This window comes from Falco cherrug, chromosome 9 (assembly GCF_023634085.1).
Source record: "Falco cherrug isolate bFalChe1 chromosome 9, bFalChe1.pri, whole genome shotgun sequence".
Lineage (NCBI taxonomy): Eukaryota > Metazoa > Chordata > Aves > Falconiformes > Falconidae > Falco > Falco cherrug.
This window is the reverse complement of record NC_073705.1, coordinates 19,844,786-19,916,874: the sequence shown is the minus strand read 5'-3', so window position 1 is coordinate 19,916,874 and position 72,089 is coordinate 19,844,786. Positions and strand designations below refer to the sequence as shown.

At 40.4% G+C, this 72,089-nt stretch overlaps 1 protein-coding gene across 4 annotated transcripts; it reads right to left on the bottom strand.

The window, feature by feature from the left end:
- Nucleotides 1-12,797: 12,797 nt before the first annotated feature.
- CACUL1 (CDK2 associated cullin domain 1) lies at nucleotides 12,798-68,686 on the bottom strand. 4 transcript variants are annotated; one of them, XM_055720265.1, is made up of 10 exons: nucleotides 68,219-68,686; nucleotides 61,578-61,704; nucleotides 56,888-56,990; nucleotides 46,506-46,601; nucleotides 40,464-40,566; nucleotides 37,945-38,025; nucleotides 27,155-27,244; nucleotides 22,722-22,860; nucleotides 17,411-17,454; nucleotides 12,798-16,260 (listed from the first exon to the last, which is right to left on the bottom strand). In XM_055720265.1, exons 1-10 carry the CDS (start codon nucleotides 68,517-68,519, stop codon nucleotides 16,220-16,222), a joined length of 1,125 nt encoding a protein of 374 aa, XP_055576240.1. In that variant the 5' UTR covers nucleotides 68,520-68,686; the 3' UTR covers nucleotides 12,798-16,219. The 4 variants fall into 4 exon arrangements, with proteins under 4 accessions (XP_055576240.1, XP_014139286.3, XP_055576241.1 ...); XM_014283811.3 differs by lacking the exon at nucleotides 37,945-38,025; XM_055720266.1 differs by lacking the exon at nucleotides 46,506-46,601.
- Between the last annotated feature and the right edge of the window lie 3,403 nt (nucleotides 68,687-72,089).

Below are 72,089 nucleotides of genomic sequence, written 5' to 3'. Positions count from 1 at the left end.
TTAGAGATAAAGCCAGATCATACCATGAATAAAATGGGAGTATAGATGCTATTGTATGATGAGCAATCCCCTAGGTGCAAATTAATGAAGTATTTCTGAATGTAAATCAAGAAGGCAAGACCTCTAGGCTCTATTGCTCACCTTCTTCTTTCAACCAAGAACATTAAGTTTATTGAGGATAGGCTTTTGCTGCAAGTTACTTTACATCATATTTTCACCACAGGGAAGCAATGCAAGCAGGGAGCTGATAAAATGCATACAAAAGAATCGACTCATTAAAACTAAGTACTGAAATGGCTTCAGCAAAACCAAAACACTACCAAAAAGGACACTTCTGGGCTTGATTTCTGGGTATCCAACTGGACAGTTTTAAAGCTCCTGTGAGCAGTCACTAGGGCAAAGACACACGTGAAAAGTCTTGTACAGCAGGGAATTGAAAAATCTTCAAGTTGATAGTGTTCTAATAATGAATTAGCCTTTTTTTTTTTTTTTTTTTTTGTGGTGAAAAGATGCCTGCAAAACAGATCTTTATATAGACTGCCTTTCAGTCAAAAAAACCGCAGTGACCTACCACAGAGAGCAAACTGTGCTGTTACCTTCATGAATCATTTTAGGCTGGCACAGGATGTATTTGCACCGAGGCCTTGGAGCAGCAGTTACCAATTACAAACCACATGGATCATCACCGATATCACTTGGCAGCCGTTATGTGACTGTTAAGAAAAGTAGCAATGTTCATGGCCACCAAAATGGAGAAATCCCTCAGGAGCCTGAAAATGTGATTTTTCAGGAGTTAAGGGAGTCTTATTTACGAAGCTGACTTTAGCACTGGTGCTCCCAAGAGCCATTCTACCACACAGGTGCTGGTATCTGTCCGATTGTGCAGGCAGCTGGTTCAGGGAGGGCAGGCAGCAGACAACCAGTCACTTGCCTGGTTTTGCTGAGCTGTTTCTTTGTTTGTTTAGTTCCCTGAACCACCTCACCTTGGGATTAAAAATAGAAAAAAAATAAAAGCAGCACCAATATCATCACTTTGAACATTAATCATGTGCTTACAGAGTTGACAGTCAATAAAAAGCGCCACTTAAAAGATGCTAATACACACAGAGCGGCCCTTAAAGATGGCCAGAGACTAGTTCAAGAGAGTAAACTGGAGTTTCACGCAGCGAGAGGAACAAAGAGCTGTGATGTGAGGAAGCTTTGCTGCCTGCTATTGCTTTTATACTGTAGGCAATGAGAAATCAGCAATCAGAGGGTTCAGTGAGGAAGTCTTTGTGAAAGGCTTGGTTGGCCTTCAGAGAGCTTGTTTCATCTGAAGGTGCTGCAGCAAGCCCGTGACTCAGGTGTGATGAAGGGATCCCTACCGAAGCCCCCCGCGGTGAGCTGCCCCATGCCTGTGCTGCCAGCCCGGTGACAAGTGCAGCCCCCATGGGAGCGAGAGCCCCAGCGATGGCAGGCAGGGCACTGGGGCACCTGGGCACGTTCGGGGCTTGGTCTGCTTACACTTTGTCTTGGGAAACCACTCGTTGTCTGGGATAATCTCAAGAAAACACTCATTGCCTGGGATAACTGTGCTGGTTCAGGCTTTGGTGATTGCCTTCTGTCGGTGTCCACACCTCAGAAGATGAACGTCTTTCTCCCTCAGGCAGCTTCAGCAGAAAAGAAGTAATGGGGGCGCATAGGGTGCATCGGCGGCGCTGCTTCTGCCACAGTGCACCCCCAGGCCACACTTGACAGCAGAGACCCCACACCCAGCTCATCAGGGCAGAGAACTGAAAAGGTTAGCCCACCTTTTTGTTTGTTCCAGTGCCACAACAGCTAGGCACAAAGCTGTAGCTTTGTATCCTTCAGCTTCTCCCCCAAACCCAGAGCTATGGAGACTGCCACCTACTCACACTGCCCCCCATGCTCCAAGAGTGCCCAGAGGAGGCGGCACAGGGACCTGGAAGGCTGCCAAGCCACCACATTTTGAACACCAAGTGATGCAATACCTCTAACATAAAACATTTTACTGGGTGTAGGGGGTCACCACAAGGACCCACCACGTTCCTCATGCTAGGTGGGAAAGGAGGAGCTTGGTATACCATGCCTTCCTCCAGCTACAGAGCAAGAGGCTGCACTGGTCTAGCCCACGAACTGCACAGGAGTGGGCAATGTGCCCATCAGCCTCCCTGGTACCCCTGTCCACATGCTACTTTTGTGGACTTTAACTAGTGGAAATTACACCCAATCCTCTTAATCTCTTGCATTGCACAGAGCAAGGAAGGAGCTGCTTGTATGGCTTAACACTTCCTCCTGCTATCAGGTGACTGGGTTTTATTTTATTGATATGAAATCTCCAGGCAGCAGCCGAATCAACTGGGCAGCACAGGAGCGGCAAGAGGAACATCAGAGTCAGGACAGGATCTGTTCATCCGGCAGCAGTTACCACTTCCACATCCCTCTGCGAGGCAGAAATGCAGAGGAAACATGATCTGAGAAAGGCAATTCCAGCAAATGAACACGCTGCATCGAACCTGGCCAGCTGCGCTAGGCAACTACTCTTTTGAATGAAATAGATACCTTGTTACCAAAACCACCATTTCTAGAGACTGAGCAGCAGCAGCCACAGCTGTACCTGCTGCAGTATTTAGGTGCAATCTCCATCAAAACCCCGCTGTGCGTCAGGGAACAGCCTGAGCCAGACAGTGGAATGTAAGAGCAAGGCAGAGGGGATGTCAAAATCCAACAAAAACTACCTCAAGCTTGTAAATTATTTAATGAAGCAAGAAGAGCCTGCATTTGTACTCTGTGCAGCAGCATCTACAGGGAAACAGAACCGGTGGTGCTGGTAAGCAGACAGACAGGTACCCTGCTCTGAAATATCCAAAACTGAGATGAGGAAAAGCAATTATGTCCTCTTCATGGGTGAGGAATGAAGGCTTACCATGACTAAAAGTCACGTTTTAAAGGTTAAGTACCTCAATGTGTGGAAAAGCATCTAGGATATGACAGAAGAAGGCTATAAAGTACCTGACACTGAGCTCCACTGATTTCAGTAGCATTTCCATACCCAGAGGCTTTTTTTAGAAGTTGAAGTAGATACCGAAGCAAATGGCTATGGCTGAGGTGAGCGAGAAGTGAAATATAAGTTTCCAAAATCACTGTCATTCTTCCTCTCACCCACACCTTTACCATAGTGCAATTTCTCTCCAAAAATTATATTCCAGTCTCCATAGTCTGTGCAATTCCTCAGTTTGGGGCATGGGGAGCTTTCACATCCCCAGGCTCCCTCAATGGCCAAAGAGATGGAGAAGCAACAGCAGAGAAAGAGCAAGTAGAGAGATTGCAAAGCATAAATTGGTATCACTTCAACAAGGATGACCCAAAAAAGCCAACCAGCAAATAAACCAGTGGGCAGCAAAGAGCAGCACTAGGATTTACAGCCTTTGTGGGTTCAGGTCTCAGAAATATTCCAGACATTCACCCAGGAAACACGGTACCTGCAAATGTCGGTGCACAGAGCTGGGCAGCGGCAGCACCCGAGCCCACAAGACCTGATCCGCGTGCTCCTCCTACGCTTTGAGCTCTCCTGTTGGCTTCCCAGTGGGTAAGTAATCATGGGAAAACCAGGGTGTTCCTACTTGCCTTATTCCAGAAGGATTTGTGGAATCCTTGTCCAAGGGACTGCCAGACCAGTAATCTGTGTGAGGAAAAGCAGATGGTTGCTTTTTAAAAAAACCTTGTAATTCTGTCCTAAATGTAACGACAAATGCTTTTTAAAATTGTCCATAAATTGCTTTACTCTAACATTAGCATTAATTTTGATGTTAGTCAATAATTGTACTTTGTGGCGTTCAATGAATTACACCACACCAAGCAAAATCTGATTTTGAGCAAAGGAAAAGATCTTGCAACTGGAACAAAAAGTTTCTTTATGCTGAAGCCATACAGTTATTTATCAAAAGCCATTTTGGGGGTTTTCCCACAGAGGTATACAACTCCTGACATAGAAAGTAACAACCTGCTTTTGATCTTGATGCAGTCACTGGGACTACAAGCAACTTCTGTCAGGTTGTTGCCCCTCGAACTCCCGCTGAGGACAGCCAGCCCCCCCAGCTGGAGCACAGCCCAAAGACACGGGCAGAGATCAGAGGATCCTTTCCCGCTGAGCCAAAGCTGCGATTTGCAGATGGAGTTCAACATCCTTTGGAGGGCCAGGGTGTTATGGCAATTTAATTTATAACTGTATCCGTTCTAGGTATCTGTCGCTGTACTCGAAGACATGGGGGCAGGGAAGGGACCGATGATGATGGTGTTCAAGAACATAATCTGGAAACCCCAGCCAGAGCACTTCAGTGGTAGGAGGGAGAGCCTGAGAGCATGCAGGAGGTGAAGCCTACAGAGAAGAAGGGTGCCTTAAAGCACAGACTTTACACTCTGGAGATACAGGTTCAGACCCCCACTCCCCAGCAGAAGTCCTTCATGAACCCACACAGTCAAGATTGCCTGTTTCTCCCCAGGAGATGTTATCATCTCCCAGGTTCAGGGACACGCTATGAAGAAAATCACCTGAAATGCTGAGAACTACAGATAAAAACTTAATAACAAGACCCCATGCAGTCCTCCCAAAGCTACCCTGGGATCCCAGCATGCAGGCAGCCACCACATGCGGAGGCTTGTGAGGAGCTGCTGGATTCCTGAGGTGGTTCAGACAAGCAGAGCCAGAGATACCAAACCTGCGGCTTCCCACACACAAAGCTCCCTCCAGCCATCCCGGCTCACTAACCCCATTCCTGCACGCAGCACGCTGCCGCTGTGGGACTGATGTGCCCACATGAAGTGCAATAGTAAGTTTAAACCTCACAAAGTTGCCGTTAAGCTCACACTATAAAGCTCTTCCAGATAGCGTCGGTCTCTTCCTCCAGGGTCTATAAGCACATATTCATGTGGAATAGAAACTTGACAGGAGGAAAGACAAGCAGGTCAGGGTAGATGACCACAGCCTGCTGTACGAACGTGATCAGAAGCGCTATGGATGCTTCCTGCATTCCTCCATCCAGCAGAATGACACTCAGCATGCAGAGGGCTGTACGTTGCTTCTGCTTGCTAGAAAAAGAGTGGCGGAGCTTCCCACGTGGCATACCGTTGGGATTTTTGTTTAAGGCTCGACAACAGCTCAGGTAGGTTATAGAAGGCATCACTCTTTCACCGTTAATGAGCTCGCCAGGAGGCTCTGCTCTCCCCAGCAATCACCGCAGGAGTTCGGGTCGGACAGCAAACGCCTATGTTAGATCAGATCACTTTTAATGACATTTTGTGTAATATTGCGTTGTTACTCAAACCCACAGGCTTCTGTATATTCACCCAGAGGCCAGACGGCTCTGTTACCTGATGGAGAAATCAGTCTATCCCATGAACTTAGAGGCCTGACAAGATATGATAAAGTTTGCCTCTTCTGCCCAAAGCAACTGGGCACTTACCCCATTTGCTCCTCAGCAACACTATATTTGCTGCCAGAGGGAGAGGGAACAGCCCAAAGACCACCTTGCAATCAAACGCAGAGTGTTTGGCAGGCATTGCAGACTAACCTCTTGTATTGCCACGTGATACATTTTCTTCAGGCTTTTCAGTACTGCCATCCCTCAGAAGCTGTGAGCACAGCCATTTGTTTTGGGCAAGCCTTTCCACCCCTCCATCACCAATGCTCAGAAAACACTGCAAGCAAACTCAGCCCACATCATCTCCTTTACCATTTCTTGGTAAAGGAAATGATCTGTCATGAACTCTCCAAGACCCCAGTAGACTCTAATATCTTGCCTAATTTATTGTCTAACCAGTTTCTGTACGTCTGGATCCTTCACTTATGCCACTGTTCCACACAACATCCCTGTTCGGTTTGTGCATAATTTAAGGAACAGCCAAATGCCGTTTCCTTCCTTGCATAAGAGTGGATGCAGCCGCATGTCTGAGCACTTTGCTGCACAAACACCTCGGGTCAAAACCGCAGCGTTTGGTATTTTGCAGGGAAACCTCTGCCGAGTTCAGCAGGTGCAGAACCTCAACCTGTCTTTGTAACATCGGCATCCTTCACCGCTCTTTTTGTGCATCACCTTGTTTCACTGTTTTCCTTACAACTGCCACTTCATTTTGTGGTGCAAGCTTTGTTTGCAGCTTTATGGTTTAAAGAAAGCCGAAGCATATTTTCTTATTAAATACAGACAAGAAAAAACGTTACTCTGTGGTGAAACAAACCTCTGACATACTGAAGTAACAGCCAGCACTGCCTGACGGCTAGACAGGTTCAACCCATCTTCAAGCATACAGATGTTCCAAAGCAATCTCTCTTAGTATCTTTCAGGAATCAGACAGATTACTGAAAGTTGGGTGTTTTTCTCCAACTTCCAGGAATTTTCCACCAAGTAGGAATAAGCCTTTCTGACCGCTCTGACTCAGAGTGAAAGGCAGAAGAAGTGACAGGTTTGGACAGCTTGAGAATAAAACCAGAGAGAGTACACCTGCAAACGGCATCAACTTCATACATATTGAAGCAGACTACAAAAATGCGGCAGAAGAAGAAAATCATGCATTGTAGGAACCCACAAATCAGGAGAACCTGATTGACAGCAGAGCAACAACTACAGAATAACAGACTAGAACGGCTGGTAGAAAACTTAAATATATATAAATGAATTCCCCCATTCCCGAGAAAGACTATGTTACACTGGAAGTACCTAAGATTTCAATTTGTTTTGAAACATCAAGCTGCTGATATTTCCATCTCTTCTGCAATACGACTATTAAAGAAAATTAAAATGCATCATTGCTAAATGATTGCCAGTACATCATCCATGCAGGAGAGAGAGAGATTAAAGCTGCTTTGACAACTGCAGCCTCACCCAAGCCACAGAACTTTGCTTATGATAAACAGCCTACTCCTGAGCAGCGCTCAAGGCCAGCAGCCCAGAGGGAAAAGGGTACAGAGAACTTCAACACAGTGTAAAGGCTCTTCACAGCGTATCTGGACAGCCAGCAGCAGAGATTGCCAAGCGGTTAAAACTGGCAAAATTACTAGACCCAGGGATATTCAGGTCACGTTATTCTCCTTAGAAAGGGACAAAGAGACCACCTACCTTCACTGTTGTTCCTCTTTAACCAAGTAGTCTTGTCCTGTCCCATCCCTTGTCCTCACAGCATCTGCTTTTAGAGATGCAGAGGGTATCCCAACGACCATGCCCTAGGGCTAGGAAGGGAAGATGGGGATTTGAACGTGCTCAGCATCTCCAGGTCAGAAGACACCAGAGAGCCAAAATAGAGACAATATTTGACAACCACATGGAAAATTACAAATTTCAGAGGCAAGTCAGACAATACACTGGAGAAGCTGAAAACAGCTGAAATTGTGTCTATAGACACACACAAGTTTTGCATAATCTTAGTATGTGATCAAAGCAAGCACTTCCAAGTGCTGAAGTGCTCCTTCCTTCCTGTTCAGGAGCTGTCATGTTCAACACGACCTGGAAGTTTTATTATTAGCTCTTCACAACTCTGAAAATTCTCAGAGATTAGTATCTAGGGCTGAGGCAGTTATCTTCTGAAATTTATCCAGCCAAGAGAAGAATTATTTCTTCTGTATGAATATCACTATTTTGCTTTAAATTCAGTTTAGTTTTAATTTGACTGATATAAAAGTAAGCTAAACTACAATGTCTCCATTAAAAGCAGCCACATATGTTGGGGTTTTTTCTGTGCACATGTAGCCTACAGAAGAAATAAAGAGAATAATGTGATAATAGCCAAAACTTTTGTATTCCACACAAGTGGAATTCATCAGACTAAAGCAAGCTTGAACTAAGTCACTGACGATGCAGACCAACAGAAAGTTAAATTATCTCCACTGGGAACAAACTTCACATGCATGATTTCTCAGGATGCCTTTAAAAATCAATACAGCTCTTGAAATACTTCAAATACAATCAAACATTGGCTGCAAAGTGGCTAAATCAATTTAAGAGTGGAAATTTGTTCTGCCCTGGGAATTGCTAAACAGAAACACAAGCACCATTTGGTGGTACAAGTAATAGCCATCCCGCCCAGCATAACACACACCTCCAGCCGGGCACAGCAGCGAGCAGCTCTTCCACCACCAGCACCTACACGCACGCTGGGGAATCCTGCTCTCCTCAGCATCCTTTTGTCAGCACGCAGCTCCACACATCGGAGCATGTGGAAAAGTGCTCTCTCAGTCAAAAGCACAGCCACTGCTGCTCTGGCAGGGCACTAGTGCTGTGGTTTCACGATTCAGCTTTCTACCCCGTTCTTCCCCAAAGCCCAAGGGAGCTGTCCTTCCTACTCACTTATGTAAATACTAAGGACAACCTTTTGTTCCCCTGTTTATTAGGCAAACCGCCTACCAAGCCCAAAGGTTAGCTGTGGGCCATACACACAGTCATTAAATCTTTAATTAAAAACTTTACTGCAAGGCACAGAGCACACGGGCGAGGGCCTCAGGTAGTGCTGCGCACCCAGCCCACGCGCACTGGGCAAGGACCCTCGGAGCAGCCTTGTCGATCCCGCGCAGGTTTCAGAAGCAGAAAGGCACAGCTTTTCCTAGGAAAGAGCCCAGAGATGACCTGCTTCAGGGAGGGCACAGTGGCTTTGGTAAATATGCCTCAGAGGTGACTCCTGAAACCTGCTGATCACTGACTGTGGCTTGTTTTAACTAACAATCAAAGCCAAGCGCCATGACAGGCAATTCCAGTAACAAGGCACTAAAGCGCCCTGTAGGTGAAAGAGACCATTCTGCAGCAACAACTGCAGATGTCAAACCTCAGCCGGAGCAGCGGAATGGCGGCCAGCCTGCTCTGCTCGGTCTCCTTTGCTCGGTTTGGATCTTCAGATGCAAGTAGATTCTCCGAAGATGAGCAGTTGTGCTGGCAGGCAAAGGCACTCAGCCGGCTCGCTCTCCTCTCCTGCAGCAGCGAGTCATGAAGTGGCTCACAACCGGTTAGTCCGAGTTCTGAGAATCTGCAGCAGAGAAAGAGCAGCAGAAACTCTGCTAAATAAAAGAAACCAAATATTATCATGCTAAAAGTCTGCCTTGTTCCCTTTTACCCAAGGAAATAATCCTGATAATTCCCAATTCTTCAGCAGGATCAGAGTGTGACATCACAAATTCCCATTTGAACTCTCGTCACCTGCGATGTCAGAGTTTGGACAGTTGAGCCTGTGCAGTGACACCACCATGCTAAAACAGAGAGCTATAAAATATGAGTGATGAGGGCTTGCTTCAGTAGTTTGTAGCACGGATACATGGCTTTCTATGACGACAGACGTAGCTGAATTACATTCAACAAGCACGTGGCAACTGAGATCCTTTATATACACAGATTTCCACAGGGTGTTTGGTGAGCTCTCTCATCAAAAGCTCTTTACGAAAGCTACCACGAGATAATGGGGCAGCTTTTCCACATGAATAAATTGCCACTGGAAAGCTTCAGAGCAGGAACTGACAGTGCTCACAACACAGAGAGGGCACCAGCAGAATTCCACAGCGCTGGGGTCATTCTAATTGCTGCGCTCATAAAAAGCTGAAAAAAAAGCACTGAGGTGAACAATGAAACGCAAAGTTCACGTGCCATCATCCAGGGAAGAAGAGGATTGACTACAAAGAGCTACAGGGCTTCATTTCACTATGCAATGGGGTGAGAGATACAGACTGCATAGGTTTATATTGACTGACAAAATGATGCATTGGGAAAACATGGTCCTCATTTTACTTCCACAAGGAGGAACTACTATTACCCACAAACTACATCTGGGGATTACAACAGATAGCTTGAATAAGTGTTAGCTTGATACACAGCTTAAGAAAAGGCAAAGTCAATGCTGGGAATTATTAGAAAAGAAAGAATAAAATGTTATTATGCCAAATTATGAAAGAGGTGAAGGATCGTGTGTGTACTTTTTCAATTAACCACACATTCCTGGAAGGAAACATGAAGCTGAAATAAGCATGAAGAATTTAATTTTACTCGACAGGCCTCTCTCTCCTGCATATCTGTACCCAGTAACTACAACATTCTCTGAGGTAGAAGTTTGAAGCCATAACTGGAAAGCACATCATCACTTGAACACACATTCAGAAGCTGTAACTAAGGGAAGAAATAGGATCATGAGATCGCTTAGATTACAAATAGATAATCACCAGGTATGATGCATCTCTGTATTTTAAGGGAAATGGTTCTATACCTCCGGTGACATTCTGCCAAAGATTCATTCCAACAGAGAAAACCATCAAAACTACATACCTGGAACAACTTGGGTTATCCAAGCAGCTGGGAACAGCAGGTGCCTGCTCCGTAAAGGCTTAGTACAAAAGTCATTAGTAAAAAGAACTAAACAGGCCTGTTTTCCTTCTGCTCTTGCATAGGTAGGCCAGGTCCTGTCTGGCAAGATCTGCTTCCTTCTCCTTTGATGAGACCGGTTCAACTACCAGCAAGCCACGGCTAGTAACAGAGACCCAAAAATGGAAATCATAAAGTATATCCATTTAGTGCTGTGCGGTACCTGTGGGAAAAATCTTTGGCTTCACATTGACCATACAGGGAATTTACGTTAGGCACCTTACAAATAGGTTACTTTTAAGATTTCATGCCTTGACCGATTTCAAATGTGAGTCGTATGTCACTGCACAGCCATTCCTGCTACAGGAACAGGTTATTATGAATATAAAATGTGAATTTGCAGAGCATCGGCTATCCCATGGTAACTGACTGTAGAGTCTTTGGGCGTGTGCTCAAAGCACAATTCACTTCACAGTTGCTATATGCTTCTATAGGACAGTCACAGCATGAACCTAAGCGGATGGACCACCTCAGCTCTTCAGCAGTACACTCAGACTTGTCCTGACAATGTCTCTCATCCACAGGGTAACAGGTACCAACCATCCCAAGATGCTCATTTCTGAGCTGTTCTCTACACAAAATCATTCCATTTGCTGGTAGACGGCAAATGGTGCTAATAAACAAGTTACCTGCTGCCCTCTAATACTAAACCAGGATTGGCTGAAAAACAATACTAAAAAGGCAGCAAGTGCTATTACCTAAATCCATTCTGTTGTCATCGTTAGGGGAGTCAACTTTCCTGTCCTGTGCTAATTAGATCAGTTAGCAGCAGCACAGAAAGAGCAATAATAACCAACTGTATCTGGAGCATCCCAGGGACAGCCGGAAGGAATTTCCAAGTACTCCTTGCCTATGAAATTTTGGAATTCCCTTAAACCAGTCATTCAAGTTAGGTCAAGATACATGGGTTTAATCTTTCTACTCCCTCTAGCCAAGTACAAAGCACTTTGTCAAGGAGCTTTCAACTGAGGCCAAATCAGCTGTTTGTCTTGTTTCAGTAACGTAGGAACACTGATCTTCTGCACCTCCTGACGGAAGGCAAGGCTTCCCCTTGCACGGGATGCTGCTCCCCATTCAAAGCCAGTGTATTTCAGGGCTGATAAAGACAAAATTCAGATTCTCTGACCTTCTGTTAACAGGCGCTATGGGTATAAAAATACCTTGTTGGGGCAGTATCACACCAATTTACACTATAATAAGTAATGTCCCCTGGGAAAAAATAAACTTCCTCTGACCTGTAATTACCAGAATGACACCTGCTAGAGTAAGCCCATCCCTGGTTCACACCTTCCACGATTACCAATACCTGAGGTTTGTGAGCCTACCAAAAAGACCATTGTTTATCCCAGATTAAATCCATAATTAAAGTCTTGCTGTGCTGTAAGCATAGTGTACTCAATACGATTGACTGTCTTGCACCACGTTGCCTTGGAGACCAGTAGACAAAAATCAGAGACAGATGACCCATAGTCCTTTTCCTTGGAGGAGAGATTCCCTCTCCTCTACCAGCCAAAGAATATTTTGCAAGAAAGCTCTAGAAGGAAAGACCAGATTCTACCTGCAAATTGTCCTCTGTCTTGCCTAGAAATAAAAGACTGGATGGGACCGAGACCTCCGTTTCTTTTCACAAAAGTCTTAATAGTCATGGATGAAGATCAGACTCTGTGCTGAGCACGTGCATGGTGGGACACGAGTACATGCTATAGCACTGACGTGACTCACATGCATCAGCCTAGCAAAGCAACTGCACTGCAGGGCTCCCCCCTCCCCTGCTTACGCTCAGCCAAAGAACAGCACAGAGAAGGCTGCACCTCCTACTAGCAAAGCATGTGTGTCTGTTCCTGCAGACCCTCAGGTCTGAGTAAGCAGGGGACACAAAGCCTGACCATCTACATTTTTCCTGCCCAATGTTGGGAGCACAGTTTGCAGCTCGGTATTACACTATGCAAACGTCTCCACAGAGATGCAGCGATCTTTAACGTACATTTAAAGGCTTCTAGTAGAGGTGCTCCAAGAGCAGTGAAGGAACTCTTCAGAGTAGCAAAGCAGACACCACTGATGGAAGCAAATACTACCATTAAGAAACTAATTTACAGTATTCAGCTCTGAATTTAAGTTTAAATGAGTCGTCAACATAAGACAACCCTCAAAAAAGGAATTTTCAACTCAACTGGCATCAGCACAGTGACTTATCCCCACGTTATCACATTGTCCCAGCAGAGCAGAAAGGCAAGTACACTAACCCAAGCAGTAACAATTTCTCCCTAGCAGTACCTTTTGGTTGTGGTCAATTGATCCTAAAAGTCCCCACTACGTGCTGCACTAAGTGCCCTCTGGGTATCTGGTGCAGGTCAAGGCATCAAAAATCTTTGTTTTCTCTCTGCTGGAGCTGGGTTGAAGACAGGAGTCAAATTCAAGCAGTTGGTTTTTATTCCGTAGTTCTACAGAATAGTCCTTTCACTAGGGTTGGCACAGTGTACATGAAACACGTTTTTCAGTCGCTCAAAACATGGTCTTTGTAGTTTGGTTTTTTTTAACATGTAGAAAGTAAACAATCACATCAGGGAAAAATTAAAAGCAATGAATCTGGCTGGTCATATTTCTATCAAATGACAAGAGTCAAAACCTTTTGCTTCAAAAGATTCATCCACAAACACTTCCTCAACAACTGCAGAAAGTCATCAAGGAGATCCAACTGCAGAAGAGTTGAGTATTTATCTAGTTAGACCCCCACACACCTTCATTGTTTGTATCAAAGACCACCTTGACCATATATTGACAATGGCCTACCATTACAGTGGTCAGCAGGACTAATGTAAATATTCATCTTCCCAAATCAAGAAGTGAAATTAACCTAAAAATATTTTAATGTAGCAAGTTCGGCTATAGAACCAGTGCAACATAAAGAGGACACCCATTGTATAACCAACTTTACTGCTTAATCTTAACAGAGTAAGCTACAGGTGCAACGGATTTACCACAAGTTATTTGGTTAAATTAAATACTGCAGTTAGGATCATGCTGTTGGTGACTGTGGCTTTGCAGTACCAATGCTCAAGTTGGCTGAGTTAGTTTTACTGTAAGTAAAATGCAAGTTTACAGAGGAACAAAATAATTTAGTATAGTATGCTGTATTCTGTTTCATGCTCAGTCACAATGGTAACGTCTTTAACAGATAAACAATATTTCAGCATTGTGTTAATAATGCCAAAACACACAGGAATTTTAATGCCAAATTTACAACATAATACAGTGCTTAACAAACAGATTTCTCAAGTATGGTGGCCAAGTGAGAATGCTACACAGGACTGAGAAGCATCCAAGCGCTACTCAGTGAGTATGAAGCGAACCACGCTGACAGGAATGTTTTACCTTTTGATGGAATGACTGGTTTAGAAGTCTGTGTCCCAAACTTAACACAATGTAAAATGAATGTTGAACCCTTGCCTCAAATATGAAGCAAAAGCACTACATGTTATTTACAAACGTGAACCAGTAAAACCACTTTAGGAACAGAAAAGAATTATGATCACTTGACAAAGATGACAGAGCTTGATTACTGTATTATGTGAACTAGAACGCTAATGAAGTTGTAAACAAACCAACCAAATTAGGTTAACGTATCTATTCTTAACTCAAGAATATTGTCATTTCAGCAGTGTTTTTTAAAGCTAAGGACACTATCAGAGACTTAAATTTTGTTTAAAACCAAAACTGATAAAAACCTGGAAGCTGGTAAATCATTTTTTGTTCCCTATTAGCCTTCATTAACTTCTCTACTGCATACTTCGGCCAAATTTTCAAACCCCCTGTTTTTATCTCATTCTGCTTCAACTTAAGTAGCTGATAGCAACGTTGAAGCAAACACTACCAACACCTACTACCAACAAAAATCTGTGCTCAGAGTGGTTTGGGTTTCCACTATTGGGGACGAGTTCACACTGCTGGCAATGCTCTAAACAGAAAACAAAACAAAAGCATTCATTTTTAATTTTAAAAGAAAACCTTCCTCCAAATTAAATAGGCTTTGCAAATATGCAAAGGAATATATAGGTAAATCAGACTTGGTCAATCACAGCAGCGTCGTCCTCGTTCTTCCTCCCCACCACCCTCCGAACTAATGGCATTGCCAAAGTGGCTGACGTGAAACTGACAGAATTAAATTCATTTACATGAAGCCTGCATACAGAACAAAAAGAAAAAAAATCTTTGTCCCTGCCGCATCTATTTTTTTCTTTTTTCCTGCATTTTGTAATGAACCCATACAAGCATAAAGGGGGTTGTGTTGGTTTTTTGTGTTGTTTTTTGTGTTGTTTTTTTAAACGGGCATAAGAGTTGTGCAAGACAAACCTGAACAAACTTTTGTTTCACTTCAGAAATATTTTTATATTACCAACTCATTTCTCTTCGTAACTAAAGGTGATAAAAAATAAATCCATAGTAATAACAAAAAACAACCTGTATTCAAACTGCTTTTTCAAGTATGTTTCTCCCCTCATGAAAGAATCACATTGCTCATACTATTGATTAAAAACCATGTCACAATCACTAGGATTTAGACCATAGGTCCAGATCTCCTGGAACTGGGCTCAGCTGGATCTCCAGCTGAGTTTACACAAGACTGGAAGCAGGAGGGTGACGAGTACACATGCGTGTATTAGATCACTCCTCAACTCCCTGATTCCGACTACATCCACTAGCATACCCCCATCACATCCCTGAAACAGGAGAAATGGTACAGGAACCACAAAGTGATCATGGACAGGTACCATTGTTCGCCGATCAACCAGGTGCAAATCTGGTTTGTGCTGACAGAGATGCACTTTGCAGACCTACTTGACTGGAGAATTTTGCCCACAATGTTTCTACATAGCACAGCATAAAACACATCTTAGTATTTCATTCAGTCTGGAATTCACATCTCAATCTATTGCAATTATGGAAGCCAATAAAAAGTCAATGAGAGAGTTCTACAAGAGTTGGTCCCAGCATTAAACACTAATACATATGAAACATAAAAGGGGACAAACTTCCAAGTCATTATTAGTGATGGTGATATAGGTTCAACTTTTCTTCCTTCCTCCTTAAATTCACCTCCCATTAATGCAAGAGAAAAGTGCAGCTTTGCAGCATGTTTGTTCGCATCAAGTTTTTCCTCAAGAACACATTTTGCAGTAACAAAATATGGTCTATAAAGTTGCAAAGTGCACAAGCTGAAGGCACAGAGTACAAACACATAGGAAAACAGATTTCAAAATACCAATTAAAAAAAAAAAGATAAAAGAAAAATCTGGAATTTTAAACTCCCTGACAGAAGATACATTTATATGGGACCAACTCTTAAAAGCTGACAATTTTTAAACTAACGAACAAATACTGCAAAATAACTTTATTCTTATTAAGTAAAAGCTCCAGAAAATACCTTGAAGTTTAAAAACTAATACACTGACGTGTTAACTAGTTTTAAGAATGTCCTTAATATTAAGAAAAGAGTGCAAAAAAGATTCTTCCATTCTAACACTTTTGGAAGCTGCTGATTTCGGCTGCCCATTTCCACTTTGAAAGGATTGTTTTTCAAGGTGCATTCCTCACAAAAATCGCAGAACACGAACTTGTTGATAGGCTAGACCAAGGGATCATGTCTTTCAAAGGTATCCCAATTGTAGCAGCAACTGACGTTTTATTATATAAAGAAGAAAGTCCAAAACTCTTCTTTGAGGCATAGTTCATGTCAGAGCTCAAGTATCAGCAGTCGCCAAAGGAGGCTCCAGATACCACCTGTGCTCCTCCAGTGTCTGTTCTGGCTAGAAATAGAAGCTGATCCAGTATATTCACTATCTGTACCCCCTGGAGCTTGCACAAGCTGACGAGCCATCTGAAATTATATAAAAAGTTCAAGAAATTCTCATATTAAACTTAGGGTTTTGCCTCCCTTCCCCCAGCAGCCCCAAAACCCAGCATTGCCTGCAAAATGTTAACAGTGCAAACAGAAGCTGATCTACCACATAAAACACCCATTCGTTCACTTTAGGTTGTAATAAGAATTCATCATAAAACTGGATGACATTTTATGGTAGGTAATAAAGCAAACATACTCAGCTGAAAGCACAGGAAGGAACTTGGTGGAAAGTATGTGGTAAAATGAACTGAAGTACACAGTGCCAGGTATTCCCCAGTCCCCAAAGCCCTTTAATGACAAACAGAACTTTGTACTTCAGTCCTAGCCTACAATGTATGGGACTAGAGTCTCTCCTGGCCAAATATTTAGTCAGCACAGAAGACAGGACCTTTGGCTGACTGCACCCAAATTAGGGCTGTCTGGAGTAGAGCAACCAACTGAGTATGGAAACATCATTCATTTCTCCCTGCGTCTCATCCCCCAGTTCCCTAATCTATACTGGGGGAGATTAACGGAGTAACAAAGTGAAGAACCTCACAGTTAAACATGCAGCAAGAAACTTCCATCTAAAAATGGAAGAGAACTTCCCTGCTCATGACTCAAACATTTATAGCCAAATACTGCCTATAGTATCTCAATGCAGCTGGATCCCAGGTTGTATCAGACATGTAATTTAGGGTTCCAAGTTGAAAAGCACAAGCCCTCCAAACTCCCACAGAAACACACATCACTAGTGGGTGATTTATATCCAAGCTGGACTGGCTCATCATTTCATTGCCTGTTATGTGTATCCTGACCAGACAGAGTTGGGACAACTAAGTTGTCAAAACCTCAGCTTCCACTTAAATGAAGTGGAAGTACCTTGGCCTCGGTAGCTGCTGGGGTATGTTACTACCTTACAGGTGGCTGTGGGACTCCAGCACAGTCAGCCAGGCTCTAAATCCAATAATTTTGAATTTTAATTAGAATGGTAAAGTTTACATTGGCAGACAAGCTAGCTACATGTGGACATGCAGCCTCTGACACTCCACCACCCCCCGAGAACCCAAAGTCCACCACTACTTGTCTGTGCCCAAGCCATCAGGGACTGCAGCACACTGGAGGGCAGGGTTAGATGCATACTTACTGTAAGTTAACTCTTCTCCAGCTCTCTTGCGTGACTGGTCACCTCTAGGAAAGAAGGGGAAGAAAGGTATTTTCATGATAACCTGAACTAGCTGAAGATGTCTCTGCTCATTGCAGGCTAGATGACCTTTAAAGGTCCCTTCCAACCCAAATCATTCTGTGATTTTAAAAAAGGGGAAAAAATAGTGAAATACCTCAGCACAATCATTGACTTTTATGGACTTTAGAAACAAAATGCAACCATAGTAGCAATAACGTGACTGCGGAATCATCAATTTACTGAAACAGAAGTATAAGCTATTTTTTTACAGATTCAATTAGCTCACGCTTTTGTTAAAATTAGTAGGTTTGATTTTATACGATAGACTTCTACAAAATGAAGATGAGGAAAATTGCTCATATGCAGTGTAATCTCAAATTACGCATAAAATTGTCTTCAATGCAAACTCCTCAACCAAACCTTATAGAACTATGAAAAACTCTGCGTCTATCGGTCTAAAGAGGTAAGATGCTCCTGAAAAATCCAACAATCAGACTCTACACAAGTCTGAGCTGACAGCCAGCATTCCCTCTTCAAGTAGAAGATTTAAGTAGCTAAAGTTGTATAAACGCTGGTTAACATCATTGCTCCTAAAAACCCAAATGTCAAATTCCCATCTATTTATAAAAATATTTTTCTTTTATCCTTGTACACACAAACTCTTAAAGCTGGAAAATCTTAGTGCTTCTCAAGTTTCTTGTGATGACAGATATGCTACTGATACTGTTATATAAGAAAGAGATTCCAATGTATTTTCATCACAGTGGTTATAATTTCACAGTTATCTGCTGGTAATTGGCAGAAATTGGGAGGTTTTTCTAATAATACAAAGTGTTCTTCCCTGAAACCACTCTCAAAGTGGTGCACTCACTGTATATGCCTTAATTAAGGTCTTTCACAAGAGAAATACCACCAAGGAACTAGCTTGTCTTTCCACCTTCTGCAACGACAGTATTTAATAGCATTAATAAGCTGTTTCGGCTAGAACCCGACATGCCATTAATGCTGCTGAAGATGCTTCGCTGTGCCATGTTCCTCATGCTCATTGTTGTAGGAAATGCAACAGCAAAGACATCATCATTTTTTAACTCAATTAGAGGAGAACAGATGACATTTCATACTAAGCCAGTAGAGAACAGACTGGGCACAGTACTTAGCAAAAGAGAAAAAAACCTTTTATACATCGTCCTGGCTTCAGCTGGGATAGAGTTAATTTTCTTCTCAGTAGCTGGTACAGTGCCCTGCTTTGTATTTGGTGTGAGAACAATGTTGATAACACACTAATGTTTTTAGTCGCTGCTGGGTAATGTTCATACTAAGTCAAGGATTTTTCAGCTTTTCAGGCCCTGCCAGAAACCTAGAGGGGCACAGGAAAATGGGAGGAGACAGAGCCATGACAGCTGACCCAAACTAGCCAAAGGGATATTCCATACCATGGGACATCACGCTGAGTATATAAACTGGGGGGAACTGGCTGGGGCTGGTGGATTGCTGCTGGGGAACTGCCTAGGCACTTGTCAGCAGGTGGTGAGCAACTGTACTGTGCATCACTTGGGGTTTTTTTCTCCCTTCCCTTCTCCCTCCTTTTCATTACAATTATTATTATTGGTTTGTTTTTTTCCCCTCTTATTTTAATTATTAAGTTGTTCTTATCTCAACCCTTGAGTGCTACATTCTTTTCCGATTTTCCTCCCCATCCTTCTGGGGGTAGGGGGGAGTCTGGCTGGTGTCAAAACATGACAGTTCTTTTTGGCACCCAACATGGGGCACAAAGGGTTAAGATAACAACGGATCTGACTAGAGTGTGTTAAAATAAAATTATTATAAGTATTCTTTGTATTGGTTAAATACTCACTGGCCTCATTATTTTCTTTTTTCTCTCAGCTGCTGCTCATGATCTCAGGGTTGCATTATGTACCTTACTTGCAGTATGTGTTCCTTGTAGTGCTCTTGATGGCCCATGGGGTCTGGGTTAAAGCTATCATTGCACTGTCCTTCACAGTACTGGTTTATGATATGATAATATTTACTGGCTGTGAAACTAATCTAGTTTGCATACTCAGTATTGCTGTCACCCCTGTTATTCAGGTGTTCTCTGGCAGAGATTATTGATAAACCGCACCTTTAGCTTTTCCTTTTTGGAGAGCCAATCATGGAATCTACTTATATCTTCTCTCCCCACCATGTGCCCTCTGTGGTCCCACAGGTAAAACCACAGGGTACCCCATGGTGCGTACCTCCTAGATCCTCCCTCTCAGGCTGAAGGGAGCTTGCTCCTAATAGCTGAGACGTGCTAACAATGGTGGAAGCAACCACTAGATGGCTGGAAACACAGCCTGTGCCACTGCCTGGAACACTATCCCAGATCTTGAGAAATCAGTCTTACGGTGACACAGCACCCCAGAAAGAAATGAGTCAGACAAGGGAACTCATTTCTGAAGCAACCTCATAGACACTTGGGCCAAAGTGCATGGCACTGAGTGGGTATATCACATCCCCTACCACACACCAGCCTCTGGGAAAATCAAACCATGTTAAAAACTGTTAAAAAGACTGTTAAAAACTACATTGAAAGCAGCGGGTGGTGGGACCATCAAGCCTTGGGATACACATTTAGCAAAAGCCGCCTGGTTAGTCAATGCCAGAGGAACTGCCAAGTGAGCTGGTCCTGCCCAATCAAAGCTTTTACCTACTGTAGAAGGGGATAAAGTTCCTGTAGTGTGCCTTAGAAAGATGTTTGGGAAAACAGTTTGGGGCAGTGCCCCGGGCAAGGGTAAACTGATCCATGGGACTGGTGCACTTGGTGAGTAATGTGGGAGGATGGGGAAAGTTTGATGTGTGCCTCAAGGGGATTTCGTTTTGGGTGAAAACAGCCAATTAATCAAATTGTGTCATGTGAATGGTTGGGCATCAGCAGGTGATGAGCAATTGCATTGTGCATCACTTGGGGTTTTTTTCTCCCTTCCCTTTGGATTTTATTCCTCTCCCCTGCTCTCTCCTTTTCGTTATAGTTATTGTTATTGGTTTAATTCCCCTCCTACTTTAATTATTAAACTGTTCTTATCACAACCTTTGAGTTTTACATTCTTTTCCAATTCTACCCCTCATCCCTCTGGGGGTGGGAGAGAGTGAGCAGCTGTGTGGTACTTAGTTTCTAGCTGGGGTTAAACCATGACATATATATATATAAATATATATATATATAAAATTTATATGTGTGTGTGTAGGAATATAAACTCAGAAACATTCTGTAAAGTTATAAATAAATATTATCTATGTTCATAACACAGGAAGAACCTTATTACATCGTGAGACACATTACAAGGCAAAATGCATTTCAAATACCACTGCAAAATGTCATGTTGCAAACACATTACCTGTACTTCAGTCTTCTTTTACCTATGTCATTTTAATGATGACAGACTCCAACACTTTATATAGCCTCCATGTTTACCAGACTACAGTGACTCCCTGGTAGTACAACCATATAAAATATACTGTGCAAAACCTATTCAGAGACTAAAAGCATTCTACACAGCTTGCTTTCAGCTGATTATTGAAACAGCAGTTGCACAATAGTGGGCCAGTTCTAAGCCTACAAGGCACATCAAAACTCTTCACACGTCTAATATCCAGAGGATCCCATACTGCAGAAAGCCAAAAGGAAAAGGAACTCTTAGATTCTGCAAAGAGTATGCAACACAGAAACCTTGACTTAGTTCTTTCTTTTATGACTATCCTCAAGCCCTAATTTCTTCTTTGTCCCCATCTACAATACAGGACACAAATAGTTTCCTATGGATTTGCATTAGTTCCAGTGGTAGAGAATTACTTTTCTGGATGAAACAGGAGTTGCTAAAATATATTCTGAGGATCCCACCAAGTCTCTAACAACTAACAGCACCACAGAAGCATCTAGCCTTTGCAATGGTCAGTATCCTTCCTACTACTCTTTAGCCTTTTATACAGTATCCTCCTCACAGTACCAGCCAAAGAACTTCACAGCCAAGCTGACAAGCCTGTCTTATTCTCAGGTACTTCGTGGAAAAATGTTTTTGAAACATTGTTTTTGTGGATATGGACTGTTACTACTCGAAACTTCATTTTAATTCTCCATGGACTGTTGAAATGCAGTTGTAAGCAGAACTACTGTAAGTCACCTACAAAACTAGTAAGACTGAAAGTTAAGACTAAACTAGAAGTTCCTTTTTTTGTTTTGTTCTGTGCATTACGTTCTTTTGTCAGCATTATATGCCTACTCATTTTCAAAGTCTCAAACTTTTATTTCTTGGGCCAAAAGCACTGCTTTTCTCAGCCAAAGTGCTTATGGCTTTGTTCTTAGTGTCTTAACTCACACATATCTATCAAAAAATTATTTTCCTCATTGGAAAGCTTTACAAGGAGAGAGTTACAAAACCATTTCCATCAGTAGTAGAGTTTTGAAGCTCAATAATTGACCAAGCTCTGAAGAGAGAGATTACTTTCAAAGAAAATACAGGATTATATCTAATAGTAAACATACCCCCATCTAGTAGGTGTTCAAACTACAGGACCAGGTTCTCAGTGTTGCACAAGTAACAGGAAAGATTATGCTCTCTCTTCATGCAGAAGCTTGGGAACAGAGCGCAACAGCCTCCCCAGTCTGATCTTAGATTGTCAAACTACTGCAAAAGTGATAGACTACTGTGGTGAAAGCACTGTGTTTCTGTCTGGTGATTAAATAGCAGAGCACAGAGCAACAGCCACTGCCCAGGGTGAACAATACAGGATATGAACATTTTCCACTGTCTCTTTTACTGTTTGTTCTTCCCCACCCCCCTTCATTACTTGGATGATAAATACCTATTTAAAATAAACACTCGTCTGTATAAATAGCTCTGAAAGTGGAGTAAGAAGTCATCAACTGACATTTTCAGAGGCATCATGAGAAAAAAGTGAGCTTACAGAAAATAAACGGCCAAAGTAAAGGCTGAACAAAAGCACGATCATGCATTAGAAGACAATCAAAACACAGCGATGCATGAACTGAAAGTAATCTGTTTCATGAAAATATGTCAAGACTTCAAATAGTTTACTTTTTGGTACCATCTGCAGGGTTGGTAGTGCTCAAAACATCTGGAATGTTTGCCATACTTCAGATATGTGATGATACTCCAGATGGGAAGGTTATTTATTAATTCTTAAATTATTTCTTCAGGATTTTTAGGTGTATCCGGTTTTACCATTTCAGCACTGTCCAGCTGAATTACTACTTCAGACTAATAATTATTACCTAGTAAATCCATTCTGCATAAGCTCTCTTTGAAGTTTCTGGTCTTGAGCAGCATACTCCTGAAGCTCAGATTCCACAGCAGGGGGTAGGATATTTGGGATGAATTTAGAAAATAAAGCTGGTGCCATCTGTACCCATTCTGTAGAAAAAGGAAAAGCAACAAAACAGGTGGAAGGGATTTTATGAAAATTTTACTCTTTGACAAATGTAACTTTACTCTTAAATACATTTTAGGATCCTGAATTAAAAAAAAAAAAAAACAATCAACAACAAACAAAAAAATCCCAAAACCATCCCCAAAAGCCACAGAAACCAAGCTTTAAAGCAGAACAAATAATCGGCCTGCTAAAATCAGATGTTTACATGTAGATAAAGTAATTACTTTTTGTCATCAACCTCATCACCAAACTGAAATTCAGTTCTTGCTGCATCTCACAGGGCCTGCTGAGTCTCTGGGCACTCTCAAGGACAGGCACTGATGATCAGCAAATTCACTTTGATAATCAGATCACTTGTAACACTTCACTCCAGGAAGCATATTCACAAAGCTTACACCTCTCTTCCCTGAGCCTTACTTCTAGAAAGTACAGTAGTATCACCATACAATCCTGCTTCTCCATTCCCCATTACAAATTAATGCAATTCTCTCGTGATCTTCCAAAGCTTAGATGAACACTTTTTTAACGTTCATTATATAATTTTAACCTGTATTAATTCAGCTTCAGGATAGAAATGTGATTTAATTTCACTACACTGAACATTGCCTTACAAGAGCAAGACAAGAGCAAGACTTCAGCGCTGCTTCAAGGCTTATTATAACAAACACAGAAGACTGAGCAAAGAATGCAATTGGATTTTATCCAGTTCCCACATTTACTTGGTTGATGCCAAGCTTCAACAGTTTTTTCAATGAGCAAACTCACTGAACAATCATTGCCAATATACAGGTGGTTTAAACAAAAACCAGTGCACTAGCCTCACTCATTACAGAGTGATTTAGGTTGGAAAATACTTTTAAGATCATCAGGTCCAACCATTAACCTACCACGCCCAAGTCCACCTCTATCTAATCCATGTCCCTAAGTGCCACATCTACACACCTTTTAAATACCTCCAGGGATGGGGACTCAACCACTTCCCTGGGCAGCCTATTCAAGTGCTTCACAACCCTTCTGGTGAAGATTTTTTTCCTAATATCCAATCTAAATCTCCCCCAGTGGAGGTTTATGACCTGGGGCCATTTCCTCTTGCCCTGCTGCTTGTTACTTGGGAGAAGCCGCCGATTCCCACCTCCCTACAACCTCCTTTCAGGGAGCTGAAGAGAGCAATAAGGTCCCCCTGAGCCTCCTTTTCTCCAGGTTAAATGCCCCCAGTTCCCTCAGCCGCTCCTCACCAGCCTTGTGCTCCAGCCCCTTCCCCAGCCCCGCTGCCCGGCTCTGGACACGCTGCAGCCCCTCCATCTCCCTCTTGTTGTGCGGGGCCCAGAACTGAGCCCAGGGTTCGAGGGGCGGCCCCACCAGTGCCGAGTACAGGGGGACAGTCACTGTCCTGGTCCTGCTGGCCACACTTTTTCAGATACAAGCCAGGGTGCTGTTGGCCCCCTGGGCACCCTGCTGGCTCCTGCCCAGCCGGCGTCAGCCAGCCCCCCCAGGCCCTTTCCCCCCAGGCAGCTCCCAGCCCCCTGCCCCAGCCCGCAGCGCTGCCTGGGGCTGGTGTGACCCACGGGCAGGGCCCGGCACTGAGCCTGGTTGAACCTCATGCAGGTGGCCCCGGCACATCGGCCCGGCCTGCCCAGACCCCCCTGCAGAGCCCCCTGCCCCCCGGCAGGTCAGCACTGACCCAACTTGCGGAGTTGTCTGCAGACTGAGGGTGCACTGGAGCCCCTCGTCCAGATAATCAATAAAGATATTAAGCAGAACTGAGCCCTGGGGAACACCACTTGTGACCAGCCACCAACGGGAGGTAACTCCATTCACCACCACTCTTCAGGCCCTGCCATCCAGCCAATTTTTTACCCAGCAAAGCATACACCTGTCCAAGCCACGAGCAGCCAGTTTCTCCAGGAAAATCCTGTGGGAAACTGTGTCAAAGGCTTTACTAAGGTCCAGGTTGACAACATCCATAGCCTTTCCCTCATCCACTAAGCAGGTCACCTTGTTGAAGAAGGAAATCAGGTTTGTCAAGCAGGACCTGCCTTTCACAAGCCCAGGCTGGCAGGGTCCGATGCCCCAGTTGTCCTGCATGTGCTGCATGACGGCCCTCAGGATGAGCTGCTCCATAACCTTCCCTGGCACCTGTTCCCCCCGATCATAGCACCACTCAAAACAAAAAAAAACCCCAACCAACAAAAACCCCAAACCCTCTACAGACATGAAATGGTACTTTTCATCTCATGAAATACAGTAAAAAGGTACATGTAGAATGTGTTCCCTACCAAAAAGCTACTGCTACTGAATAACTGAGCCAAGCCAAGAAACTGACTTGGAATTCACAACATGAAATACTGAGGTAGGGTATTTCATGCCTCTGAGAGATCATTATAGGCGAGGTGAAAAAAGCATTTCACATTAAATCCAAGTGGGCCAGCTAGCAGCCTGAGCACCTGTCCAGGCTTCAGTGTTTTCTACTGCAGCCACCATGTGCTGGAGTTAGAATTAGAAGACAGTCTTTTCTGCAACGTTTGAATCTAACGGCTGTCAAGTATCTCCAACTTGAAGATAAAATAAAAGAAGAGAAAGAGAAGAGAAAGCTCATGGCCACCAGCCACATCAGCATTGCTTCTCCTCTTGCTCTCTGCACTGCCTAAACAGATGCTTCCCAGTGCTGCTCTAATCCCTGAGCATCTCCCACTGGCCACATTTTTTGCTTTACTTTCCCAGTCACCTGCTCACCAGTCCCCATGATACATCCAACAGAGTATATCCCATGGAGTAAGTGAGAAGCACTACCTCAGAGGAACTCTTGTCTTAATTGTTTCAGAATTCATCCTCAAAAACCAGCACCACCAAAGAACAGCCTTTTACATCAAGAAGTCTATCCTGTGCTCTTCTGATTGGAATAACATTAAAATTCCTCATTTTCTCAGAGGCTGAGAAGTTTGAGAGGCAGGTAATTAAAGCAAATGTCTATCTGTTTAAGCAACAGCTTAAAGGCAGTCACTTGGGTCTTCCTACCCAGCTGTGGAAAGGCAGATAATCACAAATTGAAGGAACAATATTTATAGTTAAATATCTTACACACATAAGGCAATTATTCAAAATCTGATTAGGCCCATGATACCAACCCACGCCAGTTTCTACTGTGTTGTGAAGTATACAGCAAGACAGGGATCATATGAAATTGAAAACTGGGAAATCACAAGTCCATCATCTACAATATTAAGTGCAGTAAAAGAAAATCACACTGAGCTACTTGCAAAAGAATTATACTTTTATACTGATGTATACACCCTTACTTTCTTTGGTACTGAACAGTTCATAAAAATGAAATTAATATTGCCTTAAAAATGATGGTGCAATGTTAATTTTGCTGTTGTAAAAATAATCCTTGCCTAAAGTGCTTTATCCAAGCATTTTATAAACAGAGACTCCACCCCATTCCTGGCTCGTACACATGCTAAACATTGCACTAAAACTTTCTGTAAAGCTTTCCCATTCTCATTTCTATTTCTATAAATGGGGATTGCAAAGCAAAGCTAGACTGAAGCTTAGACATTATCCTTCTCTCTGTCACACCAAGAAGAAAGTATCAGTATTGTAAAAGGAAGAGAAGCAGGTACTATTTATTTATGGATATTCTGAATACTTCCCGTTTCTAAAGTCTTTTCAAACACAGGCTAGAGCTCTACTCGGTTCTCCAAAACTTACAGAACCAAAGATTTTGATACAAAATTTATTAAAAACTGCAACACTATTTTCCTTTCAATATAACTGTTGTTGCACAAGAGGTCATGATGTACTCAGAAATTAAATTAAGCTCTTCTGTGAAATATCATCAACCAAATAATAGCTTCATAGACGAAACGGTCATTCATCTCATGTCAAAGATCTGGCTGTTCTAAGTGTGACTCAATATAATTTTCACCATTTCAGTACTTCCAAACTTCTGCCACGACTGACTCATTAAACAGCGTTTTTTATTTCCACAGAGCAAAAGTAGTAAATCTTCCCTTTGACTCCAGAGCAGAGGCTTTGTTTTTTTTAAAAATGACTTTGGTATTCACATGCTACCTTGTGCAGGTAACAGAGATGGGCAACAATAAGAACCAGGGCCTTTGGATAGTAGAATTATAGATAGAAGCATTACAATGGACAGAACAGAACACACATTCATTTGTTAAACATGCATTAGATAGATGGCGAGCACATACGTATTTAGGAAAATATATCACAACCAAAGTATGAGTGACTCCTGGAAATATTTTTCTTTTTTACCTGGTCGTAGTGTATACAGGCCTTTCACAATATTTGCCATGGTTGAAGGAGTTATTTGAAACGGTGTTGACTGAGCTTCCAAAAGTAAAGCTGAAATAAAATTAAGAGAATTAGCAATTTTTCTAATCAAGAAATAGCAACTCTTACACATACATTTTTGTATCAAAGAAATACAGTAGCTGTACTTTTTTTGTTATCTGATGTCCTGACAAAGGAAACATCCAGGTACCTGATTGACAATTTAGTTCTTAAGAGTAATAACACTTCAGCTTTAAATAGACATTCTGTTCAGATTATATGATGAAAATGTGAAATAAGTTATTTTTCATCCATTTTCAGACAAGCAGCAGGAGTTGCAAGAAAAAACCGAGCCAGTGATGGCTCTAAGTATTCTGATGCAGAACTGAAGCAAACAATTTATTTTTAGAAGCACACTCATACTGTGTGCGCTAAACACCTGGAGATCCACAAATCCTTGCCTTACAGTACTTAGAATCTTGAACATAAACCTAAGGATGGATTGAAAGTCTGAATTAAGTACAAGTAGTGTCAAAAAATAAGTAAATAATCATATATGAAAAGTTGTTTTTCTGAACACAAGTGAATATCTTTATTTCATTCTTGTATCTTCTGTAGTAAACATTGCAATAATTGCATCTTCCACTTGTGGAAAAACCTGCCAATACACGTTTACTGCTTATATTACAATATCCAGCCCTTTATCTTGCCTTGTATGTACAAACCTCAAATACGTGCATTTGAATTACAGAAACACCAAAAAAGAGAAAATAAATCAGTAAGGTTTAAATCAACTGCTGCCTCTCAGTTTTTATTCCTCTACAAAAAGGCTTGAGTAATATATACACCTTTCTGTACTACACGGAGAACTGACTCTTACAATTCTACCTAAAGGGCATGTTTCTTGTGTTTACATTGTAGAGACTGCTTTTTAAGCTTCAAAGCATCTCCAGTTCCAGCTTCAGCATCTGCCACTACAGTATTTACCACAAAAAAAAATATCTTTAGTAGCATGTTCTTCTCTTTCTGAAACTGTTTATGTGGCTCATATAATAGGGTGATCAAAAAATAAAGTATTTCTTCTAACCGTCAAGTAATCAAAGTTGTTATATTTAACTGCTATAGATGAATTTATTTTAAAAAGAACCATCTTAAAAGTGCTTGCTCATTTCAGCTGAAGCCTTGAGGGGGGTGAAGAGCCTGTGATTTGTTTTGTAATGACATATTTACAGCCTTCTTCCCTAAAGATTTTTCAAACAGCCTCTTGACAGCCAAGAAAGATGCACATCATACAGGACATAATGCTTTATAAGGAAGATATGAGACAGTAATGCATAATCCAAACAATGTGTGTGTATACATATACATATTTAATTAGACTGGAGCTACTTCAGCCCAAGCTTCACCGATAGGTTTGCGAAGCATACAGTTCTCTGGACATTTGTTCTTTGTATGCAGACATCAAATTATATTCCTAAAATATGTATAACAAATTATTTAAATGAAAATAAACCTAGGAATTAATACTGACAGACCATGAAGTCCAGAGTTAAAAGTCCCTTAACATTTTGAAAGACGTTAAGAAAATAAACATAGCTTCTTGATTTTATTCCTGATAAACTGAAAATTGTGCTCTCAGTAGTGTCCAAGTTATAACTAGCAAGATGAATTACAAAATATTTCAGAAGCTACTTTATATAACTGTACATGTATAGGACATACTGTGGGAGAGAAAGATGTCATTTGGAGTTGCTTTGGGGACAAACACAAGCATTAACAGAAGCTGTCCAAAACTACATAACTAATTAGAGGGCATTGACTACTTTGATACCTCTGAGGAAACAGAAAATTGCAAGCCACACTTATTCCATCTACAGATGAAACATGAAATACAGTGCCTATACTCTGAGCAGTCATATGTACGGTCAGCTTTCAATTTTTAATTTTTATATTTTTTTTTTTTTTTTTTTGTGAGAGAGAACAAGTAGATGGCAGAGAAACAAAATTTTTATTTTATGGTATATAAGAACCAAAGGCAAGAGGCGATGAGTAAATCAGACTGGTGGCCCACCTCATTTCTGTCAGTCCATGGTATTGGAGACACGCTAGAGATGCAAGATGCTCCACCTTTTATTCTTCCCTTCCAGCTAATGGAAACCCCCACAGCATTCCCATAAGAAGTCCCCGTAACATGCTCAAGGTGCTGACCAACCAAATTATTTGTAGAAGCAACAGTTTAAGAGGATGTTCCATATCTTCAGGATAGTTCACCATCATAAACATGCAATACTATTTGTTACTTTAAGGTAATATTCACTCATGAAGCTCATTTCACTAGGGATCCCTTGAGATAACACGAAGAGATATATTTGCAAAACAAAGCAAGTATAATGAGCAGCCACTTGCTTTTGTTCTAGGTTACTGACCACATTACCTGGCATTAGAAACAGATTGTATGAATAGAATCAGTGGAAGAATACACCTGGAAATCAATCCTACAGAAATATCTTCTTCACCACTTCATTGCAGCTTCAGAAATTAACATTTCTTATCTTTCTGCAACTGACTACACCACACACTACAATGCAAACTGCAGTTAACACATACAGGTATGATGGTATTATCTTCAAGAACAATATAACAAAGTAATGCATATATTTCCTGTTACTAATAAAGAAAACTAAAAGAATATACTATTCATTAAACCATACAGTATAAACTAATCCAGCCTACATGTTTTCCAGAAGCTAGACATTGATACCTGAAGAATAAATAGCACTCCTGTAGAACATGCATTTTCAGAATGATCTCCATAAGAACAAACGAGACTACTCTGGATAGAAGTGAAAAATCTCAGTGCAAGTTTATAGACAAAGATTTAAATAAATAAAAGATGTAAAACTTCCTCATGCACAAATTCATCTTCAGTTTTGCAGCGAAACTATATTAACATTCAATCCTGTATTACTTCTTAAGAGAGGGTCACTTAAACTCAAGGAATAGAAACAGCTGTGCTAGACATACTGAAGTTACCTGTTATTTTACAATCTTACAAAAGTCCTCCAAATACTACGGCTTTGGCTCTAGCCTTATTAGAATAATTAATGAGACTCTACGCACAGAAGTTGCACAGATTCCTTCTACCTACTCCCAGAAGCTCCACCTGCGGCACTTACAAAGACAGAGCAGGGCGAGGCAGAACAAAACTAAGCCTCAGATGAATGACAGTGGTAATGACACTATGATACTATCTGACCACCTCCACAGTGTTTATGAACTAATATTGCATTCTACAGACTAAGTAACCAATATGCAAATAAGTTAATTAACCTGCAAATAGTCTTGAAAATAACTCACGGCAGAATCAAAGAAGAGAAGTGTGGGTTCCCATGATAAAATGTTTTAATTGCAGAAAAGATACAAGATGCTTTGAAATATTGTCGAACTGAGGTAAGACAATACCCAGCATGGCCTCAGGATTTTTTTGAGGGATGGTGGAGTAAGTGAGGTATGAACCTGCAGCACTTCAGGCACTGCAGTAACTGAGTTACTCCATTACTGCACAGTAACGCTGAAGAAGCTTGTCCCTTTATGAAGGTTTAAGCTACCGCCTAATTACAGTGGGGTACCTGAGGCAAGATCCGGGACCCCAGTAATTCCAGAAATAGTAGATGGTATCTTAACAAGTTCAAACTCACTTCTTCATAACTCAAGATTCACTTGCAAAACCCAAGATTTTTAGCTGTTCTAAAAAAATATTTTTCTAAACTTCGACATTCCTTTCAAAATAGATTTTGCTTGGCAAAGATTTACTGTTCTGCCAAAAAGACTACAACTTTTGCATGTTAGCTCAGAAGATTATTTTCATCCTTTTGCAGTAATCTAATAGAAGTTCACAGCAAGATGTTTTAACAAATCATATGTAAGTACACCTTAGGCAGATGTGTTCAAAGTTGTTATTATTCAACAATGCACTTAAAATTATAAAGTGTATTCCCATTAAAAACAACCCCAACAGCTTCCACAACTAAGGTGTTAATTAAGTCAGCTGCTGCTCTCCAGTCTCCAACAGAAGCAGAACTGATTGCTTAACGAAGCTACGAAGTCAAATAAATGTATTCTGGAGATCTTTATCCCATTGTACAAACTGTTCTCTTCAGTGCTTAATTCCAATATGTATGCAATATTTATACTGTTTTGCAGAATGAAAACTTGAGCCCTTCTACAACTGTGCATGAGATATACAGGGATGCAGAGCAGGAACAATGGAGCTCTCATCAGTGCACAGCCTAACCGAACCTTAATAGCACAGATATCATCAGATCACGTGTAGACAAATCTATAGCGTAATGAATTACCTTCTCTCAGCTTAAACATATAGGATTCATCTGACCATACATACCCTTTGACTTACTGTGGTAAAGTCATATTCACCTTAAATGAATTCCAATGGTTCCTGTATCCCAGCCTTTACTCTCAAATCCAGTCCATGCAAAGCACTTGACTGAACCCCACATGCCAGCAGCAATTAAACAGGGAGGGAACCGCTATGGCTGGTGTCCCAGATGCGGCTGTAGATTTTTTGTTGTTGTCCTGGGTTGAGGTTCTTTGGGAGGTTGGTTGGTGTTTTTTTATGGTGGGTTTTTTTCCCCCCTGTTCTTTGGCATTTTGGGTTTGTTGGCTTTTTTTACCTGCTGCCTATTTTATTATTAAATTGACTGATGAACCTTGAGCATATATTACCTTTTCATTACTTTAACCCATGTACAATTTGTACATAACTATCAATCTAGAACTTCAAAAGCCTTTTGCATGAAAATCCTCTGGCTTCACCCTCATGCTTGCAGTTACATCAAACTCCTCAAGATTCTGCATTTTCATTTTCCTTTAAAAAAAGCTAAAAATAATTTTTTAGCAACTTAAATTCTTCAAAAGTTTGTAATTAAAATTTAGATTAGAAATAAAAAGTTGTATTTATTACTAAGCATTTCCCACCAGGCATTTAAGAAAGCCAGAGATTACTTTCAAAATACTCATTATCTAGCCCAAAAGCTTTACTAAGTATCTAATAAAAATGCTACAAAATAAAAATCAAGTCTTAATCACAAGGAAAATATTCAGTGTTGTAGCAAGAATAAATATGAAAGAAATAAATATGAAAGAAATAAATATGAAAGAAATAAATATGAAAGAAATAAATATGAAAGAAATAAATATGAAAGAAATAAATATGAAAGAAATAAATATGAAAGAAATAAATATGAAAGAAATAAATATGAAAGAATAAATATGGAAGCTATAAATGTAGAAATACATACATTTGGACTTCTATAATTGGAAAATAAGATGATATTTTCATGTTTCCAATTTTACGAAGGCTTATTGAAATGGGAACGTTGTTCCTATTTCTTTACCAAGGAGCCAGACTAAAGATGACAGTTATTACTTAAAACTATTATTTTCCTATTAAAAAATTCCCTTCCTTTGAGGTGCTGCAATTTACTGAACATGAAATAAGAAAAGAAAGATAGCTGTAACTTTTTAAAATAACGCAGTTCTCCGATAAAAAATTTAGTTCAGTGACAAAATTTGTGTGTAGATTAAGTGTTATTTAAAGAGTTTGAGTGTGTTCCATAATACCTGGTAACGACACATGCTGTTTCGAATATGGTTACAATACAATTACTTGGCTCTTAGCTGTCAAGTTACAGCTACCACTTCAGTATTAGTGATACCACCCTTAAACTGGTGAGCATGTTATTCTTGATTATTCCATCAGATCTGCAGAGCACAGAAGGTATAAGAAAGATTAATAGCTACAAAATCTATCCTATAGTCCTTAAGAGCGTAGGGGTACCTGCTGAGGTTTAAGAGCAGACTGACATTAACGTGACGATTTTTTAAAAGTGTTTTAAAGAAGGAACAGTCAATTATCCTGCAGTAGCAGCATCCCAGCAATCTCCTCACATGCTGGAAAAGTATAATGTTAAGTGCAGTTGATTTTCACTATCAATTATCTGTGTCTACAAATATTCGGAAGGGAGACAGGAAGGAAGGAGGGGAAAGAGTATGTTGATTTTAAGGTTAGAATTAGGAATTTGAAATGAAGGTCATAAGATCAAACTATTTACCTATGTAGAATTAGCCAGATATTAAACACTGTGAACAAATTCAAAAACTTGTAGATGCATAAAAATCTTGTAAAATTACTTTTAACAAAGACTGTGACAATAAATGCATCCCTTCCCTACATCTCAGAAAAGGATCCTTTATGTTACAGAACCTTCTGGCCCCCCAAAACATCTGCTGTCAAAAGCTGGTATTTCAACAGCTTTATTGCTGGGGAAAAAAGAGTAAATTAGCTTCTTGTTGTAGAGGGATTCTAACAGAAATCATCCCATTTTAGTGTGGTACAAATGCACTGGCATGAATCAGTGTTGTTTTCTTCTAGTGCTCTGCTACATTGCTTCATTTTTAAGGCCCTTAGGAAGGAATCTTCTCATTTCATTTTACCTATCCAGAGGCATGATTCTAAAGACAGACAGCAAGTCACTCTACAGGCAAGTAATTCTGCCTTTTTTCATTTTTTTTTTGTAAGAAACGTATTGTTTTATTTTTCTGTATCATTCTTAAACTTAAAAAGCAAGAAACATAGCTTTATGAAGGTGGCAGAGTAAGGTTGTGCAGATTATCTTCTCATAGTGGTTTTGCACACTTTAAGGGAAAAAAAGTAAGTAAAGCAGTGTCCAGGAGATGAGTAACATCCAATATATTAGAGAAAGAAAGATACACAACGTATCGCTTCTGCCACCACAGTTGTCACTCTGTGTCTCGAAGAAAAAAAGAATAGTGATTTCAAATGCTTAAAGGCAGATTCTACATTAATGCTTTAGTTCAGATTAGAAATGTGCTTTTGAAGCAAATTCACAGATCATCCCCATTTACTGCTCCATGGTTCATATGACAGAGCTGCCTTGGAGTATATTAACTCCTTTTGCGCAAGATTAAACCAGATGTGCTTGAACTACTAACTGGCATTCTATCCACAGGACCAGACATTAGCAAGTGCAAAATAAAACTCGTCAAAACACATGTAAAGGCAAACATTGAGTCCTCAACACCAGCACACAAGTGTTTCATACTCTGCAGACCTGCTCCCTTTACCTCACACCACTTATTAACATAGACATAGCCTAAACCGCGCAAGGCAACCTTCAGCTCTTCCTACAGGGCACACATCTCTATGGTCATCAAAACTGCTGCACCAAACCTGCAATGATGCTCTATCGATTTTTGTCAAGACCAGGACACTGGACTGAACTGACTTTCGATCCAGCTCAGTACAGCCATTCAAGAACAAGCCCATTTATGAAACTAAATGTTTTTTACTTATGAAACATAAGCATTAGATCTAACAAAAATGACAGGCACAAAGAGTAATTTCCTGAATGTAAATGCAGAAGGACAGCCATACAGAAAGGGTAGGGGCAATGTCTTTCGTAAGAAGCTGAAAAATGAGAGTGTTTTTCCCCCTTTTTACAGGAGATTTTCTCTGCAGTTTGTGCATCAAGCCAGTAACAGGTTGCTTCTCATATGCAGATTGAGACAGATGTCAAAATGGGGGGGATGTGAGATCAAGCAGGGAAAAAAGTCAGTCCAATTCATTTTTTCTTGTCTATCTCCGCCAAAGGGTGAGGCATGGGGAGTGCATAAAAAAGCCCCCAACACATCAAAATAAAACCCGTGTCCTTTGTTGTAGCTGTATAGTTAGGCTATGAACCTGGTATCACAGTCCTTCTCTCAGCCTTTTGCACTACTCCTCTTCTCTTGGGGTACTCACAAACAAAAGCTAGATATGGAATTTATTAATGAAATGCATTATATTTGGCTGTGTACTGCTATAAGAGATGAGGGTTCCTTGCTTCGCTGACATCAATAGGCTTCTGGAGGTCACCACACCAAAACACATCTGCTATGTATGTAGGTCTGGGTGCCTACAGAGCAACACACCCTCTCCTGTGTACCACTGCATAAGCAGCAGGAAAATCTCTGCACAGGAAACATGCTCCTTGATACATTCATCAACTTCTAACAGCTCTAACTAGATTCATTCTTTATAACTTTGTATTAAATTTGTACCTGCTGCAACCAAAAAGGACAGCTGGACAACTTCATTGTTGAAGAAAAGTTGCTAACAGCTTTCTAACATCCGATTTAACTTTTCAGGTACCTTTCAGAAAGCACCAATGCAGTGGAAATATTCTTACACCCATCTTTATAAAGAAAAACTTTTCCCAACATAAACAACCTTCTATTGAACTACAATATACCTCCAATAAAAAAATAAAAATTAAGAACACAGAGCAGCAAGATACCTTTACGTCAGCCGAATCCAAGTGACGTAACTGGAAAGAGACAAAGCCATCATACGTAAGAATCTTTTTCACAGTAACTAATCAGAACCTGCTAACATAATGAAATAGGCTGTGAGTCCTCCCCCTCCTCCAGACTTTTTACAAAGACATTTTTCTTGGAAAACCATGAGAAAAATTGCTACTTTTGGTGATTATACATGATAAATTTTTACACTGGGTTTTAGCTCTGTACTCACACAAGCACTGACAAGGAAAACTACATTCAACAATTGCCTACATGCTATTAGAATTTGCATACAGAAAACTGCTCTGTATGCTTAGCTTTCAGTAGCTAATTCTGTAATTATCTTGATATACATCACGAACAAAAATCTGAGACAGCCAGAAGCTGAGAGCTCATGCTTTAATCCCCAATAATCATTTTGCCTGTATGTCACTTGTTTTCAAGCCCATGGTCTAGTTCTGAAACAGTAAATTTCAGGAAATTGCCTCATTCACAGGCTGTGTTATCACCTTCGATCCTGATAACAATTTTATGACCCATCAAGTCTTTTGGCTCTGTTTATTCTATAACATTTTCACCAAGGCCCAAGAGGTTTCCTTTCCTCTGGATCAAAAGGATCTGTTTCTATAATCTATTCCTTACTCAGTTGATTAAAGATAGGAACAAGCACATATTCGCTCCTTAGCACAGTCAATTGGAAATCAGAAGTGTTGAAAAAAGAGGTTTTCCCTCTGATAGAGTTCATTTGTCTTCCTAGTTGAGTAACTTCTGTCCAGAAGTACAGACAGATGCTTCTTTGGGAAGAACCAGCTTGTACTGGGTGATATCACCCAGTACATTGCTCCTACAAGAGGCGAAACCACTTCCTGAACTCAAAACACTAACATGGAAGGAAAGAAACAACTCACACACATACAGATATAAACAGCTGAAGTACTACAGCGATCTGCTAAGGCTACCGCTTATTTGGAAGTGCTATAATCAATCTGATACAGCCTACTTTCCCCACAAACACCATCACAGGCAAAGACCAAGGAGAATTCTTCTCCTCAGACTGGCTTCTAAAACTGCTTTCACCTATATGACACATTTAAGTTATTGTTGTTTTTCTTTCCAGTATCGAGATGTTGAGAATCTGATCTACCTCCCAGAGCAGGACTCCAGCCCAGCAGCCACCCTCCTCGTTTTAGTTTCGGGAAGGAGAACAGGTGTAATTGCAAACTCTTGTAATTGGAAACCAAGAGATCTACCCACCAAGGACAAACACCACTAAGCTGTTAATAGCTTTTCCCTTTTGTTAAGATTCAAAAGCAAGTTTGTTACAGGCACTAAGCTGCCAATATTGAAAAAAAGTAGCAATTATTTGCAAATACTCTCTGCCACTGGATTTTACCTACTGCAAGGATTAGAAACAAGAGTTTCAGGAGCTGTTACTCCTTTTCACCACTGAAGACAGTTAAAAGTTTGCAATAACTTGTCATTCTTCTAGACAAAAGAACAAACAGGCAGGATGTTTCCAGAGCACTGAGATCAGGTCTCACCTCCAGGAGAGACAATGGCTGCACAAGGAGAAAACCCATGTGTTTCTGATTTTTTCTACTTACAAGTCAACTCATGCAGGACTTTAGCAGGAACAAAGACAACATTCTTTGCCACCCCTTCTCTAGTGGCAAGGGGATATTATCTGCATCCCCCTCCCACCTCCCACCCTGTTTCTAAAACTTCTTGTAAATTAAGATGCTGTATCTTTCCTTGTTACACTCAGTTAAGTAGTTCTGCATATAGCAACTTCTCCCAAGCCATTTAATAGAGCAGTCTTATCAGCAATAGCCAGCTTTGGCTTTGTAAGGAGAATAATCAGGTTATATTCACTTAATTCAAATGCATCCACTTTAATTTGAAGAACACTGACTTGATAAATATGTGTGAGTGTAAAAATGTTTCACAAAACACAACTGTGTTCATGGATCTGTGTATTATATTATTTTTCATGTATTTAACTGCTCAGAAGTACTCTAGATAGTAACGCGCTTTTAAAAAAATACCAACACATTTCCTCTACACAAAAAAAGGAACCAGATCAGTGCTTGGGCAGGCAAAATTTGTCCAAGTAAAGGTCACATAGGCAATACTTCTTCTGTAAATAATGAATTCACACCTTAATCACTCTATATTCTGCAACTAAGTGCTCAGATAAGTGCTCCCACCACAGAGACCATTGTACCACAAGTTCATTTTGCATCTTCCTGCCTTCAACCACACAGCACAAGGACTAGGACTGAACCAACCACTGGGAATTTGAGCAAGATCAAACACTTAGAGATCTGTGCTGCACTGCTTTTCTGTCTCCCCCCCCCCCCATCTTTTGAAGAGGAGCAGGAACTTTAACTGACCTGAAATGTACTTACAGTCCTTCCTGAACACAGCTTCAAACAGCAATGCCAGCTTCCAGGCTCTGATAGAATGACAAGAAGCTACAAACAAAAACTCCTTTGTACCAAAAACATAGCAACAAAATTTCAAGAGCAAGAGCAGATGTTATTCTTGTCCCCTGTGCCTAGATCACAAACTGATTAACCATTTTACTCTGTTTTTTAAAAAGAGAGGAAAGGCATGCTTCTTCTCACTGAAGTAGCAGCTGCAGCATCCCTAAAAAATAGCCCCAGGATTTCATTTCTCTACAAAGATCATAATTTCATTTAGTTTTGTAAGAGTACCCACTCAAAACCTTGGTTTTTTCATACAAGAACACTTTTCTGTTGAACCAAATCTATATCAAATATCAGGAAACAGCACCACACACTGACAATAACATCAGGAAGTAATTAACAAACACTGACTGACCCTATTTTCATAGGGCCCTTACACTTCCAAAACTGAAGGCAAGATTCTTTCTAGTTTGCTGAAATTCAGACCACAAAAGAACAGCTGAGAGTGGCAGAAAATAATACAATACTAGAACTTTTTCAGCACCTCCAGAGCACTATATCATGTGCTGTGTGTCTTTAATTATTTCCCAGGAGTCCATTAGCAGGTTTAGAATTTTATTTAGGTATATTTTTACTCAATTTAAAGATCTTACTACCCAAGATTTAACCAAGTCAGATCACAGTTCTGAGTTTATACATGTCAGTATATATCACTTTACTTACAAGTACGATAAAGACTAAATAACTTAGGTTTAACAAGCTGACAGTAAGACTGAAGTTGCTCTAAACAACAGACCCCATATACAGCAACACAGCTGTATATGTGTGTAAGCTGTAAGGTGACAGCTTACTTTCATTTTTCAATGTTTTGTTTTGATTTTACTTCTGCAACTAATACAGAGCTGAGAAGTATTTCAGGTTTCACACACACACACACAACCACAGGTCTTTTGCTTTCAATAGTTCACCTGCAATTTCTATTTGATTCTCATATTATCATCCACAGAAAACTAATTACATAGCAACATACACCTGACATTGTTCTAAAGATTTGACCTGTTACCTTTGCTTTGTTATTAAAAAAAATATCATAATAATGTTTTCATTACCTGCAAAATGTATACATATGCATACATTAAAATGTATTAAATTTTAAAGCAATATAAGCAGAATTTACCATGGTCCTGTCACAATAATCTTCCTACTAGGTTTCATGATACCATTAAACCTCTTTGGCACAAAATAAAACATCAGGTCTATGGGCGGACATTCCTCATTGTCCTGCTATTCCCAAGGTGATCTGATCTGCCACACAGCTAAAATCTCTTCTTCGGGAGACCTTTGCAGATGGCAAGAGCAAGACGGCATCAGAGATGATGATCTCCCACTGTTGTAGGGTACCAGGCTCCCTGATGTGTGGGTAGTCACCTTTTTCACCCACCCCTCTCCCAGGATGCCAACTCACAGTGACCCTAAAACCACAGCAAAGCTCCTTTCCCTCAGCCCTTCATTGGAGAGAGGAGGGCATTGCTACCCAAGTAAATACAAAAGGAGAAATACGCTTGACTCTAGTAGCCCATCATCTGGCCTCCACTTGGCATACAGATGCCAACTGCTTCAGAGAAAAGAGGAGGGGAGCAGCTAGATGAAGACAGAGACACTGCAGTAGGGCTGAGTTACAGAAAGGAGGACACCTGGCTGGGCACTGAACTCAACACAGGGCACAGGAACCATCCAGTTGCACAAAGCACCTACAATTGCAATTCTTCCAGCACACTGGTCAACTGCTCACCACTCTGCAAACTCTTCCAATTTGAACTCCAAGTCTGATTACCTCTGCCTTTGCTAACTGCCCTCTGGAGGGGCTAACTAGGTCAGTACCGAGGTCCCTATGCTCACACAAACACACACAGATGGTGGCAGGTTGCAGGCAGACTCAGATTCGCCACAGGAGTTACCCCAGGAGCACTTAATGGGAAGTGTATCACTTAACACGTACTCTATTTGCATTAACCCATTAGCTTAACAGAGAAATTGTTGTCAGCATTATGCAGTTCCCTAACTAGCAGGGATTATCCCAGTACATCATGACAGTATCCCCAGCGGTATCATAATTCTTTGACCACACTGCATTATTAATGACACCTGTCAGTATTTTGATAATGAAATTGAATAACAGCATAAGCAACAGGACAATGAAACATTCACTATGTCATAATCACAAGTCCTAAGAGAAAATACATATTGGTACCCCCAGCTGCTCAAGAAAAACATAACTTCATACAAAGTCATATTTAAAAAAAAAAACAAACAAAACTGAAGCATGCCACATTTCTGCATGTGGAAGTCTTAAAAATAATTTGTATTTAACTTCACTAATCTTTTGCCATTTTCTCCCTATTTGCTGTGGATTTCTGCAATATCTGAAAGCACTGTAGCTTTCCAGACTCCCATTAGAAGAAAAAATTGACAAGTTTACTTACGCATTAGGTTGTAAATGTGCTTTTCTGCAACATGTTCCGTAAACAGCTTTATAAGGTCATCTTTTAAGTCTCTGTTAAGCTTGGTTTCTATGTAAAATTTATTCTGGAAAATAAGACAGAAGGTTTCAAGTTTGTTTTTTGTAATAGCAAATAAAGCAAACTTACTTTTTTCCTGAATAAAAATAGTTCAAAATTTACAGGTCAAATATTCTAGAGCTTTAAAAGTGCCTCCTTGGTGACTGCATTTATACTAAATAGAACATTCCTGTACAATAAAAAACCATGTATTTAAAATTAAGAACACATGTGGTACTACTGGTAACAAACCCACTTACATATAGGTGTTTGGTTGGGTGTTGTTTTTTTTTTACTTTATATCTACAGATACATCTCCATATCAATCCAGACTGCTGAGTTTGTAGAAAAAACACTTCATTTTAGAACTAACACCAAATAAATGCTCTAACACCAAAGTAGGGCTGGACATCATGTTTGCAACAAAAGAAAACATTTTTACTAATGTCTAAAAGTGATTAAGCCATTAAAATAAAGACAAATCATCAGTACAACTATACACTTCTGTGGTTCATCATGGACAATCTCAAGAGGGTAACTACTCAGAACTAATGAACAGTGGAAGTGACATATACAAATCTACAGAAAACTGAACTGTATTAAGATCTGCAGGATTCAATTATCTTGACCCACTCAGCATTAATAATAAATTCACCTCTTCAGCCCTTAAAGGAAATTCTATTCATGAGTTCCTTGAGGGCCTCTATACCCAACGTACTACTTGGTGTTATTTCTCAGTTTCCAGCCTGCAATTAGTAGCAAGATTTCTTGTCTGTATTTTATTCATAGGTGAGTTTTAAAAGCTGGAAAAAAATAATTCTTTCAAAATAAATCTCTTATCATTTTACAGCACTAACATGCAAGTAGAACAACTGAATTCATCTGGACAACTTGTGTAGAAGAGGTAACCAGATATTGCAGAGACTGTAATAGAAAATAAACTTAATCAAGAAATAAAGACCTGGAACGCTTATCTAAAAGATTTACTAGAGGAATGGATATCTTAAGGGAGAAAGGTTTTTCCACACACTAAATCAAGTTCTTCTATTCATTAAAGCATTTAATATAATTGGAACAAACCCTTAGAACACGATTAGAGCTATCTTTACATTTTTTGTGTGAAACCCATTCTCTTGGCCATTACCAAAACTACACATACCATAATAAACCGTCCATGCAGAAACCACTTGAATTTTCAAGGCAAGCAGTTATTTACTATTAATCACAAATGAAGGCAATTTGAGGGCTGAATACATGCCCCTACTGAAGTTTAGATTTGTTGCAGTGATAGACAACAATCTCAAAAAGATATTTTTTAAAAATTGAGTAACTTCCTACTGCTGGTTCCCTCCCTGAAGCTATCCTACCTGCAGAGGTTTTATAAAGGGCTGTTACTCAGTTGCTTCCCCCTCACCTAGGCCTGTTCTTTGAAGAGACTGAGGGAAAGGCTCCATAGACATAATAACCTGTCTCATAAGAAACAGACTAACTTCACTTGTAATATTTCTGATCAATGCTGAATCTCAATTGCAACAGAAACTCACAGCAACTGAAGATACACATCTCCTAGGAAGTGTTGAGCAACACACCACACTACCTCCTTCATCTGACCTAACTTCCTGAACCACTTCCACATTGAGCTTCCTCACCACATTCTACCACACAGCCACTGGTGCGACACACTGGAGAGACCAGAACATCACAGCACAAGCCTACCGACCCGAGTCAAACCTGACAATGTCAAACTACTGATTCTGCTGATCCTTATGAGTTGACAGATGAGATGCACCCAGCTAAGGAAATAGCTTACTCTGTTCCTTTCCCAGTCTCAAAAGCTTCTTGCATTAAAAGCAGTTGGCAACCTACAAACTGTGACGCTTCCTTTTGTTGAAGGGTTGGAAAGCTTATACCTTAAGTTTCATAGCAAGAAAAACAACAAAAAAACCCCAACAGCAGTTTCAAGCAGAAGAGTTACAACACAATGCTTTCACATAGAACAACTGTAAAATACTTTCACATCTGCTCACTTGGAAACACCTTTTGAAAAAGATGTTACACTTGCATGAATTTAAATAGACAATGAAAAATGATCTAACCAAGTACTTCATTTCCAGTCCACAGTGCTGAAAGGAGGTAGCAGAATAACTATCACCTTTCTCATTCTTGTTAGTGGAAAACCAGGAAGATTTTCTGTATAAGATGTCACTACCTAGGCTGTACCAGTATTTATTGAGAAGTGTGTCAAGTCACCTAAAGGTCTAAATGACAGGTAAAAAGATAAGCAGATATAAATAACTGAGAAAGTCAGATATGATATAAGCATTTCTTCTACAAAACACTGTATCAGTAAAGCAATCTGGCAAACGTTAAGAGACGTATTTGTGTTAATACCATTAAGAGGAGATCAATAAATACTAGAAACATAAAAAACAGTGTATGAGTGCTTATCATCTCATCCACATATAACTATATATATACATATATACACACACACTTACACTTATGTATACAGACACACACAAAATGCCCTCTAGCTCATAAGCAACAAAGTGCAATACCACCTAGTAGGAACAGTAATATTTTAGAGGCAATATGAGTTTTAATCATTCATATGTGCAGCATACTGTGATATGTACAACCTGTAAGCATCCAGAATAGCCTCACTTAGATTACAAAGCAAAGTTATTCCTTAGGAATTATGCTTAGGAATGAAACACTATGTGCTAAGCTGACTTCTAGTTTAATTTGCTTTATCTTCCCAGAACTTTTGAAGGAGTTCAAACGCACAGAACTTTGGAGGGATAAAAGCATTTTGGGTCTCCATGCTTTCTTGAGAAGTCCACTGTAGCAGCATAAGACCGAAAAAATCCATCATCATGTGATAAAGAAAACCACTAATGCTCCTAACAAAAAAAGGAAAAACTCCCCTGATTGCAAAGTCAGCCCTCTCAAACATCACTCAGGATAAGCTCTGAAACAAACCTTGGTCACCATACACAAGCAAGTTAAGAAAACATCTTTCCTGTATTCCCACCATTCACATACAAGAACATTATTTGGTATCTATCAGGAAAAACAAAAAGTGTTGCTGTTGATACCAAAACACACAGGACTAAGCCCAAGGCAAAAATACTGTACCTTTTCTGGCCACCAAAGGCCAAAACCCAAGATTCCAGTTGTACAAAAAAAACCCCCACAAACAACCTTGAGCTTTTCCTCAGCATCACAGAATTAAAAAAAATAATATTTAAATGTATATTAAAAGTTTTCCTAAGCAGTGATACAATTACCCTTTCAGAACAAAGTTTATCACTGCAACTCAACTGCCCAAAGCAATCACATCACTACCAAAAAAGGAAAGCCCTGCCACCTCTGCTAAAAAGGCAGAGCTCAACAACTTAGTCCTCTTCACTTAAAAATACACTGAAAGTATGTATTAAAGTAACTGCAAAACTTTAATTTATACTGTAATTAGGCTTTCACTTCTTGCAATTGTTTTTTAATTGTATTTTCTTGTCTAAATAAAGGAAGCCACTGCTGCTGCATGAGAGAAAACTTGATTAGAACCTACAATGTAAAATTGCAGGAGTAGCTGTACATAAAAGTACTTGCAAATGCATACAGAGAAAAATGAGGCAAACATTTTTCATTCTGACTTCTCTAGAGATATTTTCCACATTATGCACAGCACTGGTTAATAAATTATTTCAGAGAAAAAGTATGAGACTTAATTTGACATTAGTCTTCAAAGCCAGCTATATAGCTGAGCCAAATCAGCTCCTCTTGCTGCCAAACGCAACGCTAACACCTAGGTCACTAAACTCTACACAAAAGCAGGCTTATAATAAAGATGGGGGCAGACTTTTTAGCAGGGCTTGTAGCAATAAGACAAGGGGTAATGGTTTTAAACTATGAAAAGGTAGATTCAGACTAGATATAAGGAAGAAATTTTTCACTATGAGGGTGGCGATACACGCACAGGTTGCGCAGAGGCAGTAGATGCCCTATCCCTGGACACATTCAGGGTCAGGCTGGATGGGGCTTCAAGCAACCTGATCTGGTTGAAGATGTCCCTGCACACTGCAGGGGGGTTGGACTGGATGTCCTTTAAAGGTCCCTTCCAACCCAAGCCATTCTGTGATTCTGTAACTCTCAGGTCTAACTTGAGTTGTCATTTAAATGAGAAAGTGTTTGTAGGAACAGAGTTTTACTGTCTGAAGAAATCACTAGTCATGCTTTAAAGAAGCTTCTCCTTTAAAACTGCAAGAGTACTTTGACTTCTCTTTGTCCTCAAATATAAAAAAATTACTAACTACTCATTTTACAGGTTTATTACTCATTAACCATTTTTAATATGTTCAGATATCAGACTCAAATTCTAAATAAGAAACCACAGGATACACAGCACTCCTCCTCTGAAGATACAAACACCGCATCGCAACTGTGTACAACACAAGCTATCAAAATCTATTTGGCAATTAATTATACCTTGTCTGGTCATATAGACAAGGCCTATAATGATTAAACCTGTCTGTCTATATGCTCTTCATGAACATTTTTTCAATCTTAGTTACTACAGTCTTAATTGTTAAGGACAGATTTTGACTTCTGTGATGGAAGAACCTCAGTGACAGAAATGAGCATAAATGAGCATTCAATAAGTACACACCTGACCAGCTTATCTCCATTTGTAAATGGCTATTAAACTATGAGACTGCTTAAACACCTGTCTGCAATAAACAAGTTAAGCACACATAGGTGAAAAAAATGGCTAACATTAAAAATATCTGAATGCAACAGGGGGAAAAACTCCCTTTCTAGTTTTTCCCCAGCACTTCACAACAGGAACAGGTGATAAATAAATAATAAAACGAAATCATCACTAGGAACACATCCTTCAGCTATTAAGTGAAGCTATAGCAACTGAACTTCACTCTGTATTAACTAGACAAAAGAGCACATTAGAAGACACCCAGTTCAAGAAGAAAATTAGTCCTTTAATGCAACAAATCTGTGTGGTAACTCTATGCTGAAAGACTGTGGCAAGTTACTCCGTTTCAGACACATTCTCTGAAATGTAGGAGACCCTTCTAAAAGATACTGCTTCCCAAACTCTGGGAAGCTACCACTGAGAATAATTTTGAAGAGGTCAAGATTTATTCACTCTAAATCAGTTTAATACTTTTTTCTTGAAAAAAATAAAAACATTTCTTGCCCAACACATAGACACTTTGGGTTTTATTTCTAAGTGATGCCAACGCAAGGATGGTTTCTGGGAGAAGGATAAATTCAAGCTTAAGTTATTCATTACCATAAAAAAACCCAACAAACACCCAACAAAAGTCTTGACATTTTGACAAAAATTTTTCATTTCTTCAGAGGTACAGAACACTTCATAAATTACAAAATCAGCATGACATACGCTTATAGCCAATAGTTTTGGAAACTCTGCAAGTATGCCTGACAGTGCTATGAACACGTTTGTCTTCATCCAGTCAATGCTCAATCATGTGACACAGACATTTCCAAGAGACATTTCTTTGTCTTGTCTGAATCTGTGCAATTTAAAAGCAAGAAACAATCATCTTTGCAACCTGCCCAAACTGCCAAGTCAACATATAACAAGCCAATAATTATCACTGTTCAAAAAAGATATAAATAATAACCTATTTGGGACAGCTTTTTTCCAATCAAAACAAAAAACATCCATCCACCCCCACCCCCACCCCCCATTGCCAGGAAAGAAATGTCAGGGCAGAAACCAACTGCAAAATTCTACATTTAAAAGCACAGCTTCCTCTCCCTCTCCCCACACTACTTGGTTAGTACTGTTATGCAGGTAGCAAAGCAAAGCATGACTCATAAGTTCCACAAATTAAAAATCATTACAGCAGCGTTTTATTCTTTTCACTTTCAGTCAGAATCTTGTGTATGGACATTATTTGAAAAGAATATTCTAAAACTTACCATATATATGAAAAGAGGCACAATGCTCTGCAATGCTCCCATATACTGTCCAAGGGCTATGTTAAATCTTTCAATATAGAGATCTGGAGGGCTGGCCTGCAAGAAACCGTAAAAGTCAGGTTGTAATTTGAACAAGAGAAAGATCTGGAACAGTATGGGCTATGCTTTCATAGCAAACTCAAAAAACTACCAAGTATTTGAAACACTAAATTTGAAACACAAAGCAAGCCACACACCATTCCAGAGTTTCTGCTATAAGTCCCTCCAGCAAAAACAGTTTTTCTTCAATAACTGGTTTTTGCCTAGAACCATGTCAATGCCCATTCAATAAGAAATACAGTATGACTGTAACAAACTAGCATTTAGCATATGCAAATAAAAACACATATTAAAGACCAAACCTTTGTTTTTGAAGAATTATCTACACCTAGAATCCGTAACCAAATTCCAGCAAGTGCTGCGATGTGTGCTCTGACCCCCCTGCAGGGTTTTACTCCAAGGCAGCAGGGTGGCATTAAGCTGCTGCTTTGCAGGAGCTAGCAAGTGGCACATTCTCCAGCTCCAGGGAATGTTCTCCATCACAGAAAACATTTTAAAATTTTTGCTGGGTGACCTAAGGCAAGGCAAGTACTCAGGGTGTTGAGTTGGAGGGACTGTGAAGCAGTGTTTGCAGATAGTGCCCCACATCTGGCGTCCTGCACTCCAGATCAGGCCCATGAAAATCTACGGCAGTGCTCCGACACGCAGCATTACCCTCTAGCCCCTACACAAAACCTGAGTGTGCCAGCTTGCTTTATGATGGACCCTGCAGAGCCCACAGTGACAGCGCTTCTGTGTTCTGTGTACAATACCATCTTTCCCAGAGAAGGAAATAAGGCAGCTAAAAAGATCTGCTCTGCAGCAAGCTAAGTTAAATTTAGAAAGTGACCAGAAAAATGGGAAGCACTAACCACTGTTTCTTTTATAAATATTTATTTGGAGGGATGCAGGGGAGCTGCGTTAAGGCATTCAGGAGTGCACTTACACGCCCAGGGATGGAAGTGTAGCTGGGGTAACATACTCCTCCACCATCCCACCTCCATCCCAGCTTACCCATGTGCTCTGGCTCTGGCCCAACTCCTGCTTTCCCTACCATGGTCTCTTCAGAGGGAGGCGAGTAGCTGACTGAGTTTCTACTGTTCATATACATGTGCACACCTGCACACACCCAAGGACAAGTGTTGCTTGCTAACAAGATGCAAAACTCCTCTTCCCTTGCACTATTTTCCTCTCTGACTGCACCAAGCCAGAAGAGGATGGAGAATGCAGCAGCGACTGGGACCCTGCAAGAAAAAAAGCTCAAAGATTTTTCTAAAGCCAGAGCGTGTGTGGCATGAGAAATGCTCAAAGCTAGCTGCACCTCAACCACCTTACTGGAACGTAAAGCTCTTATCTCTACAAAGCAGATTTTTCAGCCTTTGTAGGGACATTCACCAGGGGCCCTAAGAGAACAGTTAAAATTTATGTTGACTTCTTGCTCTACTAATATTCTAAATTTATAGAAGTCTGGGTTTTTTTTCTTTAAACTAGCTTCTTTTGCTTCCCTCCTTAATATGCTTAATGAACATGTGGATAATTTTCACAGCAAACACCGATACAGAGCAGACATTTCAAAAAAGGAAAGCAAAACTGGCAAAGGAATAAAGACTGTTATTCCATATGTGGTTGCCAAATGTTATATATGGTTATTCCTCATTTTGATCTTAAGTTTTTAATCTTATTGCAGATGCAGTTCTCAGGGGTGGCCAAACAAATTTTAGTTCAAAATGCCAACAATGTATAAAAGTGGCTATGAACTCAAAGGACTCCCTTTCATATATAGTTACATATATAAATTTTTGCAAATAAGATGCAATGAAATCTGCATTTCTAAGCAGTGTGTATTCCTGCTTCGCTCATTTTCAACCTCAACTTTAAATATGGTTATACCCTTTGATTTGAAAACACTTGGTATACAGTTTCTAAGATTAAAGAAAAAGGAAAATTCTGCTTCAAAGAACATGTCAGACAAAAGGAGACCATAGCCTGACACAGGGCACCACTCTTCTCTCACTGACAATTTGCACTTTTCATTAAAAAAGAAACCAAAAACAACAAACAAAACACAAAACACAAATAAAAAAACCACCACAACAAAAACCCAGAGACAGTTGTCTGGACAATGTGTGATTTAATTCCATGAACAGGCACTAGGCAATAGTGTACAGCCAGTCTGCCAGTGTTTACAGGGGTATTAAGGACTGCTATCTTTTTCCTCCACTGAAAGTAACTGCTAGCTCACCTCACAAAGCCTAAGTCATATTGAGAGATGTTTTAAGAGGGAAGAACAACTGCACACTCATCTATCTCCCAACAACAACCTCAAGAGCTGTTTAATAGAAGGATATCTGGAAGCTGTTAACCACCAGCACTTTGCAACCAAGTGGAAAACAACTGCTATAGATAAAGACAAAAAAGCTAAGAACAGTTCTGACAGCTTCAGGGGAAGGAACCACGAGTGTCAGGCAAATATCAGGCCTTGGTCTTAACCCCTGGAACGCAAAATCATAGTGTTACCTGCTTTATCTGCATGAGATGTTACCTTCCAGTTTTATTCTCATGGCGTTTCATGTCAAGCCTCAACAGTCAAGACACTTAACAGGAAAGCACATATTACCTGATTCTGCTTGTTTCCAAATAATAAAAAAACCCCCCGAAATAAACCCCCACACACATTTCACAATCAAACACTATCCTCAATTATTGCTTGTAAACTAGCAAAAAAAACCCAACAAAAACCCAGGCCAAGGAGAAATCAATAATAGTATTTTCACAGCTCATCTATGAATTATCATAATCTGTGTGGGGAAAACAGAACCATCTGTCTTCTGTTCATTATGGTGTTACTGTATGGTTGCTCAAAACTGCTAGACTGAAGTCAATGACTTGTTTAAGCATAGGAACTTTCTCCACATCTCTACGTGCACATTAATGAGGCAGTAACTGGAGTGGGACTAGTTTTATATAAACTACATGAAGTTTATAAACCAAAAAGCAGTGCGTAGCACCAAATTAATGAATAAGTAGATGTTGCTAAGATTTTTCTATTAAGAGGCTATCATTAGATTAGAACTTGCATTTATATATTAGCTATAACTGAAAAAATCTTAGAGAAAATAAACTGCTTAGGCTGACATTTTTCGCTCTTGGTCCTGGTCCAGAAAAGATAACACATACGTTCAGCTTTTTTAATTACAGAAGGAGGAGTGGAATTAAGCATGACATTTACTTCTTACAACCCCTCAGAAAATATTAAGTCTTTAAATCCACTCCTATCATACCTGAGGGATGATTTACAGAAGCTATTCAAAGAAACAAAAATATATTGCTAGCCTAAGGTCTTCCAGGAAGGAAGAGGCTCCTTCATTCATTCACTTCCCTATCCTGAATCCTATCAAACTGTCAATTCACGCTGGGCTTGCTGTTTTGGGGGTTTTCTTAAGACACTCTGTATGGGGAGACATCGCTCCTCTCCTCTCCTCCATTTGCACTCATCTACCACTCACAGGGTTAAGAACAGCTGTCTAGTAGCAACTATATATAGTGCCTCTGTCCACTGGATGTTTTGGTCAGGTTTCTCAAATCGTGATGCCATGATGCAGTTGCATTTGTTCAACGTCTTCAGGCTTGCTTTTGAGCCAACTACTTCTTAGCATAAAATACTACGGCTGCTGTTAAAGACATCATTTAACCTCCTTACACACCATAGTGGACGTCTCAGCACCAAGAGACATGAGAAGTAACAAGAAAACACATTTGAGAAAGGATGACATGTAAGACAGACATCTTCAAACAAAGCAAGCTATTAGAGACCCAATTAGCCTTCCCTTATTTGAAATCTAATATCTAGGCATTCCAAAGAATTTGTGGGCAAGAAACTGTACACATGAAAAAGATGTGGGTTTTTTTAGTTTGAAAATTGTTCTTTAACTAAACATAGGAACAAAACCAGAAGGCATGCTGCTGGCTCAAGACAACTCAGAAATGGCTCACAAGAAAGAAACAGTGACAACAGCTCTTTGCTTGAGGAACACAAAGTTAATCTGTTTCTGAATAGTCGTCTGGCACAATCAGCAATATATTCAGTAAAGCTTACATTCCTACGTTGAATGGGCAGTTCCATTTTCCTGGGAACATGCTCACTGCCAAAATGCCAGCATACATGCTGCAGCATCTCTCCCACGCCTGCCAAGTGAAAAGGGAGAATGGCTATGACTATACAAATTAACCTGCTATTCATGCAAGTGGTCTGAATCTTTTAAACCAGTTTTTGTTCTTTTCAAGAAAATGTAATTTGTTTACTTTGCCTTGCAGACAATATATGTGATGCCCAGGTCTACCTCACTAGACAAGAGTACTATTAAAACCTTTTACAAAAGCCAGACATCAAGCCAAAATACAATTCATTTAAAGACTGACTGTGTCTTCCTATTCAAGTCTGCACTCAAAACTGTTCAAAGCTGTACATCATCGTTATGCACCCTCATATAATTGTCTTAGAGCAGGGTAGCAGACATAGGACATGTTTCCATTTCTATTCTTTATGTCTGTAAAACGAGATGACATTTTATCTAAGGACCATCAAATCGTCCTAATTCCATCTAGTAAAAACATACTAATTTGTGCCATATTTACTTAAACCTTTCCATAATTGTATAAGGGCCTGCAGCACCCAGTGTAGTGTGGCAAGGAACTCAAAATGACTGCAGGAATACAATCTTTTTCAAAAAGTTGCAGACAAGGATACTTTTTTCAGGTTAGCTTGCTCATGACAATGCCATTTTTAATGGCAATTCTGGCAACATGGTGACCTCTACCTCAAAGCAAAAGCCACCTTTTTGACATCCACACACGAAGATGCACACATTTCTAACACTTCTGGTTTCTGCCATCTCAGTTCTAATACTGATCATTCACTTGTTCTCATGCAATTCAGTGCGTTTCACAGCAGTAAAGGCTTGTTTCACACACAGTGAAGCAATGTTCACCTAGCAAAACTGATAGATAAATGCCTGTGGCACTGGATGTCTGGTGGTTGTGTTCTTTGGTTTGGGTTTTTTTTCCCCCTTTTAAGTATTATGGACCTGATAAATGGCTAGTCTGAGTCTCCTCTTTAAAAAACAGACTGCTGATATTAACAGATTATTCAGTTAACCCAAATGGACTTTAAGAAACACTAGGGTTTTAACATGTTTAGTAAGAAAAGAGTTAGGAAATGCAAGTTCTCAATTTCCATTTTCCACCTCTATTTCTGAGGTTTTCTACAGGCAGAACAGAGGAAGCGGATTTGTTTTCTGCATAAGTGTTTGAGAAACTACTGCAACTATGGAAATTATTCCAGCAAATCAACTAATTTCAAATTAACAAGAGCTAATTTGAGTGTTATTTCTATGCTACAAATGATGAGACATGAATCGTGAAGGCGGCTTGCTATTTCTCATTTCGCTAGTGAATCAGACAATGCGCATACAAACAGTGTAATAAGAATGGGCTTCTTCATAAATACATTACTAAAGTCAAACTCATAACTTCATTAGCAATCTAACTTACTAAGTTTACACAAAAACGAGCCACAGATGATGTCATCAAAAGCTCTGTTTTACAGACTGGCATAACTGTTCAATTACAATACAGCACTATATAAAGGTCATGTGTACCTTGGAAGGAAAGCAAAATATATCTGCAAAACCATCTGGGGTAAAATTACCCTGAAGTATAAATATCAAGAACTGCTATGAGGTGGTACCCAGCATGTAACTCTGCCCACAATTAGGTCAGTTTTACTAGTCCCTCCAAGCACTACTTGGGATGCATTTTTTACCACCCTGACCATATGCAAAGCCTACAAGGTAAACATGACAAGCCACTTAGGCTTCATGCTTTTACTCCTGCAATCAGGAGAAAAGCTGGAAGTTACACAGTGTTTCTAAAAGACAAATAATTAAGTTCAGATGAGGTTCTGAAGTTTGGAGTAAGGCATCTGTATTTTATCAGATTAGTGTTTCAGAAAGAGTTGGGTCAGGAATCACAGGCTCTTCACCACTGGATGGCAAAACTCCATATAATCCCAAAGGACAAGTAGAAGGTAAACGTGAGACAGAAACAAAGAAAGGAAAAGGCAAGAAAAGAACAAATTGTCCACAACAGATACTGCTGACATTTTTAAGAACAGATGGCAACAGATAACTGACATGATACAAGGCACTCAGTTCCCAGAGATCTGGCAGCCCTCAAAATAGCAGAACAGCTTTTACAGTAACCTGATTCCAATGCATATTCTTCCAAGGAAACAATGAGTGAGAAGGTATTTTCATACACTGTACTGACTGGTTCGAGAAACTGTAAGGATTAACAGAAGGCAAGAAAACTTTCTGGCACTGCACAGCAAAGACCCTAAATCTGCAGGTCCTGGTGACCACCAGCAGTCATACATATTATCTACAACACCAGCGGCTGCTCAGTTCAGTCATGTTCTTTATAAAAAAAAAAAACAAAAAACATTGTTCATAATAAAAAAGAAACACCAAACACACACAAGCAGAAAACAATAGATCCTTTTTTCTCTTTTCTCTGAATTAAAAGAGGGTATAACACAACTGCTTTTCAGCTCTCAGTCATTTCCTAAAGGAAATATTGATATTATTCTAACTAAAATGAAAATATTCCACTGTACTTCCACCAAGAAAAAAAAAATATATATCTACTTTTGTTACGGGCCATCTCAACGCCTCCGTGCATTTTGATTGCCAGTGCTTGAAGTACTTTCAATTGTCTTTTGCTGAAGAGATATGTAACAGGCAGGGTACTTGATTTTAAATTACTTCATCAGAGTGCATAAGAATAAGCGAAGCCAGAAACACTAGTGCCTAATGCAAATATAATTTTATTCATTCTAAGAAGAGATGCATTTCATTTGAAAGCATATGTCTGTGTATCCACCCTACCTCATACATCTGAATGACTCAGCACTTACCCACAAAAACAGCTGTCATTATTTTAAACCACAACATAATGGGCTATGTCCATCACTAATAAAATGTTTCCAAATAAAACATCTCGGAAAAAAAATCATCTGTATACTACAGGCTTCACAGACCCCAAGACAACAGGAAACATGTTCATTTGTGCTTTCTGCAGCCATCCTTTTTTTATTTTTTTTTAAAAAAAAGCACACAAAATCCAAAATTCTGATCAGCTCAAGAACTGTGGAAATTTAATTCTCAATTAGTGGAAGCTCCACATGGCAAAACTCAACCTTATTAATGCAAAGAAGCTGGTCAGACATCAATTGCAAGAAAGGAAGGCAACCTTTGCTCAGAGTCTCTCCGTAACTCAAACTGCATGAAGAGAGCATCATTTATGTACACACATAGTAAGGAGGGAGTCAGAAAATCTTGGGATATAGGAGTACCCATAAAGAGCTGATGGTCTGATGACAAGCAGTTCATCCCAACTAAACATACTATTTATTACTCAGCAGGCAACATTCACTGCTTTTCACCCAATGTTTAACAAGCAGAGAATACTTCAGCACACCCACGTTTTCATAATGCCTCTGTCACCACTGAAAGTTATTTTTTTGTGGTGACAATCCGTGAAGCAGACTTTCAGGAATATATGTGGCAACAAACAAATGCCACACAAGGTGTCTTGCAGTGTGGAAGAACGAAAGTCACACAGGGGATGACCAGGGAGTGTGTGCATGTCCCTGTATGACCATGGGGCTCCAGTGGCAGTGCCTGCGACACCCAGCTCAGGACACTGAGCACCCCCCACTCAGCTGACTTCAGCTGAGGCCAGCTGGCCAGGCAAGTGGGGGGGGGGTGGTGGTGGGGTGGGTGGTGGTAAATACATAAAAATATAGATGTCGACAGTTACTGCAGTGAACGCCACGCAGAAAGAAGACAAATCCAAAATGGCCACGACCATGCAAGAGCAAGTCGGACCAGCTCCCTGAGATGCTCCCACTTTTACAATTTGGTATCTGACAGTTTTACTGCTTTTGCTGTTGATGAGTGTTCTTGTAGGAAGCAGCTTGCTCTGGCATGTTAGTTACATGCGCAGATATTCTGCAATTCACTTGCCATTACACTGTTGCACTTCTATGCAAAGAAGTTGCATGGCTTGTCCAGAATAAGACATTACATTTACCTGCAATTTCAGTTTTCATGATCATCTGCTTTCTCACACAAACTAACATTCCTGCTTATATTGGGCTACATTTGCATCTCCGCATGTAAAAAGAAGATTACTTTGCACCAAGTCACACCTTGCCAATTAAGCAGAACTTTGCAATTAGATTAAATATTGTTGGCAGATGGAATGAGCTTATGTCAGAGAAAGCAAAACACCACATTGTGCATTTTGAGGATTCACATATATATAGTGGGGGTTTTTTATTGTTTGCCTGTGTGAACCAGAAATTCCCAAGTGACCAACATTTACAAAATAATTTGTTGTTGTTGCTACACTAAAGATCTAGCACCACATTTTCAATGTAAAACCCAAGTGACTGACACCGAAATGTATTAAAATCACAGAAGTATCAGGACAATAAAATATATTGTAGTCAAGTAATTTCTTAAGGGTAAATTTCACAGCTAAAACAGTTTCTTTACAGAACAATTTTTGAAGGCACATGAGCTTTTCTTCCAGCAGCTCAAAAAGATGGATTTTACCATCCAAATCCAAAGTCACACTTGCATCAGACAAAACTCACGTAATACACTCAAAGATGATATCATGTTATGTTACAGTTCTCTTGCCACAAGGTGTGTCTAACCTATGTAAAAAAACTTTTGCAAGACAAAGATTACATTAAATAGGTGTCTTAATTATTCTTGCAACAGCTGATATTCAGAAGGCAGCCTTCTTTTTAGGCAGAAGCACTGAATGCATGTATGTGCTAAAGCAAATTTTAAAAGCAGCTGCCTCAGTCAGTTTTGGAACTTTAAAGGAAACGCCAAGGTCTGCCACAGAGTAAAGAATTTGGGGTATTCCCAAATTCAAAGCAAAGCAATGCAGTACACTACCATGGGATGCATCAGAAGAACTGGCCAAACCTGTACAGCTGCAATGATTCGTAGCTCTCACAAGCAGAAGGAAAATGTACAAGCTGCACGAGCTCAGCAGACCAAGGGTAGGCTTTATTTTAAATACTACATCCATCTACGCTAACCGATTTTTACAGAACAGCGAGGCCATCATTCCATGAAGAATAAAGAAATTGTAAAAGAGAAAAGAAGCAAAGAACCTAGCTCAAGACAACCCAGATATTTTATAGTCAAAGACTGCCCCAAAGACCGTGCTCGTTAAATGCAGGGTGGTTATTTGTCTTCCTAAGGAAAGCAACAAGTGAAAGAGAGTGAAATGACAAGGACAGAGTGATCACAGTGCTATATATTTTGATGGGAATGCACATTTAGCCAGAAGTACCTGATGCAGTTGAAAGTAGTAAGACTGCTTTTGACTGACAGAAATTAGTTATCAATTGTTAGAAGCACTGAAGGAGCTGCTGTAGTTTAGGGTTCCTTTGTATTTGGCATTCTCTACTTGATGCATTGCACGTCAGTACAGAACTCAAACATCAGTTACAGAAATGACAAAAGCTGTAGGGAAATAGAACAGTGTTGCTGCTACAGCAACGACAATTTCAAGAACATGTCTGGAGATTCTAGCCGAGAAGGAATTTTCAACAAGGAACACATATGAAAACAAACATGGATGCACAAATAAGATGCAGAGAAGGATAGGGATATACAAATTGTATTAGGACTGCTGTAAACCACTGACATCTAGAGATAGGCAAGAAAAATGCAGAATAAAATGTAGCAGAAAACTTACATATGCAATAATTCCTAATTTATATTTCACAATTCATATTTACTTCACTTCAGTTTTTTCCTTTAGATTTTCCCTTTCACACTACTTGTGGTGCACAAGGACCGTAAGCAGTTTATATAGACTAACATAGCAATGGCAGACATCTATGGCATGTGCTCAGATTGACTGAAGCATTTACATCCTAGATTACACTGTATATTTCCCATTCTCTAGTCTTTGATTCTATATTACTTATTCAAGTTTAGCCACTGCTTTCCAGATCTCTAAGGCTAGTCAGTGCCATGCACCTGGATCTAGTAGTTGGTATTCTGACAGCCAGTTAGTGAATGAAGTAGCCCACAATTTAGTGAACTAGCATAAATCAGTCTTAAATGGCAATCCCCTCCATGGGCCACCTACATGCTGCTCTGATATAATCACAGATCCCAGGAAAGACAGAATTAGATTGTGCAGCTTCTTACCTGCAGCTCCTTTGAGACTCTCTCTAAGTGGTTAGTTATCTTTTTTATTAGGTCACTATACATCTGTTCCGAATGCTGCTGGCATACACACTTATACACACAACTGCAGAAACAAATATAGGAACAAACAATGAACTTACAACAGTTTGCAATGAAGAGTAACAGACTTAAAATTATTTTGTTCAAGTCTCAATTTAGAGGACAGAGTTAACTGAATGATTGCTGAACTTTTAAATACAGCCCTAAGCTTGGAATGAGTTCCAGCAGACTCTTAAGTGTCCCCTGGAAGCCCCAGTGTGTCCGTTCCATTCCCCCTCCCCAATCTCACTTTAGCTAATAGTGCACTTCAGAACAGCCAGGATAATTCTGTCAACAGCACACTCCTAATTCTGGCTTTTGCCTCTCCCATATGAACGAAGTCTCCATTAAAATAAGCATGTTTATTGCATATTCTAGGGTAAAACTCTTATTAAAAAAAAGGGCAACACTGACAAAGAGTCATAGAAGTTGTACCAAAATTGTGCTAGGGTTTTAAAAAGAAATGACAAAAGTGCTAAAATTACAGACCCAAGCATGTTACTCCATCCTTTGTTACTTAAATTCTAAGAAAACCATACATTGTAATAATAAACAGACACAGAGAAAGAGCAACAAAACTTTAACTGTACATTCCATAGCTTGGCTGTGTTAACCCTGGTCTTCAGTGTTACCTTTGTTTTTTAAGAACATTTTATTGCTCTCATACTGCAACATAACATATCTGCAAAATAAGGCTACGTATTGAAAACATATTTACAACAGTTGTAAAACAAAAGACATTTATTACTTTCAGCAAGTAGTTACATTAAGGCACTCATCACCATCAGGAGTAACACCAACATTATCTATACCAAGCAGCTTTTACTTCTCTTGAGCACTTCAATTCTTTGAAGCCAGCACTTTGAAAGCTAGCTGCCAAAAGTCAAGAGGCACAAAGAAGACTTCACCCGTTATCTTGTGCAAGCCAAACCCCCTCCCCACGTGTCTGTTCTGCTCCCCTCTCCCATGATCTCTCTGTACAGAGTGCTATGACAGCAAATAACTTAGAGCAGAGACTGCTCCTTAGGACACATGCAAACAATTTCCAGCAAGGTTCAGATCCCAGACTTGGATTCTGCAGGTTTTTAATAGCACCAAAAGCCTAAAGCTATGGTAGAGCAACACTGTGTCTCTGCAGGGGAATGAGCCATTCCAATTCTCTACTGAGAAGGTGGCACGATGACAAACTGCAGATGGGATTAAAACAACCATAGACTATGGGCTATTGGAATTTTCAAATGCAAGTGAGAGCTTAGGCACTAACTCCAAGCCTTCAGGGGCCAAGACAGTGCTCTCACTCAATAACTGCCACTCTCAGTCTTCTGGAGGAAGGTTTTAGAGGGGAATTATCAGTAACTTTCAGAAGTTTGTGTTTATTCCCTTTGAAAACTTCAAAAGTTCCAAAAATACAGCATTCATCCCTACACAAGGTCTACTCATTTGGCAAACCATGCCATTTCTTTAAAACCAAAAGAAAACCCCACACCTCTCCCACTATTATATTTTTTAAATAATTTAGTATCTGTAGTTTGATATTCTTTAAAATAACAGTCAAAGTCATCCTGCTTTTTTTTTACATGAAGTCTACCAATACCAGATCCTATTCTGGAACAAGCAAGTGCAAAGGACATTTTGGTATGATGCAGTACACAGAAAAATATCAATTTAATTTGGATCAAAGATAGAAACACTGACAAGAAAAGGCAGACTGATTTTTGTGGTATTTTACAAACCAGCCAGCTAAGTGACAACAGCAAATGGCCATGTTTGTTTGCTCTGTAACTAACCAGTGCACAGCCACTTCCACAAGCTGAGCACTTCATTTGCAACAACGTAATCAAAATGAATTTTAAAGTACTTCTGCTTAGTTTTACCTATAATACTACTATACCTACTTCTGCAACTTGTTCTCTAGTCAAACACCAGTCTCTGTATGTATGCGCAGAGTGTATTTACATTTTATCTGAACACTGCTGTTTAGAGGTTCCTTCCCCATTTTCAGATCCTGTTTTCAGTTCCTGATTACAGGCTGTTTCTGTGAATCATCCTTGCCCTGCTATTACCCCAAAGAAGTCACCAGTTTGTTAGTCCTCTAGCATAACCAAACACCTTGGGAAAAGGAAGAGCCAAGCAGAGCATTAGAAGGTAAGCATTTAGTAAAAGCGATGCAGATCTGAGATCTGTAAGGTGTCTTGAAGAACACTGATCTAACTGCACTGTACCTGGGAGGCAGTTGTAAAAGTTGCCACAAGCATAACCTAGCTGTTCGTATTTTCCTCATCTCGAAGTTTCCTTCAAATCTCTCTGTCAATATATTTAACCCTTTTAATAGGAGGGCACTATGCGCAGGCAAGCTTTGGACTCAAAATGAAAACAGTCACTAATCACACCAACACCTTATGGGTAAACTGATCTGTAGGAAGTACTTGCATACACACCTTCGAAGCTATCTCCTAGCTTTCACTGCTGCGGAGTAGACACCTACAGTTATCACTGATCATGACAAACATAATAGTTTGGGTATCTCATAACATATTTTGAGTTTACATTATGGAAACCTTGATTCCTTTAGTCAGCACAAGGACGATCAAAAACACCACTGTATTTGCAGCTCAGTTTCACTGTAAAAAAAAAATATATGAGATATGTAGCTGTTCAAAACATTTAAAAAAACCACCCTGTTTTTCAGACTAAAGACTTAGCCTAGGGAAGCAGAAAGGATCTAAACCCCAGTTCTGCTACAGACTTTCCATAATACTCCAAGCAAGCATCCTCATTAACTTCAATAAATTTAAAAAAAAAAAATTAAAAAATCAGTTTTCCTTCCCTTCTCAAACAATCTAGATTGTCAAGCAAAGGAACACTAAAAATAGTTTAAAAATTTAAAAATAAAATATCAATCTCCTGGTTGGAGGAGGCTGTGTCAGAGTAATTACAACTACAGACATAATTTTTAAAAGAAAATTAACACACTAGCTTTATCAGTAACACTTAAGTACAGAAAATATTTTGTTTTGGTAATTGTAAAATACATGCAGCAGACATCTGTGCATCATTACAATACTGCATAAAGTGTCACCTTGATGGTATAAGGGTTATCTAGCAGAAACCTAAACCCCATTATGCCTTCAATAAACAAAACTTTTGAGGAATAAAAATGTGACAAGGATGAACTCCAGTTATCTGAAAACCACAACTAGATATGGAACTACTCTAAGAATTAAATCATTAATTTTGTACACCTACTCGTCGTCAGAGATGACTGTCAAGAGATGAGATGTTGGCTTAATTCTTAGCAATGGCTGTTTGCACATTGGGGATTTCAAGCTGGGGAAAGGATTTTGATGACTTAGACTAAAGCTGCAAAATGTCTCTCAATTCAAATGACCATCTTAATTATTTATACTCATGATGAAGTCCAAGTCCTGATAACAGCAGTTCCAAAAGTTTGGAGAGGGAAGAAGTTGTTTAATGAAGTTTTTAACTGGAATTAAGAGGGAAGACCAAACACCTGCCATTCTCGTATCTGGTTCCCTAACTCAAAGTTTCAAACTGGAGAGACCAAGTCGCTAAGAGCAAGTGGGCAGTAGACAGTAGTGCTGAAAGCCTCTAAAAATAGCAATCAGTGACAGAGCCACCAGCGTTATTTCATAGAGTGCAACACTATGGTAAAGAAAACCAAGCCAGCATTGCTACTAGCGGTGTTACTGGCAAGGCCCAGTAGTTTTAACATCTTGGCCCATAAATGCAGCAGCAGCTACCCAGTTTCCATCCTGTTTACCAACACCCTGAATACCTGTCACCTACGGAACCAAAAATCTCCATTTCAGTCACTCTCTTAAGAAACTGCCAGGTCTCTAAAGCATTTAGCATTCTAGTTTGGAGCAGCAGTGTGGTTTTGAAGCAAATCCCCTACCATCCCCACTACCGTGCACTCGTTTAGTCTGCAGAGGAGTTCTGGCGTGTGCCTAGATCCCTTTTAAAGCAAAGTAAACTGCAGCTCCAGGCCAGGTACAAATCAAACATTCTCCAGACAAGAATGAGATATAAAGGACTGAACCTTTTATCAGTCTTTCAGACAGCCTCTAACTGCGCATGCAGTCAGCTGGCTGTCCAAGACCAAATCTACCTAACGCAAAACACACAAATGACAGTTTATACGGATGGATCTTGGCACTAGTTGCTTCTATTTACTTCTGCACCTCTACTGCACCAAACTGGTTGCTATTAGACATGACAAAGAAGCCTTTTGAAACATTAGAAGTCAAACACCTACCATGCCAGTCGTCTTCTTACCCTTTGAGGAAAGGGATGTTGAGACTTTAATACTTAATATATTACACCAAGTAACTGTGTTTGATCTTACTTTAATGTTAATGTTTTCAGCACCTACACATTTTAATTCTTTACCATTTATTACTGTTAACATGGGATGTCAAGATATATATATATCTATTATTCACTCATTCCAACTATTTAAACAATATTGTACTCCACATAACCTTCCCACTTTCCTCCTCACAAAGAAAATATGATATATACATAAGCTGCAAGGTAAAACAAACATTTAACTTTAAAGAAAAAAAAAAGAAACAAACCATAGCTTCCTTACCTGTATATTTGTTCATAGGAGATAGGGATGTAGTCACCAGGACTCTGAGTTAAAAGCTGATCTATGGCACTGTCCAACTTTGGCCAATATGTGCTCTTATAATCTTCAATTGTTATAACATTCATTACTACAAGAAAAAGACAAAACTACATTAGTAACTTTGCTAAAAGTTTAAAGCTAAAAGCTTAGAAGCAAGTGAATGCTCTGCAATTTCAGATTACACCAGTAAACTGGCTAAAAAGCTGGGAACAGTTCACTTCCACTAAGATAGCCTAATCTAAAAGTAAAACCCAGACTTGAATTTGTAACTTTTTATTTACAGAAAATATAATAAAATCAGAAAACCTGCCAAATCAGTGCTTGGATATTTCTTAAGGGCCCAAGCAGCACTGAAAAACAAACTCCTGGAAGTCCTAGCATGACAACACAGTAACAATTAAAAAGACTAGTTAGGTAGTTGGTTCACATTAATGAATTATGCAATCTTGTGGGAGTCCAGAATCAACAATTAACACCAGGTCCTCACATGCAGGAGGACAAGCTTTGGCCAAGACTAGTAGTTGACAGAATACTCCTTCCTAGCACATGTATTTTACAAGTCTCAGGTAGGACCAGCAACTCCCTTGGCCTAAAAGCTGATGCAATTCCCTCTGCCTTTGGATCAGTATTACGGTTCCCCCTCTAGCAGGCACAATAGTACTCCTTTTCCAGATAAGGATCAACACAGGGAAGAAGAGGAGGTATTTAAATTAGCGTTCCCCATCACTCCCTGACTCTCCCTTTGAGCTTCCCCACTGCACCCTACCACGCAAGCCAGTCAGTCGGTGTGCCTTCACAGACACAGAGTTTTAATCTCTCTCTTTTCAGGGACGATTTCTGAACTAACCACACATGGCTCAGTTCCAATAGCAGCCACAGCAGAAGGGTTAACACCTTCCCTTCAAGGATGTACTCACAGGACTACCTAGCTGGCTTGTCACACCTCCATAAACTTCACGGCACTCACTGAAAACAAAGCCCTCAGTAACTCACAGCACAGGGTGTACTTCATATCAAAACTATCCAGCCAAGGAAATGTAAAGTCATTTCTTCATTTAAACTCTGCATGTGGGTCTGGGCTATATGGAACAGAGAATAAAGACAGTTCCCACCCCAAACAATGCAGTTTGGACACCACACTGAGAAGAAATATTTTGATCAAGCTGCATTTTAAATACATGCGTAAACGTAGATTCACTGCTGGGTTTAAAGAGCAATTTCTGAAACGTTAAGTTTCACAAGGGGTTGAGAGGAGCTGGCTAAGTCACTTTTGGCAGCATTATGAAGAACAATTTTAGAGAAGTACAGGCAAGACTTAACAGTATCATGAGAAAAAGAAGACTACAAACAGAACGCAGAATAAAAAGAGGTGTGAGACAAGGAGGTGTTTGAACGCTAGCTGTAAGAGCAGGTATTACAGACTCCTGTTGTGTATCTGTTTAGTATTGTAGTTCTCCTAGCACTCTCTTCACTCAACTAGCCAATGGCTCACTCGTGCTTCATACCTGTTACAGAAACAGATCTAGTTAACCTAGTAAGTGTCTGAGCAGTGAACGGATCACCACCACCAAGTGCTGCAGGATGCTGACCTGACACAGCACCCTGCAATCTGAAAGTACACCACCATTTGCTAACAAGTTGATAAAGGTTACAGGGTCTGGGTACACAACTAGTAGGACCTAACTTAACATGTCCAGCAAGTCACCTCTACAAGGTAAAAGCCTCCATGCAGTCAGGAACAGCACAGCACCTGCCTGACTGTAAATTCACCCCTTCTTCGTCTCTCTCGCAATGCCTCGCTTGAATTCTTGCCCCTTACAGAGCCCAGGCTCTGGGCAGATCCTCTGAGAAGCAGCTTCCACATAGTAGCTTTACTACTCACACTTACACTCAGCAGCAAATTTTGAGCATTTGTGTCTTACTTCGTTACATCAAACAAGGTGGGTCTCCACAGAAGTACTCTGTTCTGCAGATATTAAACTGAAGTCAGCATAAATATTAGACCAAGTCTTGATTTAAGATTTCAATGTATAATCACACCCACATCTGGGTTAACATATTAGATGAGCTCTATTCATTTGAAGAAAATAGTCAAGGAAGAATTGAGAACGCTGCAAAATAACTTTTAACAGGCTGTTGAGATGTCCATTTATTACTTTAAAAAAAAAAAAAATAAAATACAAGTACCTGCAGACAGGGAGTCCTGCCCATTAGAAGTGCTGCACAGGTAAAGGACAAAATGCTTTTATGAACAGCCTTGGGACACTTGCCTAAGAAACACTGATGAGTTCAAAGTAACATTCCAGAACAGCTTCATTTTTATTCAAAAGACTCTTACAACTACTATTTCATTTGATTTCCAAATTTCAGTTCTGAAACTAAGCCAACCATAGCATTTATACAGTTAATAGTCCAAGACTACACACCAAACAATCACTTATTCTTCTAATCCAGAAAACAAATTACTTTAAAATGTTAATAACTGTCACAAGTTAGTAACAACCTTTTTTTTCTGGCAGTGCTTACATACACACAAAAAGTGAAGGATGAGTTTAGGTAGCACCCTTGAATTACAAACGCTGCCAGAACCTCAAGACCAAGAAAGAAAGGAATGACCCAAATCCTTAGAAAGCAGACAGACTGCTCTTTTAGAAACATATTTTTTACTTTTCCACCTTTTTAGGAAGTCACTCTTAAATGTTTATCCCTACATTAGTTATTTAAAATTTAAAAGAATTTGTCCAACAGCCTCCAATTCCAAATCGCAAGGAAAGGGCAATACTAAAATATGACTTTCATTTCATTGAGATTTATTAAATTTCTTGGAAGTAACACATACTTTATAACAAAGAATCCTAGAATGTATGATTTATGCAGCTACAGCCATGTTTGGGGAGGGGATGGGAGAGAAATCAGTCTGATTGAATGGAAAGGAAGCCAGCATTTTCCAAAGACTTCACAGGTAAAGCTTGAGAAACAACTGCTGCTTTTCCATATACAGAAAACTTCAAAAGAGAAACTGCTGAAGTCAAATGCAGCAGTGAAACCATTTAAGTGAAAAAGAATATGCATGAGCTTTACATCATAACCTAGATATTTCAGTATCATAGCCATAACTGAAACATAGCCTGCTCCAAGCTAACAAATTCTTTGATGATAACTTCAATCAGAAGAATGGCAAAAAACCCAAGAAAATTAAAAAAAAAAAAACCAACAAAAAACCACCCAAAAAGTCCAAGACTCTGTATACATCCCCCCATGAAATTGATAAGAAAAATCTACAAACACACATAATTCAAAAAAGATGCTGGAACATAAGAGGCAGAGGACACAAGAAATAGAATACCATTTAAAAAAAAAAAAAAATCACTGATACTGTTGGGGCTTTTTTTAGATGAGACAACTTAACCTGAAAAGCTGCTCAAAACACTTTACTACATTCACATATAAAAAAACCTTCCTTCTTTTAAAACTATAGCTAAAAAAGCAGGACGGGTAATCCAACTTGCTGTCAACTAAGCAGATATGGGTCTGACAACTATCTGTCATTTATTCTGACAATAAAAATCAAAGGCAGCAGCTAGGCATCTTTCAGAAGCATTATTTCATCTCACAAAATGACATATATATGAAGCTTTACTGCTTAATTTGGAACGCACCCTACAATCCTAAAATATTTTCTCAAAGTGTACAAACTCCTCAAGCAGACGCCTGAGACTAATCTACAGACTTGTAGCTATCCCTGTGGCTCTACGCTTTCCTTAATCTCAGCTGTCATGTGCATGTTTACACAATAGATTTTGCTATAACCCCTGCCTGACACATCCTAGCATACATTAGCAAGTTTACGAGTCTGCCCCGTAGTTACTTTCAATTCTATTCTATTTTTATTACATGTTTCTCAGTCTGTGTTAAGACTGGTTAGTAAAAGTAATGTTGAATTTTTTCTTCATCAGACAATTTGCCTACGCAGCAATGCACAGACACTGTGCTGAACTATGTTATGCAACAGGGTAGTCAACACTGACAGCCACATGTGCCCACCCTAAATGGGACTGGCATCAAACACATTTATAACCATCCTTGCTTGAAAAGGATTTAAAAAAAAAAACAAACAACCAAACCACTCTTCATTTTTCACCATAATTGAGTTATGCTACAATTACTACTATGGAAGACTTTTGCTTAAAGTATTAACAGTTCTTACTCTTTTCTCCCTTACGGCCTTTGAAAAATATTTTTCATAATGCTACTGCTTTATAAATCCATTACTATGACTGAAACTAATGAACTGTAAACACAGATTTATTTGTAAGTTTACTACAACATGGAAAATCTTCTTAAGTTTTCTTAACTAGAAGAAAACCTACTTACATGAACCATGCATTATTATATCTGATTTTAGTTCTCAGTCTCACCAAGATCTCAAGGAAGGAGAACTGGATTTGGCCCTCTTGAATGATTTTAATGGGTTTCCATCTAACCTTCTTCTATTGTTCTGCTGGCTAAATTAGACCAAAAAAGGTCCACCAGACAGCTTTAGTCCGCTACTATGAACATGAACAAGACCAACACTCTGCAAGTAATTACGGCACTGGAACACAGGCACTGTTTTTTTTGTTTTGGAGGAAAGAATCAGGAAGGAGACCTATCGGAATGTCAAGAGGTGCTCCAATTTATCATATAGGATTTTTGGAAACCATACAGCACCCACATTTTTTAAGGTCACCTGTAGGATAACCTGTTTAAGACTCAGCCTGTACATCACGAAGCAAGCAAGGCATGAGTCCTTGCTCATTCAATTGCAAGAAGTTCTTCATGCAGCAAAGGACAACCTTCCTATCAAGCTTAAGGCTGACAATCAGCTTCTCTACACGTGCTCTGCCATAACTAAGGCAGGAGAGAATCTAGCACACACTTGTCTCCCTTCTCATTCTATGTTTACATCAAAAGTAACCTTTCCTCCTTCTTCTATACATGGAAATGTATCAGAAGAGACGAAGGGATCTTCTGTCAGAGCCAGGATTAGAACAGGCAGGATCGTAACTCAGGTCCTGTACTTTCTCAATCTGTACTACTTCACTGGACTTGTTCTGTTCACATACATGTACCATCAAAACTATCCACATCATAAAGTTGTAGAAAAGTTCTAATGAACTTAAGTCAGAGAATTTTGTATTTTACAGGAATTTAAATTTTCTTTAAAACAATACCTAACATCAGTAAGACAGATACTATGTCGGGATACCAGTGGTGGAGAAGTGAAAACAAGAACTCAAAACCCACACTCTAAGCAAAATCACGCACAGCTGCTTCTTCGTCCCCTCACACATAAATTGTACATTAGCTGGAAAATCACCTTCCCATTTGGTAAAGATCCAGCTTGAAGACCATTTTCATTCTGAAACAGAAGGAAAAACTAAGACTCCAAATGTCTGGATTGGGAAATCAAGAGCTTAGTTTAAGCAAGACTGAAGGACATCTCATTTCAGCTGTCTCAAGTATTTATGAGCCACCCTGAGGTACCTGGAGCTCAGCAAAGCAAGGCAGGCAGAGCCAGAGAGCTTATGGAGTCTGGGAGACTCAACTTCAAAGCAGCCGCCTTGGCCAGGTGCCTAGAGCCACAAAACCCAGGCCACCAGGGAAGCAGGGGTCCAGAAGCCTGAACATCAAGCTTCTGATCAGCTCTAGAGCTGAGCTGTTGAGGAGCTGGACAGGTAAGCTAGCAATGGGGAAAGGAGGGAAACAATGAAAAAAACGTGTTTCCCATCAAAATTTCATCATGGCAGTTACATAGTTACACTTCTAGGAATCCTTTTAACTAGCCAAATCCAAGTTTTCTGACAGCCATTAGAGAAAAGGGCATATTTTGCCCAGAGAGGTGACATCTGGAAATAAAAGTATAATTGAAACAGCAAAAAATCCTCCCTTGCCTCATCCTTAGCTCAGCAAAACAACTGAAAAATTTGCCATTTCTGTTAAAAACTACATGCAAAAGACGTTTTGAGACTTTTTTTTTTTTTTTTTTTTTTTTTTGGGGGGGGGGGGGGGGGCGGGGAGAGATGTGTGTGTAAATTAGTCTTCAGTTGTTCTCATCAGGCCTTTGCAGACATCTGTCCCTTCCAGGACAGCACACCCTTCCCAGGAGCTCTGCACTCATTGCCATCTGCTGTCAGCAATCACAAAAAGGTTTCAGGCCCAGCTTTGGGCTTCTCAGCCAGAAACAAAAACCCTCCAGGAAAACACAACCTGAGCTAAAACCTTCAGGAAATTCAACAGTGCCTCTGTACAGCTATAAAAGCTGCCTACACTCGCTCTCCCAGTTCTACAGCCAGATCTACCGCGTCATCTTGCCGTGACAGGAAACCTGCAGCAGTTGGAGTGCGAGCAAAAAAGGTTATTTTCTCCCTCCAAGGCACCGCAACCCATTTGATTTTGCTTTGAGAAGCCTCTCGGGCCAAGACCCAAGGAAGGGGCCTACCGCAGGACAGACCCGAGACCAGCCAAGGGGCACGGAGAAGCGAGCAGGGGGGCAGCGGAGGAGGCGGGTGACCCTCCGTGCGCCCGAGGCCCCCGGGGCAGAGGGCAGGGCGGTCACTTACGGAACTTGGAGGTCGAGGCGTTGATGTTGATGGCGGCGGCGATGGCTCCGGCTCCCCCCTTGGCGGCGGCGGCGGCCCCCGGCTCGCAGCCCCGCAGCACACCGTTGGCCTCGGACACCGCGGGGAACTCCGGTCCGGCCGGGGGCTCGGCGGAGACGCCGCGCAGCAGGCGGTCACCGAGCGGCGCCGCAGCGGGGCCCAGCAGGTGCCGCCCGTAGCCGCCGGCGCCCCAGTTGTTGTGGTTCTGGTCGTCCATCATGGCCTCACAGCCGCCCTCCTCCTCCATGCTCTCCTCCTCCATGGCGACTGCCTGCCGGCGCGGCACGGGGCGGGGCGGGAGATCACCGCCCGCCGCCCATGGCGGCCGCTCTTCGCCCGGCGGGGCTCGCCGCGGCACGGCTCCGGGCACGAGCCGCGGCCGCCAGCCCAGGCTCCGGCCGCACAGCGCGACACTTTGCGGCAGGCGGAAGACGGCGGAAGAATCGGGAACGCCCCGCCACGGGTAACGCTGGGGAGTGTAGTCCGGAGGGGCGGAGCTGTGATTGGCTGGAGCGCAGAAGGCGGCGGGGCCGCCCGCTATGCATTGTGGGGCGGAGCGGGCTCCGCCGGCGTCGTGAGGTGGCGGGTGGAGCTGTGGCCCGCGGCGAGCCGGGAGGGGGCTGCTCTCTCCCCCTTCCGTTCGTCCCAGGCCCAGTGACTAATTTTAACTTGAGATGGGAGGCTCCAGCAGGTCCTGCGTTTGGCTTCCCCTTCTTGCTGAGGAGAGATCCGCAGGGCTGCCCGTCTCAGCGGCCAGGGCCTGCGCCCGCTGCCATGCGCGTGGGCTGCATCCCCCTCTAGCGGGAAAGCACTCCACCGCCGCCGGGGGGCCGGGCGGGCAAAGGGGCGCTACCGCGGCAAAGTCCCCGTTAGAAAAGCAAACGTGGCTGTGGCGGTTATACCACCCTTACCGCTCTTACTTTGTGATCTGTGAAGTGCCTAGACAACATTGCCATTTTGCAATGTTTCCTTTCTCCTGTGAATGGAGGAAAAGCCCGCACAAATAACATAGAAGTCGTTTATCTTGTCAATTAACAATGTACCAGTTAAAACCAATTTCAGCATTATCAACTTGTTTTCAAGTCTGCTTCCCTTAGGTTTTATTTTCATTTGCAACTGGCTACTGTGATGGAAGAACGGACATCAACAGCGGCTTTTTACCAAAAATAAATATCAACTGTGTGGGCTTTTGCTCTTATTTGGCAAACAAACAAAAAAAAGCAAAAAATGAGGATAACAGCAGAGATGCCTAGCCTTCTTTCTAAAATGTCTCATGAAAAGTGAAAAGCTTATGATTTGTTTTCCAAATAGAAACACCAATTTGTATTTTAGTATGAGGCAAAATTTTCCTGTTTTTACAACAGCAGAAGATGCCACTGATTTCACTGCAGTGTGGAAACAGTCTATCTCAAGTTGCTTTGATAAAAGCAAGTGATGAAAAGAATTTGTCCCTATTGCATTTTTTTCTCATGTATTTTAACTAATAGTGTTTTTCTTAGATTTAAAAATCACACTGAGCATCAATGGATTGTTCAAACCAATTTTGAACCTCTCCATTTTCTAACTTGGTAAACACCAACAAATCACAGTATGTCTTGGAGACCAGAAGCTGATTTGGCGCATTATGCATAGCTCTTAGATTATGGATTCAGCATATTCACACGCTATTTTGGCTGTTGATTTATTTCTATCTACACCTTAACCACAGATGGAAAAAGGACAGAAAGGACATTTTTGTTCACTTCTGCTCCATCTTTGCATTTACTGAGTGGGATGTGTAATACAAGGCAAATATCAGCACAGATATTTATGGTGAATATTAAAGTTGGGAAGCTAAAGCAGCAAACCATTTTTAGCTTAGGTAAGTGTTGCAATATTCTGGTGATCACAAAGAAACGTAAATGAAGTCTGCATATCTTTGCTGCTTCAAGAAAGACATGTTTGTGTTCTCAACCTGCAGGGCAACTCCTACTCATCCACTTCCACTGATCTCAGGACTGGGTCTCAGATTATTTGCCAGTATTTAAAAACACTGTGACCTGAGGAGAAATCAGGAACTTATCCTTATCAGCAGAGCTTTATCTTCATTTTATTAATTTTGAAAGTGCTTATGTTGACATCATAGAGCAGTCAAAAAGTAAGAAAAACCCAGCATTTTTCAGTTCTAGGATTTCTTCCTTTGTTTTGTACTCTTTTATTGCACACAGCTATTTTTCTTACCACCTCTGTAATTTACTGACCAGCTGGGGTCTTTTGGGATTGGGTTTTTTTGCCATGATCTTTAGAGGTATGTTTCCTTTCTAATCCCTTTCACAATGTTCCTTGCACTGTGACTACCCTCACTGCACTTCCTTGTGGCAGGAATCCAAAAAAGATTAGGAAATACTTCAGTGTGGAGCTCTCTACAGAGCCTCCTCTGTTGCCTGGTGCAACAAGTTAGCTCATCTTACAGATCAAACAAGAAGCTCTTTCTTCCCTCCCATAAGGCAAATGACAAACTGCAATAGTGATGTATGGCTCATGCTATTTAAACACATGACTGCATGCTGATAAAGGCACTATCAAATACTTCATCATTAAAGCAACGCTTGTTTTTGCATGCACCTCAGAGCCTTCTTGGCATCGTTTCCTTTTTTCCTCGTCAGCATGTAAAAATTTGATTCAGGCTTTAAATACAGTCTTAGCAAAATTACATTTTGCAATACCACAACTATAATTATTTTCAATATTAGTTGAGAACACCACATACAAATGCAATTCTGACAAGACCTGAGTATCCTCACATCTCCATAAAAATCCCTGGAGACTTAAGACTCATCTTCATTGTAACTAGCTCATCAGTAGACTACAGTACTTTCGCCAACAAAGTAATATGCAGATTTCACACTTTCAGACTCCTGGATCAGTATTTAATTACATAGAGTAGTATCAGAAGCGTTTGTTACATCTTCATAATATTTACTTTTTTTTATTTTTTTTGCTCAGCACTTTTGATAACCAGGTCACAGCTGCAAGCTTTCCTACAAATTAAAAGGGAAGATCAAGGTTTCCTAACAGTACCCACGGAAAGTGTGACTCATTAAAGAACTAATTTCTACAGAGAAATTTGTAGAAATGAGGCTACAAGGGAGCTTTTCTTTCCAGGCGCTTGGAAGCAGGCTGCAACACTAGCTTCTGCTGAATGTTTCTGTCTTGTGTCATTTTGATTTTATATGAACATTTGTATCAGACAGATAAGGGTATTTTCTTTTTCCTCAGATACTTGTGTGCATAAAGCAGAATTATTAAGTACCCCAGGACAGCTGTTGCTGCACTCCATGTCACATCTGGGTGTATGTAGGTGGCAATTAAATGATATATGAGGCCTGTTGGGAAAAGCCATGCATAATACGTTTTGTTTTATTTCATGCTATTGGTAATAAACATTATGACATGGATACAATTCTTCTTATTTTAAAACAGACCATTTTTGCTTATTTCCCAAGTGCCCAGTCCACTGAAGTCAATAGGAAAGCTTTCATTGATTTCAATAGGATTTCAATCAAGCCCTAACACAGCATGTAAAATGCTTCCTAGATTTATAGCTCTAGTTCTAAACACCAAATGAAAAAAGAAAATAATTCTGACAAGAAAGAAATATGAATGCTAAGCAGAGCCTTAAATAGCAGTCTGTCGGGAGAGCATGAAACATAGCTCTTTCAATGGCAAATAAGACAGCCCCTTGCAGAATACTGGCAGAAAGTAGATAAACCAAAAGGGAAGGCTCAAGTGCTCATTATTTTTGAGACATATTTTGACAATCTCTGGGAGATGACTTGCTTGAGCTCAGGGA

Excerpts from the sequence above, each read along its gene's own strand:
- CACUL1 (XM_055720265.1), bottom strand. The coding sequence starts at position 68,519 with ATGGAGGAGGAGAGCATGGAGGAGGAGGGCGGCTGTGAGGCCATGATG. Across the intron at positions 27,245-37,944 it reads GGACTGTAAGTACATTTCAG|CTTTACTTTTGGAAGCTCAG; the intron begins GTCAGTTAAAGT and ends ATTTTATTTCAG. Across the intron at positions 16,261-17,410 it reads TGGAGAAGAGTTAACTTACA|ATGGCTCGTCAGCTTGTGCA; the intron begins GTAAGTATGCAT and ends ATATAATTTCAG.